Here is a 72,089-nt window from a genome sequence, read left to right as displayed (position 1 = left end):
GTAAAATGAAAGGCACCAGCTGAGAAGAAAAAAGTATTCAGAAGAGAAAAAAATTGAAATGACCTTGATAAATAGCAATCTAAAAATCATTTAAGACAATTACAATGAATTTATTCACTCAGCTTTGTAACGTTAGCTATATGCCAAAAATACCTGAGACTTAGCAGCTCACAAACTAAACATGAGTCAACGCAAACCTCTTTCTATAATATTTTAAGGGAAACACTGAGTGTTGGACATGAGAGAACTCCTGTGTTTGATGTGGTCAGGGATGCAGCAGTTGAAATAACACATCCAGCTCTGACTGTCACATGCACAGTGCAAAGAGCTCAGAGAACAGCAACAAACACAAAGCTTAGCAAACATGACACAAGGTGTGGCTGATGGAAGAAGAAGCTGAATATGAAGTGAAGCCTCATATGTGACATGACAGGAGAGATTTCAACTGTAGAGAGCACAGGCAAGGGGCTGGCAATTCCATTGTGCCATTGTGTAACTTCCATAGGTGGAAGGATGAGAAGTGCTCAGTAGAGAGGATGAAAGAAAAAAATCTGCTTCTCAATATATGAAAAAGTGGCAACCAAGCAAATCTGGCCTGGGAGACAGACTTCTGTCAGAAATGTTGCCTGCTGTTTTGTCCTCTTCTCAGAAAATTTCAGTTTGATGAAATGAACTTGGTGATTTTTTTTTTTTTTTTTTCTATTTTGTGACATAGGTACCCACATCCTATCATACATAGTCACAGGGAGCACACTGTACTCTACGGCCTTCCATCCTTGACCACTTCAGGTGGGAACTTGGAAAAAAGTCTTTGCTGTTCCCTTCTGCTTGTGTCTCTGATCCTTCTTGATCCTTCTCCCTGCACTTGAGCAGAGGATGAAGGGCTCTTGGTCACCTACTTTCTCCCCTTGTTTAGAGTCTTGGGCTTCCCTCATTGGAAGTAGCCTTTCAATTTATATTTCTATAATAGTACAATTTCAGTTGGAAGGCATTTAATGATCATTTAGCTCCAACCTTTTTGTCTTGGATAGGGTCAACTTTTGTTAGACTCAAAGCTTCATTCAGCCTGGCCATGAACAATTCCAAGAATGTGTTCATCAGGTTTTTCAGATTACAGGTTTCAATCTCTGATCACTCTCATAGTGAAGACTGTATTCCTTTCAAATAATCTAAATCCACTCTCTTATAGTTTAAACCCATTATCCTGTGTCCTATCACAATATTCTTGTGTACTTTGAAACATATTATCAAAAATGTGCAGTCACCTCAATTAGTGATTGACCATGTGACCACATCTCACAGCACGCACCATCTTTATGTTACTGCATGTGCCTGTGTGCTGGGGGTTAAGAACAGGATAACTGGGTATTATTAATTTTATCTCAGAAATAGTGTTACATTATGAGTGCTATATTGTAAGTGCTACATTTCCTGCCAGAAGTTAAAAATATCCTTAGGGTGCTTTACCTTCATGCAGTGACACTGTTTAGTATTTGTGATCTTGATTTTTTATTTTTTTTTTTTTTTGAAAAAAAGAAAGAAAAAAAGCACTGCCCTAACTGTAAAGCACATCCAGTGTCCATGGTTTGTGAAAGCCTGGATGTCCATGAATCACATTTATGGACATCTGACCTGTTAGCTATTTACATTTGTGCATTAGTATGAATAAATGGAGCGTGGCAGCAGTCTTGTGAGGCTACTTCTGTGTGTTTCTTGGTTTATGCCTTATACTTTTCCAGAAGTGCCTTCCTTCAGTCTTACTGACATTATATATATATTATATATATATGCACATATAAGCTTATATATATATATTACAAAAATTTGTATGTGTAAGTATTTTTTCAGCTTTTTTTGCTTTGTTACTTCAGTTTATTAACAATTCAGGCTTTTCAAACTGCCTTGTACTAGATAAACCCATCCCCCTTTATTTCAGGATGATAAATTAAACTATTTAAAGAATGACTCATTACAAGTATATATCCTGTTGGTGCCACCACCCTCCTACACATAATAATTATTGAAGTTTGCGATGTGACGCACAGTCAGCACTTTCAGAGCAGGGTATCAGCGCTGGCTGTTGCAATGCCTGAATACCTTCCTGGCACTGGTTACCCATGGCAACTAAAATGATCTATTTGTGGTGATAATGGCTTGTTGTTCTGCTGGTGGTGTTGCTGTATTTCTTCCCTTTTCAATTTTAACGCCAATCTACAGATTTTTTTAAAAATCGTTGTAGAATAACAGAAGAAAAGTTAAAAAAATCCACTCTTGGTATCAGTGAAAATATGGAGTAACAAGAAGAAAACATCTACAGATTTGATCACTGTAACAACCCCTCCTGAACCAAAACTAATGTAATTAAGTCATTCTACCTTGTCTATAAACGTGCCCTTTTATTGTTTGTTAGTAAGCACTCACCCTGGAGGTTCTGGCAAGTATGAGAAAGTGGGAGAGCACAACAGGATTTCTATTTAGATATGGCTGGTATTTGCAGATCCTTATGATTTCTTATTGTCTTTAAGAGTATTTTAAGAAAACTTTCCCAGAGATTGTGAGCATAATCTCTTGTATCTAAGCTGTTCAGATAAACTTATTTGGATTTAACACATGATTTGTAAGCTCATGAACACTTTCGCTGCTACAAGCAGTTCATAATTGGCAAGTATTTTTAATTGGCAAGGCCGAACTGCAAATATTTTGGATTCTTCAATCAAACTCAGCGTAACCATGATGTCTTTTGGCAGTTTTTTGTACTGTAGCATGCTTAAGACCAGAATCTCTCTCTCCTCTCTCTCTCTCTCTCTCTTTCTCTCCCTCACTTAGCTATCAGATACACAGTAATAGAAATAAAAGTAGAAATCCTTCAGAATTGACTTCTTTTTGAATTGTGGATTAATAGCAGGAATGTAATAGCCCAGCAGGTCTTGGTCTTTTGAATGGGAGCACCTCTCTGCCCCTGTACTTACAAGCAACTGTGCCAGCTGGTGCTGAGCCTGCCTGGAGAAGAGCCCTCTATCTTCTCCCTTTCTCTAAGGTGCCCACAAACTGCAAAAAGACATTTGGGTCCCTCCAGCATGTTACTCTGTTAATACTGCTTGCGGGTGTCAATGCAGACCTGAAGCCTCTTATCTTGCTGTTATCAGCAGTTTTAGGTGTATCTGCTCTCATTTGGCAACTGTGCTGCCATCCCATCACCTACTGGATAAGCCTGAGGTTATTTCTGTTTCCTATAAAATAGCAAAAGGATTTCCTTCACATCCAACTTATGCACCAAGCAGCCCTTTATCTTGGGAATCAAATAGGATTGCTTACAATGCTCCATTAAGAATAATAATAAATATATTTAGTTTCTACTGTTTTGAATATAAGATTCAATTTGCCAGCTGAGGTACATAGAATTTCCTCCTAATTTTACTGACAATATCTCCTTCAAATCAAGGCTATAAATTCTGTTGTTCTTAAGTGGGTAAGTTTCAGTGAAAAAAATGGGAGTTCGTCCAAATTTTAACTAAATAAGGTCCTCAAAATCTGGCCTTATGTCAGAGAAGCTGTTTTTTGCAGATTGTGGTTAGGACTGTGGGTTGTGATTAGTGTTTATTATTTTCTAACAAGGCTCACCGAGCTTTCCCATAGTCCAAATATCCACAGTCCTGAGGAATTTAATACATCCTTTCATAAGACTGCAGTCTAAGACTCAAGAAGCCTACATACTATTATCCCTGAATAAAAAATATTCTCAGCATTATATTTAGTTGGGTGTCCCAGAGAAACCAGCAGTTCCCAGGGAGATAGAAAGCAAATAAAGCTTCTTCAAGACTTGAGATTTATGAACAAAAAACACTGTGATGGAAGATATTTAGGCTATGGCATATCCCATAAACACAATTATCTCTTTTTTTTTTACTGAAGACCTCTTTGTAAAGAATTCATTCTGTAGTTTTGTGAGAAACTGGAAGGTCTGTTGCTATCGCAGTTTTTCTGTTTCTGCCTTTATAAATAAAATATGAAGAGTACTGACTTAATAGTTCAGAATCTTCTGTAAACATGTATGTCTGAAAAAAAAAAAAAAAAAAAAAACCCTCATAGAAAATATTACTATTCTGATTAACCGCTATTTTACACCAATCACTTCCTCACTTTTCTTAGCATGATCAATATCCTGAAATGTACAAAAAAAAAAAAAAACAAAACAAATAAAAAAACCCCACAACCTTATTATACTAGGTTCCATTCTACCCATTTTAACCCAGTGCAATAGTAATTTGATTACGCTGAAGCTGAGATCAATCTAAACTCTGCTGCAGAACCCAGATCATCAATTTTGATTTCACTGACCAAGCGTCTTCCCTACTGGGAAGCTTTATGAATGATGGACACATCAATGAACACTTACTCTGAGAATTGCTCCATATGTTGTAGCACAGGGATGATTCACCTCATTCATACAGGGACTGCTCAAGTGAAGAAAAGGTGGTTTGTCATTTATCATAGATTTTGTGTACTACAATTTGCAGGCTCATAAGGATGATATCTCTGTTTACTGGGTATCCCACTGAAATAAAGTACGCTCTGATATCCTATCAGAGAGGTGGAGAGAAGAAATAGGGGCTGGGGTTTGGGACACAACTAGCTAAACTGTCCAGACACTGAGAAATGTGAATTTTGGTGTCACCAATACAGGCTGTTCTTCTTATATCCAAGGCACTTTTATTGTTGGTATATATTACCTTTACTCCTGTCTCTGGGAAACACATGCAAAGCTAGACAGGAACCTGAACAGCATTCATGAGTGCTTTTCATGTTGTAAAGAAAACATCTTCATCCTGGGCTGTGTCAGTAGAAGTGCAACCAGCAGCACCAGGTTGGTGGTCCTTCCCTCTAAGTAGCACTTGTAAGACCACTTCTGGATAGTATTGCTTGTTTGATAGTATTGTTTACAACTCATCAGCAAAAGAGGTACTGTGCTGTAGCAGGTCCAGTGAAGGACAACCAAGCAGGAAAATAAAGGCTATAAGAAATAATCAAGGGAGCTGAATTCACTCAGCCTTAGAAAGAAGTGGCTGAAGGCAATATCATTTTTGTATGCAACAAATTTATTGGGAAAACATAGAAAAGATATAGAGGTGAGAACTTGAAAGATAAGAGTCCCCAATCACTGTCTGGAACATAGGAAACTCCAGCCTGATACACATGAAAATTACAACGGCCAAATACTGCACCAGAATGCCCAGAGAGGCTGTGGAACTTGGTCCTTGGAGATGCTCATGCCTTGTCTACATGTCCATGAGCATGTTCTGCTCAGCTGGACGTGCTTTGAGCAGGGGATGAGACTGGGAGTTGCTTCAAGGTCCCTTCCAACCTGTGCAATACTGTGATTGTCACATCATTTTGTTTTGTTGCAGTGATGACATATTCCTTTATCATTACCATACTCAGACTACCTTACCCTTTTGATCCTTACACGCAGTTTGCATGTCTTAAGCTATCTCTGTATTGGGTTACTGAACAGTTGCAGGTCATAATGCGGCCCCAAACCAAGCTGCTGCATTTGATCCCTATCTTGATCCTAAGTTCTATTAACCTCTGTAACAGAATGATGATTCTTTTTTTTTTGTCTTTTTAGTCTATTTTTGCCCAGAGTCATAACTGTGAATCTTTTTGGCTGAGAATAAGATGGACTTGGCCAAAACTGCAAGTTAACAACAGTGGAGATGACCAAGTCCCAGATCCTGGGCTTGAACCCAAGAGTGGTTCAGTTCAGAAACATAAGCAGTCTCATTAAAAAAAAAATAAAAATAAAAAAAAAGATTTCCCTAGGTTGGTGTGCAAGGAAAGGTGAACTGTCAGTTATTCCACATGAAAGAAAAAAAAAAAAAAAAAAAAACAAGACACAGAAACTGATATAGATATCCCTGTTTACTTTTTTTTTTTTTAATGCATACAGTACATTGGTGAGTCTCTGTAAATACTGCCCATTTAGATTTTAAATTTATCTTCTTCCCTTTGCTGATTTATGTATAGAACATTGCTTAAAATAGCATTGCTAATATCCAAATTATGCCATTATTCAGATTGCTCATTGTACATAGAAAGTGGCCTACAGGGAGACACCTGCAGATTAAATGAGATATACAAAAAGGTTATCTGAAGGTTTGTCATACATATGGAGCTGACGCTGTATCATGCAGAAGTGAATGCTAGGGGGAAAATATGGAAAATTATATTACCAAGACATCATTGTATCTCCCCATTCCTAGTAAACTGACAGGGGGATGGTAAAGAAGGAAATGTAGCAAAGCTCATCATGTTTTGGAAGACATTATTAAATTAAGCTGCAACTTGAGCAATAATTAATTAATGCAATGAGGAAGATGTAGGGTGGAGAATTCAAAACAACTCTGCATCAGCCTGACTTTGTTCTGATTGAAGTTACATTGAGTTGTTCCCAGTGATGTCAATGGGAGCCAAGCTAGATCAGTACTGAGTATTTCTGACAATCTAATGTTAATATGCATTGACCCAAATTGTCAGGAATCATTTGTGGTTTGTGGTAGTGTCCAAAATAAAACACAGTAAGGTCCTCTTTCTGAAATAGGTGTTTAGCACTAGCAATTACAGATTTATTAGAGATCTGGTAACCAAAAATCACAAGTCATATTTAAACCTTTAGGACCTTAACAAAGTATTTGCCATAGTGTCTCCAAGTATCTGTAATGAACAGAAATTATATTTGTGTTCAGTTCAAGAAACTGAAGTGCTTTGATTTTCAATAGGCTGCAACAATGTACTTTGTTTGGGTCCTTTGATTTCTCTCATGGAAAATTACAATTTCTGCAGAAATTGCTTTTTCTTTTGAAGTGATTTTTCTTTGCAAAATTCCTAAGTCTATTAATTAGGCATGCTTGGTCACACCAAGGAATATCAACATGTATTACAAGTGTCCTTGAAGCCAATAGTCAAAGTATTTTTTAAACCAAGTAAAGATTTTGTTCCTTTCATTGTAGTGACATTCAGTACACATCAGATAGTCACCAGCATCGGGGCAGATATAACTCCTTCTCTACATGTTACTCAGCCATAGCAGATCTCCCTGTTCCCACCCAGCCTTCTATTTCTTAAGACTTCTCACTTCTCAAAAAATAAAAAAATAAAAAAATAAAAAAAAAAAATTAAAAAAAAATACACATTTGACATTCCTTTGCATTCTCATCCAGTGCAAAGAGACTAATCAAATCATGACCTCTTTTATGTAAAAGAAATTGTTTGTTCTAATTTGGTACTGGATACCAATGCACAATCCCACTGGCTTTTGAGAGTCACAGGAATAAATATGCAAACCAAGCAACGGATATTGCACAGTATATCAAAGGCACGTTAAAGAACAAAACCATACAAACAAGTATTTATGCTTTTTTTACAAACTTCTCTTTTAGTCTCCGTATTTCCAATTCAATAAATAATCCATCCAAAACTTAGCTCCTCAAGCCATAACCATGAAATAACAATCGTGTTAAGCAGCTGTTGTCTACTCAGTGTAGTCCTAGCTCACGAAGTACAAGTTCCAAGAGAGGAAATCCATTTGCAATGAGGAAGGATCCATTGCTGTTCTGCTAATGTCCTAGTCAAATGTGGAAGATTTATCTGCTCAGTGTGTTACCCTTTCTGTTACTTATGTCTCAGCTTTGTTCTTTCTGGGATTAGAGAACAAGCACAAACACACCTCCTGGCACCACACCGTTCAGATGACATGCTCTACAGGAATAAGATTGATAAGATTGTCTCTGGATATTTTTGTGCCTCTTACAGGGACCCTCAAAAAGACTGTTGAACTTTCCAAAATGCAGCTTTATCTACAAAGCATATAGCAACTCAAACAGCAGAGGGTGCTTTGTAAGCAAATACAAAACACTTGATCTAAAATTACTGCTGTAGATAGATCCTGCAGCTGTGCAGATGCTTTACTACCAGCTCTATTCATGAAGTGGCAGATTCAACAGTTCACTGCTTATTAGAATTGTTTCAGATGCTCCAATAAATCTCCTGTGAAAACCACCTCCGAAAGTCTAGATATAGGGGATAAAAATGTAGATGTTTAATCATGAAGCTCCATGTTTTTAAATAAGGTGAACAGTGTGCTATGAAATAATGCATTATTCATAGATTCATACTGTTTCAAAAGCTTGATAAAGAATTTGATTAATAGTCCAAGCATGTGTCCCACATATTTATATCCCGGTATGCATAGAAATGTAATGTATAACATTAGATACTTGTAATATTCGCTTGTCTTTTATGCTTTGTTTTTTATGCTTTTTGAACACTTACAAATTCAGAGCAATTGAGTCAAATTGCAAAACAAAGCCAAGCACACCAAATTGTTATCATTCTGAAAAGTGGGTGGGTGGCCACCCTTCACAAGGAGTTCTATTTCACTACCATTGTGATGATCTGCAAAAGTTTGAGAAAAGAATATCCTTGTATGGCCAGAGCTGAATATTATGAATGAGCTGTGATCATAGAATACCATCTAAAGCATAAGAATGAATCTTTATGGAAAATGAAATAAAAACTGTCCGGTCCTGCACATCACAAAAATGTTTAATCTTATTGACAATCTGCTACCACCTGAAGCATTCAGTTACTGCGGGCGAAAAGAAAACCCTTGTTCTTAGGAAATGGTAAGCTTTTGAGACACTTGTGTGATCCCTACGTACTAAGGAGTACTGCATGGAACTACAGCTAAAGCTATGGGTTATTCAAAAGAATATCAGACTATCATCACCCCCAACATCATAAATGTGTTTACCTATGTAATAAATATAGTTTTGAAGAAGCTTTTCTAAGGGACTGATGTTTTGAGAAAGCAAGTATACTGCATCTTTCAATAATTGCCTCTGCCCATTCATCTGACTCCTCCACATTTCTTTCCTATGTCGCCATCTGGGTCTTCTTTTCTGTATATTTTCTTTGAATTAACTTGTTTTTTTTTGCCTTTTTTCCTTTCTTTGTTTCCCCTCCTTAATATCCTTAATATCCTGACTTCCACTAGCAAGGCAAAGTGTAGTTCGGTGCTGAGTAATGGCAGAGTTTTCAGGCATGAAGGCAATCAGGTAATGAAGGTAAGGGTGAGGGAAACTTTAAATCTTTAGTGCTTATGAAATTGCAACTTAGCCATTTCAGCTTTGAAAACACAAGATTTTCACCAGCTGAGGATCTCATCTGGAACACTTTTGAAAAAAGAGTGAAAGAAATTAGGTTTTGGGCCCATCTATTTTACCCTGCTATGATTGTTGGACAGCACGTCAGGCAAGGAGTTTGAATGAAAGGAAAAACAAGAGATAGCAAGGACATAGAGAAGTCAACTGGCACAGCTATGGAATTTAAGAAAGATGAACAGGAAACACTGGTGAGGAGCAAAGATGCTGAGGCAAAAGTGGTATTAGGCACAGTTCATAAAAGACAGAGCAACAGATAGATTCACTCTGGATATCATTGGGGAAAAGCAGTTACTGTGGCAGAAAGAACACCACAGAGTACAGAGAAATCCTGGGAAGTGAGCTCATCCAGACATTTAAGCTAAAGGCTTCACTCACAGTCTCATTTTCAGATTTCTCTTAAATTTCTTCTTGCAAGATCCACTTCTGCTATTGAATTCCAATAGAATTGCAGCTTCTACTGACACATGCCCTGACCATATCATGACCCTTAGTTCAAGGAGAGATGTTAGAGGTTAAATTGGAACATGTTTGATTTCTGTAAGTAATACATCCTCAGCAAAACAAAACTGAATTCCTAGCTGCAGCTTTTCTCTTCTTCTTTTTTTTTTTTCAAGTTCCTAACTTCAGTTGTTCCATTGGCTACTTTTCCTCATGAATAATATTTTGCTGTACATTTGTAGCCTCAGTTTGTCATTTTTTTTTCCAGTCACTTAATTTTTTTCCAGAAGTTTCTCTTGTATTTTGTCCTCATACAATCCAATGAAGCAACCCTTCTTTTAATAATAATGAAAAAAAATAGAAGTTCTTTTTAACTTCTTCCATCTACACAATTGTTGAAAAGCTGACAAAGCACTGTCTGCAGCATTGCAACAATAAAATTTCCTTGTCCTATTCTAAGTTCTCCCATTCTTACACCCAAACATACTTTCAGCATATTTTCAGGGGTTTGTATTGGTGGCTATTCAGGGGACAGGAGCACCTCCCCTACAAAGACAGGCTGAGGGATCTGGGCTTGTTCATCTTGGAGAAAAGAAGGCTATGGGGTAACTAATTGCAGCCTTTCAGTACCTAAAGGAAGCCTACAAATAGGAGGGGAATCAATTCTTTGAAAGAGTTGATAATGGCAGGACAAGGAGAAATGGTTTTAAGTTGAGGGAGGGAAGATTTAGGTTGGATGTCAGGGGGAAATTCTTTACAGAGAGAGTGGTGAGGTGCTGGAACAGGCTGCCCAGAGAGATTGTGGATGCCCCATCCCTGGAAGTGCTCAAGGCCAGGTTGGATAGGGCCCTGGGCAGCTTAGTCTAGTATTAAATGAGGAGGTTGGTGGCCCTGCCTGTGGCAGGGGGTTGGAGATTCATGATCCTTGAGGTCCCTTCCAACCCTGGCCATTCTGTGATTCTGTGAACTTTACCTCCTACCAAGATTGCACCTCCTGTGGAGTTTGTGCAGGCATGACCTACTTTCTCTCATCAGCTTTTCTAGGAAAAAATACTTTCACTAACATGAAGGAGACAAAGAAAAAGGAAAAAGTAGATCGAGAAAATTTAATCAATTGAAAGTTCTTCCAGTAAGAGAAAAGAAGCTAAAAGAAGTTTAAGAACAGTGAGATAGCAAGTAGAATAGGGAGGGAAAGGAGTACTGATGTGCAATATGCAATGGAATCCACAGAATTGTAGAATTTTTAAGATTGGAAAAAATCTCTAAGATCATCTAGTTCTACTGGCATCCCGTCCCCACCATGCCCAATATCCCATATCCCTCAGTGCCATATCTACACTTTTCTTGAACACCTCTGAGGACAGTGACTCCACCACCTCCATGGGCAGCCTATGCCAGTGCCTCACCACTCTTTTTGAGAAGGTTTTTCTAATACCAAACCTGAACATCCCCTTGCACTGCTTGAAGCTACTCCCTCTAGTCCTATTGCTGTTACCTGGGAAAAGAGGCCAACATCTATCTCACCACAACCTCCTTTCAGGCAGTTGTAGAGAGTGATAAGGTCTTCCCTGAACTTCCTCTTCTCCAGACCAAACAACCCAGTTCGCTCAGCCACTTCTCAAAATACTTGTACTCCAGACTCAGGAGGACCCTCTCCTTCCAGGAGAAGTAATAGAAAGTGGTTACTAGTATATACAGAAAGAAAAGCCTATGCATTGCTTTGTCTATTAGTAGACAGGATGTAAAAGTGGTAAACAGCACATCTGCATTAGAGTTGTACACTGGATACTAAACCCTGGGGAAGCTACAAATCAAGACAGTGCTTCAGAGTAAACAGAGGGGGATTGATGTTATGCTGTGGAGGTGGAAGGGCATCAACAATAAAGGAAAAAGGTGAATCAAAAAGAGACATTACAGGGAAGGAGACATTACAGTTCTGATAAATAATGGGATTAAGAAGGAGGAGGAAAGGCAAGGAAAAGATATAAGTGATGACATGGATGGGAAAGGGTGGGGGAAGCAGTGGGACACAAAGGCAGAGGAAAAATCTTGTTATGGCAGGAGTCACCAGATGGCATTGTTACACATAGCCTTAAAGGTTATTTTCTTTGGCAAGTAAGCAAGTTTTTGTTTCAGGAAAAAATGCTGTGTTTTAACTGTTATAAATGCCTACAGAAGGAGTCATGATTAGCAATGGGCCTTCAGACAGTGTTAGAGACAGAGACTGTGGAAGAAAGGGAGAGGAGTGTTTAGTCTTTCAGTCAAAAAAAAGAAAAAAAAAAACCGACAGCAACAGAAAACAAAATTATGAGCTCATCATGAATGACTATGTTGATTCACAACTGACATACGAGCATTAGAATAAGCTAGGAATAAAAACAAATTCCACATTCTTTCTCTCTCTCTCCCTCTTTTTTTTTTTTTTTTTTTTTTTTTTTTTTTTTTTTTTTTTTTCTTTTAAGTGGTGAGCTAATCTATAAGGCTATGACAGCTCCTATCCTTCAGTAGAAACGTATTCCAATAATATCAGGGAGGACACGAGGTCTGAAGACAAGAATCAAGTAAGTGGAGGAGAAGAGTATGAAGTGGAAAAATATCAACATTGAGAAAGAACAGAGAAAACATTAGATACAATCAATGTGTAGTGAAGCACATCTGCAAGTCAGGGCAATCAATAGAATGGCAACTGTAGAACAATGAAGATGGCTCAAAATTCCATGTAGAAGTACTATACAGCCAAAATAAGGCAGGTGAAAATTAGGAGTGCTGTTTCTGCCTGTTCTAAGAGTGCTAGCGTATTTTTGAAAACTAACTGCATCAGAAACAGACAGTGGGAAAGAATGGCACTACTGTGGAATTAATGGATTTTGGAGCAGAGGATCCCTTCTGAACTTACTGCATATCAAACATTTAGGGACATACTCAACTATTAGAAAATCCAGGACTGAAACTAGGACAGTCTCAGTTGCTTTCAGAGCCTTCTTCTGCCTCTATGCTGTGCCTAGCCCTCCTTCCCACTCTACTCTAAGAGTCCTTCCAGAACTACCTGCTCTTAGCAGGCCATCTTTTCAAATAGAATTAGCTATTTTCAGCTAATCAGGGTCTGCTCTACTTTAAGGCATATTACACCTGCTTGTATTTTAAGAAGCCTTAGAAAGAGAAACAAAACACACATGCCTCTGTCCATCTGCTCTCACCTTCATAAGCTCATAGACTATTTAGAATTTCTTCCTGCTGTAATAAGTAAGAAGTTATCTTGTTAGGACAAAAGACTTAAGGGAATTGGATCATAGTAGTAGGCTTTCTTTTAAAAGAAAACATTTTTAACAATGTAATGAAACTGCACACTCAGCTAAATTTGTGAGAACCAGTTTGCATTTCTGCAGGAGTATTTTTCTGGATCTGAATTCCATCTCATTGTATTTTTGTTTTGTTTGGTTTAGTTGATCCCACTTACATAACTGCTCTTTTTAGTGAGTAAACTTAAAGCTCAGTATAACGTAACACCAAAATTGAGATTGTAACATGTGAAGGGACAATATGACAAACTAATGTCCTTTGCACTGGTGACCCCATGTGATGTAGATGACTATGACTAGTTTGTCCTCACATCCTACCTGCAATTGTCCTGTGACTTGTATCTTATTGTTACAAGCCAGAGGAGATATATTTGTGCCACCACTCAGAGTGAATGCTATCACTTGTTCCCAAGAAAGGAATGTTTTTCAGATTACTGGAATCTGGGGAAACAGATTATTAATTAAAAAAAAAAAAAAAAAAAAATCAACAGCAAAACCAAACAACAATGGTTGCTTGGAAATTCAACAGAGCCAACAGGCATAGTCATGCTCTTTCAACCTTCAAAAATGTATCTGAATAAAGTACTGGATCACATTCAAACAAAAGTAATTGTAACAAGGTAATACAACAGTACACCTCTTATACATTGTAGACACCACTTTCACTGTATACATATGGCAGGATATCCAAATTTAAACAAAATATTTTCTTTAAAGAAAAAAAAAAAAAAAAAGCCAGATGGATATACATTTTTGAGAAGCAGAACAGTGAAAAGTGAGCAAAGAAGATCCCTACTGGCAGAGAAAGTCTCAAATCCTGTAGTCAAATTATACCATTTCAAAAATAAAATTTGCAAAAAGTAATGCAATCTTTATCTAAAAGAAAAAGTATCAGGATGTCACAGTTCTTCCAGAGGATCAATCCCATATAAATTGGATCTTCATAGAGGAAAATCTATATTGGTTCATGAAAAGGAGAGTACATTTTAAGTAGTTGTTCTAAGTAACATATTGGTACCTACCTACAAATATAGCTTCAATTCCCCCTAATTTTGGCACATGCTTCCCAGACTTCTTAGATTTTACTGGAATTTGCCCTTGTTTTAAGAAATAAAGCACACTACAGAAGCTTTATTTCTTTCTATGAGTCTTAGGGTTCTAGAGTTCTCCTTCTTTTTTGTTGAAATCATAGAGATGGCCGTGAGCAAACCTGAGCATGACAAGATAAAAGCATGGAAAAGACAGATGGAGAACAGATCTTAAGCAGACAGAACTCAAAACGTAAATTCACTCACCATCATGGCTACTCAGTTATTTTTTTTTTGGTAAAATAGTCAAACCATTTTTCCACCTGTAAAGCACCATTCATCTTCCAGCACAGACACAACAGTGTCAGATTATACTCTCCAAATCAAATGCTGTTATTCTTGTTTAACATCACACTTGCTATATTTCAGGAATGGTGAAGTTTGTCTGTGACTTTGTCCACAAAATGTTGAGTTCCCAACACACTTAATTTTGCATGTATCGAAGACAGATTCTCAGCAAATGAAATCCTATTTTAGCCTCTTACATGAATGAACAGAATTATTTCTCCATACACTGTGTGGACAGACTATGATTTTCAAGTCCTTGATTTAAAGCTGGGACAAATTATCTGACAGTAGGCTTATTTTGTTATATGTTTTGGTGCGCAATATAATATTTGATTAATAAGTGAAACGCAATTCTATAATGCACTGTCTGCCTGTGAAATTGTGTTGAATCAGCCCCAGATCATAGCTCTTGTTTTTGTTCTCTCTTACCAAGCAAGATGGAGTCCATAGAGCAAGATGACGACAATAAGCTCTCTGCAGCATACCAAGTGAGGTGATTCAGCCCCATTTCTCCACACACTGTAATTAAAAGGCAGGCAGACACACATTTTCAATAATATGAAGGAAAGTGTTTTCTAATTGCTGTTGTTTTTTGTTTTGTTTTGTTTTCCATTTGAAATACACTTGTTTAACCTACAGTGCAATCCATCTCTTCCTACCATGTGTCATCAGTGAATCTGAAGGTTTATTCATGCTCTGTGCTATACTGCCTCAGTCATCTTATAGGGAAGCTATAAAGTATATGCTGGCATTCTGCAGAACTGTCTCAGACAGTTTATAGTGGCATCTTCAATATCTTCACAAAAAAAAAAAAAAAAAAAAAAGCCAGAAGAGATGGACGAATCCATTTGAAATCAAGTCTGGGAGAGTTTAATGATTATAGACGAGAATCATGCTATCATCATGTATCATGTCCTGTGTGGAGTCACAGCCCATATCAACTCTGAAGCATTTGGCACTATCTACCATTATATTCAATATTAACACTTATGTTAAGGAAGGACATGCAGGAATACAGAAAACGATTACTTTCTTTCAGTTTCTCTTCCTCAAAACTTGCTGTCAGTGTGTTATTACATGCCACATACACTGTTACATTAACTTTTAACCTTTATTATTGTAGAGCATAATTAAGGCACTTTTTTTTTTTTCCCCTTGCTTTTGTTTTGTTGGCTGTCAGTGCTCTAGTTGCTGTTTAGTCCTGGGAAGGTGTCATTACCATACAGAGGTTTCTTTTCCTTCATTAGTATCAGTACACATGAATACATTCAGGTTTGAACTCAGCCTAATGTTCCAGCTCCTCACATTTCATGACCAGTGCTGAAGGAGTTTGGTCAGTACATTAACTGGAGATTCTTTACACTTCTGCTGATTCAGGGGACCTTCAATTTTCAGCCACTTTCCAGCATAGGCTCAGGAAATACTTTTTAGATTAGACTAGGGACTGAAATTAAATTCGGAAACAGGGGTAGTCTGCACAAAATATACCATTTTAGTGATATTTTTTCTTCTCAAGTGTAAAATAAACATTCCTTTTAAGTTAAGAGATTATTTCATCTGTAGTTTAAAGCATGTAGAATAACCATACATAGTCAAAAAAGGAAAGGGTGCAGAGCTACACTAGGAGGAGAAGAGTTCAATACTGACATTTTTACGTGAATTGATAGTACTTAGGTTGTAACAGCAGCTTAGTAGGGCCTTCTATGTTCAGTATGCTTTGTATTAAAGATGGTTTTACTGAGGAATCCACAGCTGCTCAGTCTTAATATATATTATTCCCACTGTTTGTTTGTTTGTTTGTTTGTGATTGGAGTAGACTGAATGAAATCTTAGTTTGTGGATGTGTCTACACAAAAGGAAATTTTTCTGCAGCTTATTTTGTTGTTTTTAAGGAGGTGAGCCAGGTCCTGGGTAGGTTTAATCTACTTAGTTAGCAATGTTAACATCCAGGCTTTTACTGAAAAAGCCCCAGGCTGCAGAGCTGTAGCAGGTAGATTAGGTGAACAGATCTCTGCTTGGCTCCTGGTGCCTACTTAGTTTACAGTCAGTGATAAATATTAAACATCACCCTGACAGGTCACACAGACAGCCCTGGGCTTTATCTACAGTGAGGATTTCTTCTTTTTACTGTCATCAGTAACCGTCCTGCAAAGCAGCTGCACACACACCATCTGCAGGCCCAGCAGATGGGACTGGGGCCCGAGCAAAGGTTGCTCACGTTGAAGGTGCAGTTCCTGCTGGCACATACAATGTCTGTCTGGGTCTGCATGTCTACAGACCCAGAGGCAAAGGATGACATCCTGTATGAACAGGGACAGAGACCCAAGACAATTCTTTCTTCTGTTGACACAGGTTTACCTCTTGATTCATAATTTTCCTGACAATTCCTCTTCACATCTTGAAAGGTTGAGAGTACCTAATACAGAAAGCAGGCTTGGTCCTGCTCCTAATGAAATCATTAGAACGTTGCCGCTAACATCGATAGTTGCAGGACTGGGCCTGTAGTGAGCATGCATCATGTTTCCTGAAATATTAACTAGCCCATTCATTGCAGAACACCACACAGCATCCTTGCCAATCTTCATTCCTCCAGGAGCTCCTCCTGTGGCAAGGCAACCAGCTAGCACTCTTCATCTGCTTTGGCTTATCGGTGGTGTAGAGACTTGGCAGAGTTTAATTGAATGAAGCTTATAAATAATTATTGCTTCTTGCACTTGGAATTGAAAAGATATCTTGGAAAGTATTATTATTATTTTTAAAAATTATATTTAATTTCTTCCTGGCTTTCTTAAGAGCATCACATTAAAAAAATCTGACGTTTTTATTGTGTTTCTAAATCGTTTTATTTGACAGATTTTTTCCTCTTTATGTTTACGGAGGTTTATCCACAGACTACCTTGCAGAATGAGCATTAGCACCCACAATTCAACAGCTAAAGTCTTAACATAGCCAGTGACTTCCTTCCTCTGAAATGCTACTGAAATGAAATGTGAACAAGAACACCTAAAGGTGAGGAAGCAAGAAATCTGCTTTCTGCTCTTTCCATTCCTAGCTGTCTTTGAAAGAATGCCTCTCAGAAACAGTCTTTTCTTGTGCCCATGTGAGCAAATTAGGTGGAGTAAACATGTCTGTGCAGTGGTAATAAAAAGAGAGCCATGTATCATTTCATCCTGAGGGAAAGCACATCTGATGCATCACAGGTTTGTCAGGAATTAGTTTGAGAGTCACAGCACTACGTTTTTTTTTTTAATCCTGTTTGACTTTTAACTTTGTTTTGTAATCAGTGTAATAGAAAGCATCACTGAGACACAGGGATTAGCTGAAGAGAAGAAAAACAATAGCACAGACAGCTATTTGATCTATTTCTATCTGAGTTAGGAAGTGCCATTTTAACAGCTCAGAGAGCTGCATATTTAACCTCAGCTTAGCAATCACACTGTCCAATGCTTGAAGTCCTAGTAAAGGATTGTCTAAACCGGACAGAAGCAAACTGAGCAATTTAGAAGTGAAGTAAAAATTCAATATGTAATAAACCACATTAAACCTGGATTGTATTGGGTGGCTATAGCTATCAGTAATGTTGAGCATGTGAGTAGAAAGGAGCATTTAGTAATGAAAATGAAATGTGTAACATAAGTCATTTAATGGAAGAGTGCCCGTTCTTTAATTAGAGGAAATGGAAGGGAATCAGGGTAAATCCTACATATGACTTTGTGAACATAGGAACTTCTCTTTTGTGCAATTTTTTGAATCCTGGCTTATGAACACAGTCTGAGTGATCATGGAGACCTTCAGTCTGCGGAACATAAACTGGGATTTATCACCCTAGAGGAACTGCCACTGTAGAAATGCCTGTTTCAACATTGTTAAAAGCTCAACATATTTGGCAGTGGAGCAAAGCATTAGGAATTCTTTAAAACCCATCTTTTGATCCAAACTTGTGTTGTAAATAACACAGCAGCAGCTGCAAAGGATTCTCAGTTTCCACCATTAACATGGTAGGGAGAGACATTTCTTTCCACAAGTACATTTAAAACTTGTTGAGTTTATTCCGCAAAACTTACACACATCCCTCTGAGCAAATAAATCAAAATTGTTGGTTTTTTTTTTTTTTTTTCCTTTTTTTCTCCTTTTAGTTTGTCTGCTCCTACACACATTACACTAGCAAATTCATCTTAAATAATAGAAGTTTTGCAATAATCTGAGTGACAGAATCAGAGTTAAATGTGCACTGAATGGTTTCTCTCTACTGACAGTCAAACAGCATGTCATCAGCATTCCACTGAAAAGAGAAAGGATTTAATTTGGAATTTTACATATTAAGTTTTAAGGAGAGAATATGGCCTAAGGAGAGAATATGGCCCAAGACTCTCCACTCTGTGCCACATAAGCTCTGAGAAATCTGATGGTCTGTCTGAGAACATGGCTAATGAGGCTAATTTTGGAAAACTGCTTTAGGCTGCATCTGAGAAAAAAGATTCAGAAGTTTAATTTGGGCAGAAAACCTTAGTCTGTTCTCCCTGAGGTATGAGCCAGCAACCAGTTCAGCTATGGGCAGTTCTGTTTGTATCCATGCTCCCGCATCTCTCTTTCAGTGCTAAGCAAGCTGGTACGTGACTCAGCCTACTAAGATATACAACATAGACAAACTCTTTACTATGTCCTAAGGCACTGCTCTTTGCTTTCTAGCAAAGGCAGAAGCTTCACTTTCTCTTAGTAGCTTAGTTTTCAACTAAACAAATAGACATGCTCTGACCACAAGAAGAAATTAAAGCTCACAACATTGCTTCCTAGGAGAAGACACTCATTATTGAACTGCACACTTCAACAGTATGGCTGCACATCAGACAACTCTCTTCTTCAGTTTCTTGTTCCACTGTCTCTGTGTCCACTAAATATAACAGGGTTATTTTGTATGGTGAAGAAATGTACAGGAAATATAATTGCCACTAATAAAATGTTTACCCTACTCCTGACAGAGGTTAAGAATGTCTTTTTTGTTTCTGCAGGAAGTCAGACTTTCTACAAGATGGAATGCTGTTTCTCAGCAGAGATTGGATAGAAACTGTGATCTGAGAAATATATGTAACGAGGAGTTTGATTTCTTCTTTCCCGAAACTCTGGGAACAGAATAATCAGCAAACGTTTGGTATTTGTATTACAACAGTAATATATGAGTTTTGTTATGTTTTCATTTGCTTTATTTTATTGTCCTTTCCTGCATTTGTCACAAAAACCTTGTCTGTCTATCTTAAAACAACAACATTGCATCACGTCTTTTAATTTTTTCTTCTCTGACTTTTACCCTGAACTCACACTACCCAATAAAGCTCAGTGTTCACCTGTTAGAAGAGTAAATTGTTTCTTGCATTATTATTATTTTTTTTAACTCACAAGCACTAGCACATGTACTTTGCTAGCTGTGTTCAAAGTAACATTAAGCTAGCTGGAGTAGGTGGCTTTGGTCATTACAAGTAAAAGTTTTGGGCCTAGTTTTTGTGTGAAAAAAGCAACTGTTATTTGAAAACTTAAGTGGGTCAATAAATGCCTGAAATCTCAATCTCAATAAGCATATGCTCCATGCAACAAAAATCCCTTTCTGTCAGCAGCAAAGACATAGCACATCTCCCCTTCTGGTTGCTGTCAGGGGATGAAGCTCAGGCATACACTAATGCACACTGGTGGATCCAACTCAGAGAAGTCAGTACTATTTGTCTATATTTTTTCCATTTAAAAACTAGCTTTCCACAACATTGTTGTTGACAGATTGCTATTCAAGAGCACTGTATTCAGCCAGACAGAAAAACACATGTATGGAGTAGCTTACAACCTACTTAAATGTGAGCTACCACGGCACTTATTCCTTGAAATTTCTGATTCTCATCTGGGGACCAGAAAGCTGACCGTTTGCATTTCCCTTTCTTTCAAGGTAAAGTCAATGACTCTGTGCCAATTTTCACCTGATGGGGATCCGACTCCCTGAATAAGAGACTAATGGCTTCTGAAAAAAACTTCAGCCTTGGCAGCAATACTAAATACTGCTTCATGTTAGCTATGTATACCTCATACACTTAGCTCTAACTTACTGTAAATAGAATGAAGAGTGCTTTTGTTGCTGAATAATTTATTACATATTAAATATGGCCCAAGGCAATAGAGTTTTCAAGTTGCACAAAGGCCTTGTATATTTCCTGCTGTTGTAATTATGTAAAGGAAATACTGACAGTCTGAATTATGAAATATATATTATCCATTCAGCAACAGTTCAAAGATATATTGTGTGTGAGGGCAGTGAGCAAAGACAGGGGATTTCAAACAGTATGTATACTCTTATGGCAGGTACAGCATCTGTTTAAAGATCTCTTTGCTATATAGCAAAATTGCAGAACATAGTTACCTCAACAAATGGGCATGGCTGACACCACTGACTCATATCCCCTTTATAGGCACATTTTTTCTCTCTCAGATTTGTTTTGTTTCATATTATCACTTTATCCTTCAAGTTTAATGAGACATAAAAATACCTTCTCTTCACAGAGCATCTTTCATCCAAACACAGAGAACACTGCAGAATCATTAAGGTTTACAACACCTCAGTGAGGTTGGTAAGAGGTACCCAGAGACATTTTCACCAATGGTAAGGATTATATATTCCTAAAGTGAAGTCTTGTATCTCTTTTGAGAAGTACTTCACGCTTGCTCTTAAACTGCATGTTACGTTGATTCAGTCTTGCAAGATGTTGAACAATAGTCCTAGGTCAAGAAAAATACTTAGTAGTTGTATATAGATTGGATGTGTGGATGTATTGGAACTATTCATTCTTAAAATCACAGATGACTAAATGTTTCATTTTTATACGTCAAAGAACCAAGCATTTTAGTAAATCAGAGTCAATTGATTCTGAGTTGTTGGTGAGATCTGAATGCTAGCTGAGACGGATGGGCTTTCAGCTATGGACAAATTTTAAGAGGAATACTTTGCAATTCGGCTGTAACTTTCATCAGAGAGCTCAATATAAATTATAAAATTTATGAAGCACATTATCTTTTACAAATAAAGAAGCTTTGCACAAGCAAGTGGTGAGATTTCCAAAAGTCAGCAGCAAACTAATATGATACAAACAGGAACACTCTGTTGGCCTTCTGGACCCTACCTTTCACACTGAATTCAACTTTCTCTCATATGAATTTTTGAAAGACTCATCTGCTCTCTTTAGAAACTGGGCAAAGATATCCATCAATTTTAGTGCTTGAAACCCTGGTCTGGGATTTATAAACAAAAGAAAACAAAAAATCTCATCATGACAGATACAAACATATTTTGAAAAGTACTTCATTATAACAATGTGTGAAAGGAGAACAGGCTGAGAAAGCAATCCCAGCTGTTATACTGAGATAAGTTGGTTTAGGCTTAACTAGATCAGAAATACAATGTGGTCATTGGAAGGGGAGATTGAAAGAAGGCATTCCTTGGGCATGCAAAAAGTAGAGCAACAAGTGTGATTTTACTAAGTGGCAGATTTAGAGAGAAGCTCAATTTGCCCATATAGACCTTCTGCTCTTCTTTGTACTTTCGCACAGTGATTAATTATATTGATCACGTACTTACAAAAAATAATATTAATTCTGCAGAATAACTGCTTCATTTAGTGGGTGGTACTCAGTAAACAAGGCAGCTGTTCAATATTCTTTTCTATCCACTTTATTCACTGTGTGTGGTCTCATGCCTTATTTAGTTCACACAATCCCAAATCAGCCCTGGGTCTGGGATTATTCTCTAAATAGTATGTGATTGTGCAATTAAAGACCGTATCAAAACACAAAAAGGGGTAAAATTAGGATTGCATGAAAGTTGAATTTAAGTTAGCTGAATTATCTACATTTTAAGTTCTTGATTTTTCCACCTTAATCTTCTTTCAATAGTTTTGCTTTTATTTTTGCTAATGTTCACAGAAGAACTCTGTAGTAGACCTTTGTAAACCTCAGTTACTACAACTGAGAAGTTGTGGCCTAACTTGTGAATGGTTCACTGTGTGGAGCTAAAAAAAACTTTAATTCTCAGTGTATCCCCACAAAAGCCTCAGGACTTTCTCTGCTGGGTTACTGCCTGATGCAGCACTATCATTCTTTCCTATATCCTACTAACCCTGCCTCCTGATAAACAATCTTACCTTGGCTGGAGCACAAAAAAAAAAAAAAGGCTCATTGTTGATCCCACTTAATATAATACTGTGTCTCATGAAAGGAAACCCACAATGATTTAGAGAGAAACTATGCATCCTGCTTAACATCCCCTGGTCAACTGGGGACATGTTGGGCATGATGGTATTCTCAGTCATAACCTATGGGCTGTGCTTGTGAGCTTCCAAGGCTATCTCTTCATCCTCAGTTCACAAACAAAAGGCGTAAGCTGGCCCATGGTATTAGAGATAAAAGACTCATCCTGTTACCTACTCCATTTCTGCTGTGGTTTTCACACATTTTCCTTGCCTTATTCCCACATACAAGGGATCTCACTGTTAGCAAGGTTGTTTTTTCACGTTGCTTTTTTTTTTCCCCTTCGTTTCATCCAAGTCTAATTATACCCAAGTATGTCTAATTATATCCCCTAATAGTAGGCTAAATAATCTCCAACCCTTCTTGGCTTTTACCCTATTCAAATATTTAAAACCGTGGCCAGAATCTCCTCTCATTTCTACAGGTCTAAGTCACAGGATAACATTTAGCTTAGACCAATGGAGCTGCAGACTCACACTGATGGCAACATGGTGTGAGAAGAGGACAGTGTCCTGTGCTCCGAGGTAATCCTAGGATACAATCATTTCAGCAATTCAGGCCTAAATTGATTCAGTTTGGCAATTTTCCATAAAGCCTAATTTTTGAGGCCTTGCGGGATCTGAAAGGGGATGTGGAAGAGAGCAGAAGGATTAACTCATCAAAGGGTAAACTGATTATTTTGAATTTCAAGTACAGAGACTTTGGTAAATGAATGCACAGAGGGCTCCAAACACACACGCAGAAGCACTGGGCTGCGGGCACTACAAAGGACTGACTGTTAATTAATTATTGTCACACATAGGTGGATTGTTAAACCACAACTACTCTTACAGAAAGGTATGGCTGGAAATGTCACCCTTGTTCTTGCTTTATATGACCTGGTGCAAGACACAGATGAACATTCATATAACTTGTGTAAAGTAGCCTGTGTGCTGGCCGCTGCTCACATTTTTTTCCTCTTTATGTTGGCTGCCTTCCTACATGCATTGCACAATTTGGTGTCCTCCACTTACCACCACAGCCTCCTCTTCTTCCTACTCCACCTCGAGCTATGAATAAAGAAAGGCAGCTGGCTTTTTCGTAACTGTGTAAATTTGCTCCAAACCCACCCACCTGAGACCACACCTCGCCTGTGGCCTGGATCTGCTCCTGTAGAGGGAAACCTCAGTAATTCCATTGACCACTATCCAATGCTGAGTAGCATACACCAAAATTGAAAAGATAAACCAATATTAAAGGAGCCTGACTGTTGAATATTAATTAAAGTCCTTGTTTTGAAGTAAACACAGTGCAATACATGAAGTTTTTATGTTTTCTGTCACTGGGGAAGAGGGAGAAGGAGGAAATTAACAATTATATTACTGTTAATATTACTATGATTATTAATGACTTTTTGTTTGTAATATTTGCATTCCTAAATTGCTGTTATTTCCAGACTCAGAATAGATTCCTCTTTCACAGAGAATTCAATGAATAACTTCCTTCTTTCAATTTGATTTGATTTTCTCTCATTGTTTTCCAGGGGATTTAAGCTGAAAATTTAAGCTTTTTTCTTCATTCCCCTATCCTCAGTTTCTGAAAACAACTCACCTTTGGAAAATATGGCCCAAACACATGAATATAGAGAAATGTGCAACTATGGTATCTAAATATTGCAGACTTTTGCACATGAGAAAAAAAAAATCCAATGTGTTTTTAAAAATCAGTGACATTAACTTTGTAACTACAAACAGCACTGCACTCCCATCCTAATTGCATTGCTATTTCTTTATGTCACCACAAACAAGGCTCAGGGTATTTGGGCATGCTGCCAATCCTAACTTTGTTAGATGTCTTCTACATTAACCTCATTTCTGATTTTCAAATGTTGTAAGGTTTGGTTTTGGAATGCTTGTTATTTGTTTGCATTTGTGTTTCTCTGCGTATACTGAAATTTCATATGGCATCATGGAGATCTTACCCAGGAATTTTTAGAGATTCTGATGATTCTCTTTCACTAGTAAGCATATACTTTTCTAGTATGAAGTCTGGAGTGATTCTTTGCTTGAAGTTCTGCTTGTAGCTCTGTAGCAATTCCGAACTCTGCAAAAGCTAAGACAGATGATGATTTAGTCTTTGAGTAAAACCTCTGCAGGTCTGCAAGACTAAGTTAGAAACAGCTGATGAATTCCTAGTACCACTGGTAGGTTTATATATGGATCATGTTAAATCTTCCAACAGCAAAATAAAGTGTTCCAAAACTTTGGAATTGCATTAACTTTGCACTATTTCCAGAGAAACTTCTTGTATTCATTCTGCTCATCATTTTACAGTTGGCATGGTAACTGCCTAAAAATGCGCTTGAGGCATTACAGCTCTGAGCTTTCACTGTAGCCTATGATGCTTAATCAAAAAGTTTGCAATACATCCCAGTACTGTAAGTGGTAAGACTAAAAATATTTCTCTCTTCAGAGCATAAACAACTGCAACATGCTTTCAAAAAGAGCTTGTGCTTACAATCAAACAGAAAAGCACCAACACTTATTCCTTTATCTATTTCAGTATTTTAGCACTGTGCAGAAATTCTGAAATCCTTGAATGTCTGTTGAGTAAATTTTTCCTTTAAAACATCATATTCTTTTAAGACTGATGTAAGTATGTAGGTTGAAAGAGTTTGTTCTCTTTAATATGTGATAAAGATGCTATTTAAAGCCATGATACTGCAAATGCATGCACATGAGGGATTTGCACAAATGTGAATAGTAGCATTGAACTCATGGGGATGGCTTGCAGTAGCATGAACCTGTGTGTTCAAATAGCTACAGAATTTGGTTCCAGACCTTATAATTCATAAAAGGACAAAATATTTTCTTAATAATTTGCTGGCATTGTATTTAGTCAATATTCCTAAGAGACACGGATGTAGACTTAAAGAGGGAAAACCACCACACTTGATGCACAAACATGTAGTGCCCATGAAGGGAATTACTGCATATAGCTAGATTCCAGATAAACCCATGCCTGTCTAATTGAAAGTACTGAAATTGCAGCTATCATAATCTTAAATTATGTGAAAATTGAGTATGACTTGCTTGAATTAGCTTCCTTCAATTATTAATATAAGTAAGGAGTTTCCAGACATTGCTCCAGCACACAGGGCAAATACCTCATTGAAATAAATGATAGCCCTCAAATAGTTCACATAGGTTTGCAATGTGGGTGACAATTTTACTTACAGTGAATCACAGAATCACAGAATGGCCAGGGTTGGAAGGGACCTCAAGGATCATGAATCCCCCACCCCCTGCCACATGCAGGGCCACCAACCTCCCTATTTAATACTAGACCAGGCTGTCCAGGGCCCCATCCAATCTCGCCTTGAACACCTCTAGGGATGGGGCATCCACAACCTGTCTGGGCAGCCTGTTCCAGCACCTCACCACTCTCTCTGTAAAGAACTTTCATTCCTTTGTGGTACCATTAAATATCAGTGTAAAATCAGAGATTGCACCATAGTTTTTCCTAGAAGATTATGATAATACAAATTTATGCACCCTGAATTGGCAATGAATTATACACTCTGCATGAGGCCAGATTACCCTGCAACTTAGCAAGCACAAGATTTACAAGGTGTGTGTTTGGTTTCTACGGTTATGCAGTGATAGTCCAGCTGTGCATTCTCTAGCACACAGCAAAATTGATTTAGCTATATGCAAGGCATGTTCTTCTTATCATTGTTTTTCTGTTCTATCTTCTTTTTCTGAAGATTTTCAAATTTCTTGTATCTGTTCCTATGTGAGAAGCATGAATAGCAGTGCATTTGTAGCAGTAGTAGTGATGGTGGCGACAGCAAACAAAACTCTTTCTGAAATTGTTGAGATTTGCTGGAAGATCCTATAATGTAAAGCCTTACAATTTTAATATCTGACAATCTGAATGTTTTGATGGGACACGGAGGTATTCATATTTTCTGAGGACCACGTTTCTCACAGAGGCATTGTGCAAGAATGGAATAATCTGTATTTGAAAACCTTGTTTAGAAATGTTTGGCCTTATCACTCACTGTTGTACTCAGCTGAGAATACGAAACATTCTTTGATTTCCCCCTAAAGCTCCATTGATGGTATATATAAGTCTAAAAAAAAAAAAATTTCTTCTGGTCTGAAATGAAAAACACTTTAGCTATTTAATAAAATTGTAACTGAGGAAAATCATTTTTACAGTCCCAGTTTTTTGGATTACAGTTATTTACAATTTCTTTCTTTGTCCATCAATTTCTTGAAGAATTTTGGATGAGATCAGGAGATAAAAAGGGCAAGACTCACAGAGGCAAAGAAGCTCCATCTTCCACATGCTGAACTAAAGATACATACATGAGAGAGTTATGGGCTTGTAATCTATAAACTCAGAGGTAATCAAAACTTCTGGTGTTTAATATGCTTAATTTTTTTTAAGGAAATACCAGGTGCTTAGGTGCCAAAGAACCCATCATTCAAACATTTAAGGGGTTGTGATTGTACTGGTGTGAGTACAACCTCTTTATACGGGATTGTAGCAATAAGCTCTTAAACACCATCTTTATCGATCTTTTGAAAATCTTATATTTCTTTTAAATACAATTTTAAGGTATCACTAGGTAAAATGTCTCAGAATAATTGTGTACTCCTTTAAAGCTATAAAACTGCTGGAAAATATATTATTATTTATTTAATAGCTTTTCTGTTTTTAATTCTAGCTGCCTAAATTAGAGGTGCCAACAAGACCATGATGCACTTATCTGTCCATGAGTCATACTATTCTATCTGCCTGTCTTTAGAAATTGCTTTTGAACTTATTGGACAATTGCAGAGAAATAGAAACTTCAAAGTTATCATCTTGCTTTAAGTGTTTTGAAAATATGGAATGGGTTATGTCAGAAATATGATGTTAATTATCCCCACTGGGTATAGGGATACAATGTGATTACACATCAGAGAGTCCAAAATGCAAAACAGAAGTGTGCCAACCACTGCATACATTTTAATATGCATTCATGCCTCAGTCAATATTGGGTGATCTATTTCTCAGCTGTTATCTCACCTGTGTGATTTCCCAGAGCTGTGGGTAAGGCCTACACCAGTCCTGCAATTGAAGCTGAACTCAGTTAATAACATTATCTTAGTTTACTGTTTATTGTCACATAATATTTCATAATTTTCTAGAGATTTTAACTGTGGTCCAATTTGATTGCCTACTAGTTTGTCTATCATAAATTTATTTTCTGGACAGACAGTGACAGACATTATTGCTACAGGGATTCAGGTCTCTCTTGCAACTGAATCCAACCCTAACCCTAACCCTCAGCATTCAGGTAGGCAACACTCCAGCTTTGAGCTTCATCCCTGTGATGGATGTGGTTGAACTAAGACCTCCACTGTTGATTCTGTGATTAACAGAGCTTGTAATACCATTTAGTGAAAACTATAAAAAAGGCACTTAAAAGAGACACATGAGTCTTTCACAAATACGTCTTCTAAAATCCAAGAGAATATTTATGGAGAAATTTTCATTATGTTTGGCTTCTGCTCTGACCAGGAAAGAAAGCATTTCAGTTTGGAGGCAAGCAGACACCAGGTAACAGTTGTGTTTTTCTGGGTCTTATCCAATTCACTTCAATAACCCACAACACAAAGGTAGACAATACTTTTGACGTCTAAGATATAGGATGTTTCACTTTAATTACTAGTCAAATTTTACTAGGAAACTTAAAATTATTTCAAGCCAATATTAGAAATACTAAACAGAAAATTAAGGGCATTCACCAGGAAGGCCGTTCTCCTTTGATGGATCTGATTCCTGCAAGAGAATTCAAGATGCATGTGGCCTCACATCCTGCACACTTTTTATCAGGTCTACCCTTCACAACATCAATATGATGTTACATATGCAAGTAAAATATGTGGATGTGGGCCAGGGTAACATCTAAGGACGTATGCCAGATCCTAATTGAGCAATAAGACAGGGTGTAGACTCTGATCCCATGCTTTGGTATGTTGCTAAGCAAAGGGCAACAGCCCCGCACTGTCACTCAACAAGGTGTGCTATCATTGCACAATAACTTCCAACCGTACACTGTGATGACTATACTGTGCTATTTCCAGAGTACAGGACATATTTTATTTATGTGTATTTTATTCTGCTGACATGCACAGGAAATAGTTACTTGTTAAATGCCATGTTATAGTAAGTGCATAGTGTATTTTTATCTGGACAATAATGTGAAAGGGATGTTGTTTATAGGTCACTGCAGGTGTGCATGGTCTTCCATACAAAGGCTGGGTGAATAACCTGAGGGCCTGAAAAACCAATGCCTCGTTCCTGCCTGGAGCTGTGGGCATGTAGAATCTTATCTACACATTACACTGAGGAGTGGGGAGTCCAGCACCTTGCTGTTTCTGACACTGAACATAAAGAAAAAAAAATTGCCAATGCATTTTGTGAGGAAAATCAGGATATGCAGAAAGATAACTGCCCCTTGGAAATTTCTCATAGGAAGCAGCATGAAATTGCGTTCAACTTCACAGTTATCTTGTTTGTTTTGCTAATCCTTACAAAGATTAATAAAGGAATGATGAGACAACAGCAAACTGTAAGCACAGGAAACGACTATTGCCTGAAGCATCTGGATATGATTATGTAAACACAATGTAATAAGAAAGCTGAGAGATTTAACTTTCGAAATCTCCTCTGTTGCCTCCTAAAAAAATACCCTCAGAATATTTACCTTGTTGCCCCAAGTATCCTGAGAGCTGCTAAAGCACTGCAATTTTCACTGCAAGTTCCTTGCTACTGTTGATCAATCTGCCTTAGATTTGATCTTTTATCCAAACTTTTCCCAGTGTGTATTCAAGTATCTGACCCTTTAATTTGAGAGAGAGGTAATTACAATTTGAAGGGACTGTTTTGGATCTAACTGCTGTACGTACTATTTTTCTCCTACCTGCTGGCAAATACAATCAATACTTTGAACATTTATTACATGTTATGGCTTCCTTTTTCCTGTTACTGAAACAGTGACCTCTTATTTAAAAGCAAGAAGCTAAACATTACCCACAGTGAGCCATGCTACTCACCCCAAATGGTAACTCAAACATTCCCAATTTTTAAGAATGAGTTCTATCACATATAAATATTAGTATTTTTAATATCCATTCTAATACAGTTTTTAGCTTTTTTCTCCCTCAGCAGTTCCCTTTTGTACACTGAGTGCTAGTTTTACAGATTTTTTTAAAACTTTCATTCAAAGGTCTCCAGTTTTATTAACAAATAACTCTAAAACACTACTTTATACAAATATATATACTAATCTTATTTTGACATTTTTGTGGTTCTCCCTCCATAGATAAGCATTACAGAGCTTGTTTGCATCAGGTTTCTGGGAGACTCTGTGATACTATTATTCCTATCATCTGGCAACTGATGCAGAGACATCTGATAACACCCTCTTTTGTTCCTAACAAGTGATTCAGGTAAACAGGGGCAACAGGAAGAGTTTTGCCCTTCCTAAAGCTGAGCCACAAAACGTCACATGAGGAAGATTACCCAGAACAAGCATATTTTTCCATCTGCGGTACTTCACTGCTGCAGCTAGGAGTCCTCAGGCACATCTGCATACTCACCAAGACTTCTTTCAGGTCTTACTTCAGATAAAGACATAGACAGCAGTAGGAAAGGGGCTGTTTTTGATGATTTCTATAGCAAACTGCTGGTCTGGATGGATTGATCTGGATTGGGGAGGGAGACATGCAGACCCAAAAGCCCACAATGGAGGACAGTGCTTTGCCCAGGTTGTATGCAGCACAGGCTCATCCTTAAACTTCTCTTGAAGCCAGGACACCAGAAAACACAAATGCAAATGACATTGAGAAAGATGCAGAGGAAGACCTCCAGCTCTGTAGCTGAAATGCTTCCTTCAAACAAAAAAAAATGCACAACCTTTCTGTGTTTTTATATCCATGCAGAGTGACTGGACAGTCCAGAATGGAGAGGGAGCTGGTCTGGCTCCTGTCTGGCACCACTGTAGCATCATCATAGCATCAATGTAATGCTCAGACAATGCTGCTTAATCTCAATAGCCTTTGGCATAATCACTGCAGAGATCAGCAAATTTCAGTCTCATCTCTACTATGCATATGCCACAGAGGCTAACAATTAGGCCAGAGCCATTTGGTGGACCACTTCTCTGGCGGTAGGACAAAACCCCTCTTTAGCTTTTGCTTTTTAAGCACAGGGCTGTAACAGTCTACCAATGACACACGAAGTCAAACACAGTCTCCTTTGTCTTTTCCTGTTTTTTTTTTTGTTTTTTTTTTTTTTTTTCTTCTTCAAAACATCATTTTAGCTGAAATTTTCCAAAAGAAAGCACGTTAAAAAAGGATGAAACAGATGTCTGGCAGGGATACTTCAAATTCAGTTGGTTGGAGTTTGATAAGATTATAAACAACAATGTTCTTCTTGACTAACCCAGTTAGTCAACTTTAACAACAGACAGTGAACTAACTTTGCTCATAACTGAAATAAGGAACTACTGAATGCCAGAGCATTGCAGTCTTGCCCATGATATTAGGTTTTAATACATAATTACAGGTATCAAGATGGGCAGCTGTTTTTCTGAATCAGTTTTGTCCTTTTTTCTTTTTTTTCCCATTTTGATAAAATGCCACAAATGTTAAAAATGAGTAGTCATTCATTATATAAAGCAGCAGATGAGCAGTAGGTGGAGGAATAGTTATTTGTTCCTACTCATGAGCAAACATACACGGTTTCACTTTTCAAAACCCTTTGCATTTTATTTTGATAGCAAAGCGATCTCTAATGACAAAGAGTTTTGACTAGTAAATCTTTGCACTTTTTCCTGTTAAATCTCTGAAAGCTGATGTCACTCACTGCAACTGCCCACAGCATCAGCTTTATTCTCTTGAAAGAATGTGCTCCCATTTAGTTTTCCATTAATGTTTTGAACCCTTATCAGAAGTGATAATCTTCTTCAGGTGTTGGCAGGAGCCATACAATTCACCAAAACTAAAGCTAGTGCCTAACCAAATATTCCATCATAAGCACCCCCCTTGGGATCTATGTCACAGACAGTATCTTCCTTCAAACAATTTTCTAGGATAAGCAAGGAAAGAGAGTTTGGGGTTTTGATTAGTCAGATGAGAAAAAGGTTATGAAGAACATCTTACTTAAATAGAGCCATCTCATTGCTTTGAGGCAAATACATTCAGATCAATTTGTTTGTTACAGCTGGTCTATCAGAGTTATTTAATTTCAGTCAGCCATACTGGTGCTGGCTTCATCCTTAGCACTGAGGAACTTCCCTTGGTAATTTAGCCTTTGTCAAGACTCCTCTCTTGCTGCATACTGGCTCTGTCCTGTGTCCCATGTTAGAGAGAAACCACCCAAGAGCTGTGAGGTACTGCTGCATATCCCAGTGAATCCACAATCATTGTGAATCCACGACTGTGACATGACGTGGCACCTAGTCTGGAGGTGCACAGCTGCTACCTCACAACGGCATGGGGAGGGCACAGCAGCCCCCAGGAACTGGTCCAGGGATGGCTGCTCTGTCCTACAGCAAGAATCCAAAAATCAGGAGTGACTGGAGAGGAAATGTGAGCATCACTTTCACTGTTTATTTCTCCTTTTATGAGAAGTAAAAGGCTGAAATGAGGATGATTCTGGAAACTCTGAAGCATTTCGTTGTTTCAGCATGGCTTGGGAGTTGCCACTGTAGCACCTATTAAAAAACAGTGGCTTGCATCACAGGAGCACGATGAGACACAGAGATACCTGAGCTAAGTCACCACAACTTCCCAGCACAGCTGAAGGTGATGATGAGTCCCAGAGTAGCTGGCATTCCGCTACAGGGAAAATCGCTGCTTTTACTGTTTCATACAGTGGTGGTTATAATCTGCTGGATCAATCTTTCCTTTCCTGCAATTGAAATCCCTGTGACTGACAGAAGATCATATTTGGAGGCTCCATAGTTCTGAAATTGGCTTATTCTGGAAATGTGCCAGTGTCACAGCCTGGCAAGGCGCAGGGATCAGAATTACACTTGGCTACTCACTCAGTCTTACTGGCTGTTGCATCATCACTGAGGGATGTTAGAAACTTTTGAGTATAAGGGACAGCTCTTTGCTTTTATTTTAGGATTATTTCCATTTATTTCCACATACCTACAAATCGAGGAAAAAAAATGCATTTCTCAAGTCTATTACATTTTGAATGCATAAAATGACATCATTCTTCTGCTTAATGTTTCTTTACCCACCTTAGCTGAGGAAGGTAGGGAAACAAGTAATGCAAAATGCTCAAAAGTCGCAGACAGGGGATCAACGTCAGAAGATCAGATGACAACAGTTATTCATTCATGTCTTGCGAGACAGAAATAAAATGACTTTATGTTCATTTCCTCCCCACACTGCCACCCTTTTCTAAGGTTAACAGAAAGGATTCCTGTAGTACACAAGTTATTTTAAGATCTTGAACAACTTACAGATCTAACATCTTTTTCCATGTGTATAAATAACCCCACCTGTTGTGGTATCACATATAAGTGATCATTAAAATAGATGCAAGCAAAAAATAGTAGTATAGTACATTTCAATCTAAAAATGATTCTAGGAACAAAGCGCAGATAAGAGACGCAGACTTTTCCATATATCAGAAAGATAAAAGGGATTCCCCACTCTGAGGTGGATTTTCCGTAATCAAAAAATGATTATACATTCATCAACATCAACATTATAAAAGTAACTGAAAATTGAAAAAAAAAAGTCCTTGATCACATTGTTGAAGATCAGATAACGTCGTATTATTGCACGTAGTAGAGGTTATCAAAGTTCTGCTAGAGATGAGTAAAATGTGTCTCAGCTTCATAGATGCACACATCCCCTTTCATTGTTGCATCAGAAGAAATGTGAATTCTCCAGGAGTTAATGAAGTGCTTTTTTTTTTTTTTTTTTTAATTGTTCAATGTGTAAAATGAGAAATTTCCAAGAATTTTTGTGATAAAGTATGCACAGGATACAAGACGAGACACAAGACACGAGACACAAGACAAAGGCAATACTTCTGCTCCAAACTGCAGGCTGATTCTCTGTGCAACCCAACAGCACTGTGCAGGGGAAGAACTGCATTTCTGATAGGAGATCTGGAACCAAACTTCTTGCAAGTTGTTCCCTGTAAACTAAAAAATTATGTTGTGAAGGAGGTTATTTTCAAAGTGATATTTTGGCTTCCTTGTCTGGTGGTCATATAACATTTTAGCACCTAGAAATCCTCCACTTATGAAAGCATCTGAATGAAATGTTGTTACTGACGTAACAATTGTCTCCTCACCCTGTAGCTTTATAGTTATGACTTAATGCTGAGAAAACTTCGAGTTAAGTGAGTTAAATAGCTTCAGTACCTTCAAAGGATGTGGTTAGAATAGTCTGTAGGGGTGGTAAGAGAGTTTTTCTTTGCAGTCAGTGGAACAGCAACAACAGAGAAGCTTTTCAATTGCTTCTGTATTGCAGCCCTGGGCTTTTAGCCCCTGTCTGCTGCACCCACACACGATCTGGTGCAGTCACTTAAAAAGCATACAGCAACCTCTCAGCTCAAGGAGTCCTTTCAAAGCAAGCTTTGCTCACCCAAGGGGGCCAGCAATCTGTAGGGGCTGCTTTTTCTATCCCTGAGACACAGTATCACTTCTGCTCTGCTGCACTGGGACCACCCTATGCCCATGGTACAGAAACAGGATTTGCTTTTCATTAGTTCTGTTACTATAAAAAAAAAATCCTGTAGGATACTCTGTAGCTAGAGCACTGAATCATTTCTGAAACTTCCTATTCAAATATTTGTTTTATATGGCAATGGTATTAGTAATGTGCAAGTTTTATGCACTGCTATTTCCTCCCACACCCATTGAAAACTAACAAGAGCTGGCCTGTCAAAATAAGCATGTGAATTATAGATCAGCTATAACATGCTTCAAATAGTCAGTGTTCCAGCCTAGGTGATACCTTATAACTTTGCTTTCCTTGTGCTTGCAAAATTGCACAGTCTACAATTCACACACACACACACACACACACACAAAAAAAAAAAAAAAAAAAAAAAAAAAAAAAAAAAAGCCTGCATACTGAAGTCTGGATCTATCCCATCTTGCTGTAATTTCCCCCTCGAAGGCTTAAGAATGGAGAATTTTCTTTTCTGGTTGATGGAAAGAGACTGAGAATTCCATTTTAGCACACCCAGAATTTGGCTTACCTGCAATGAACACCACTGTTGGCTACTGATGAAGCCCAAGGGGATTCTGATTTCAGTTCAGGTACCTCACTAACACACTTCAACTTTCTTGAAGAGAAGTGAAGGAGTCAAGGCTATCTCTGAAGCTCCAAAAGGCCAGTAAGAAGACTGAGCTCTCTTTTCAGAGCTCCTTCTCTCTCCTTTTGAGAGGATGAATCCATATGCTGCCCTGGTGGTTGGTTCTGGCATTACCCTGTGGTGTCAGGTGCTACCCTTTCTGAATACCTAACACATATACTGTCCTGTAGGCTATTTTCAAAACCATTACAAAATGAGAACAAATAACATTGCCTGCAATGTTTGTTTATGTGGTGTAACAAGAACAAAATCTGATTCTGAAGAGTTGTAGAGATGCCTTATGCTATGGAAGCATTGGGTAATAAAATGGCAGAGGCAAACCAGTGTCAACAAATGCAAAACAGTTCACATGGGGGAATAAATACTGACCCATCAGTGAGCTCCGATCTGGTCTTAATCACTGAGGGGACACAAAGATCTTGGAGTCATGACACAAAGCCATAGTCACAGATTGTCACATTCAGCAGAACAATTCACAGTGGTGAGAAAAACAAGTCAACATCAACAACTGCTGGAAACAGATACAGAACAATCTAGAGGCCAACTGTGTCACTATAAATCCATAACACTTCTGCATCCTGAATACTGTGCGGGATTCCCAAAGTATATAATAGAAGTAGAAAAAGAACAGTGAAATGAGATTTTTTTTTTTTTTTTTTTTTTTTTTTTTCATAAAAAGAATTACTAAAAGGACTGAGATTCTTCATCTGGGAAAAGAGGATATAATATAGGGTCTATAAAATCATGAATGGCAGAGAGAAAGTAAGTATGGAATTACTGTTTGCTGCCTCCTCTAGCACAGTAACAGGGGGCTATCAAATGAAATTAGGAGGCCTGAATGACAGAAGTTCAAACAAAGAGTTACTTCTTCATATATACAATTAAGTTATGGAATGCCTGGCCACAGGATGCTGTGGTTGCTAAGCGTGTCTGAGGGCTCAAAAGCAAATCAGAAGAATTCACTGAAGAAAATGCCAGTGATGGATATCGAATGGAAAGGCATTGCTGCTGGTTCAGTGAGAAAATCACCAGGGAAAGGGCCCGAGAGACTGCTTTGAGACTGCACTGTTATCCCCTCCCATGAATGCTTACTGTTGGGGCATGTCATAAAGAGAATACTGGGCTAGATAGACCATCAGCCTGGCTTTGCACAGCCATTCTTGTGTTTTTAACATCTTTATACATCTCTCCTTGAAGACAACAAAAGATACATACCTTTTGTCCAGTTGAACCATCACTTAAGCAAGTGAAGGATAAAAAAAAAGCTCATGGAAGTCCAAACAGGAAGCGCTCTGCAAACACAGAGGCACAGGCTGGTGCCTGCACAGCTACTAGTCTTCATGCTCCATGGGACCTGAAAGAGTCCTCTGCTACCTGCAGCCAAAGCTCAGATGCAGACAGACAATGAAGTGATCTCATTCTCTCTCTTTTTTTTTTTTCCCCCTTCAAATTATGGCAGAACCGATACTTATCTTTTGAAAGCAAGGATACACCTGGGCAAAAACAACACAGCAATGAACCAGAAGCGTGACGGACAGTAACTCTCTCTCATTAATACGTCAGGCCAGCACTCAAGGAATACTACTCAGGTTTTAGCTTTCCCATGGACTTCAGTTTTCAGTGCCAGCAGCATGGCAGTGCTGCTCGTATGCCATGAAGGCTTTATTCCAAACGACTCAGAACTGGCTCATCTAACCAGCTCTACCTCTGGGTGTAGGGTGACCTTCCAGATTAGCCTTTTAAAAGCCTTTCACTATATATGGCATTTTCAGTCTTGGCAAGATAAGTCTGAAGGGAGAGCAAAGGGATGTCTCATGATGCAAGTACTAAAGCATTCTTGGATTTTCAAGAAAAAATACACAAAACAACTTCCTGACTCAAAAAGAGCTGTATCTGGCATGGGAAACTTCTGCATTAGACCTCATCCTGACAGGGAAGTATTAACCACAAAATCTAAAGTTTGCTTAGGTGGAAGTGGTAATAACTTGGTTTTATGTTTTATATGTCTTTTTAATGCATTTTACATGTTATATGTGTAAGCAGGTTAAAGTCCTAACCAGCAAAATTTATGCTTTTGCCTTGAAAGATCCATTTCTCAAAGCCAAAAACAAGTAAGGGATGTATCAGCCTGGATAAGAAAATTTAAACCAACAAAAATGTGAATAATTAGTCAGAGCAACTCAGAAAAACTTCACTAGATCCTCAAAAAGCCATGATTAGGAGAGAAGCCCAAGCTGGATAAAAACATCATATTTCTGAGGAAGTACTGGAAGAAAGTTAAGTATTTTACCGATAATTCTACAGACAAAATAGGACAACCAGGTAATTATAGGCCTGTCAGTTTGACGTCTATTCCAGGCAGAGCGATGGAGCTGCTGATAGGAAAGTCAATTAATAAAGTATTAAAAAACAGTGCAATTTAATTAATGGCAATCAACACAGATTAATGGAAGAAAGATCTTATCAAATTAATATGCTATTTTTATGATAGTACAACTTTGGTGGATAAAAGCAATTGTGGTAATATTATATATTTTGATTTTGAGTGCATTTGCCATACAGTATCACAAGAGACTGTCAGAAATCAGAACTAATATGATGAACATATATAGCAAACTGACTTGTTTTCAAACAAGGTAATTCTAAATCTATCAGGCCAATGTAATGTGGGGATATGAGACTGGGTTCTGCTGGAACTTCTTATCAGCTTTGTGCTTATTCATAATGCTATTGGCAGTGCAGGAGAAAGTAATGCCAATGCAAATAATATTTTTCAACAAACCACAATCTGGAAGTGGGCATTTTCTGATAAAGGCCTTTTAGACACTGCTTGAAGAGGAGATGCCAAAGAGAGAGCACACATCTTGCATATAACCCGATGTAAAGTATCCATTTAGGAACAAAAATCACAGGCTTTTACATGAGATGAGTTCTTCTTTGGAAAAATGAAATTGAAAAATGAACAGGCAGTCCTGGTAGACATCTAGCTAAGCTCAAGAACCCTCTGAAACTGAGCTTCAAAAAAGGGCAGTTTAATCTTATGCTATGCGTAGAGGATGGTATCAAGGGGAATCAAGAGCTTGTATTACTTCAGTGTTTGGCATTGGTGAAAGCTACTGGAATAATGTCAGCACTGATGTCAGCAACTTAAGAAGGATGTTGGCAAACTAGAGGTAGTTCTGAGAAGAACCATGAGGATATGAATGAAAAAAAAGTAAGGTTGTAGAATGGAGCAAAACCACAGTATAAGTCTATTTAGATTTAGCATGTCACAGTAAAAGCTAAAGAATAACTTGATTATGGTTTGTAAGTGCTTTTGTGTGGAACAGGCAGTGTCTAACAGGGGACATTCCACTCTGGTGGAAAAATATACAAGGAAATCTAGTACAAAGCTGAAAGCACATAATTTTAGTTGCGTTAAGGATAAGTAACAACGGCAATCATTTACAACACAATGTGATAGAATCGAATGCCTTTTCTAGTCTTAAGCCCTGCTCTTGCTCAAGTGGGAATCAGTTGTAGTTGAGCTCATGTCCCATGATGAAGAGTCAGAATTGGTTATAAGATGGCTTACAGCCTTACCATCTGTGAATGCAACTGTGCAAACTGCACCAACGACTATTTTAAAATAAATAAAATAAAAACCTTCTGAGTGAGGAATGGGATACAGACTTGGCTAAGGGAAGTTTCTTGTGTTTTGTGAATGATAGGGATGATGTTTCATTTCAGCTCTGTTTAGTGAACCTGCTCATTTTTCAGTGCTGTCCAAAAGGCTGGCAATGCAAATTGCAAAGAAATTTTGGAGAACATCTCCTAGAAAGACATCCAGTTATCAGGTTTTCTTCTCACATACGCCTCTACCAGCTTCATACTGATGAGTGCAAACGAGGTAGCAAAACATGGCTTAAAAGAAATCATGTTCAGGTTGTATGCTTGACTGGAAAATAACTCCCCATGACAATTCATTCCTAAAGAAACAAATGGGCACCGTATCTCTCTAAAAGAAGGGACATGTTAAGAGCAACTCAGAGTCCATGTGAGTCTGTTCAATTCCAAAAGGTTAGGAACAACTAGTCGTACTATTTCATAGCTCCTTTTGCATATAAAGGATTCCCCATAAAGTGAAAACTCAACATTCCTCTTCTTGATCATCATGGATGATCGTCATGTGCTCTACTCACTTGGCCCATTTAAAAGAAACAAACCCATCAGTTTTTATTAGTTTGTTTGTTTTCTGTCAATAATAATAGCATGACTTAAAATGCAGGAAATATAAAAGCATTCCCACTATTACATGTGATGAGTGCATGCTTTTCTTACAGGTACTTTTACACAGCTAAAAGGGGGCTGGAAGTCCTGTGTGGAGGAAAAAAAAAAGACTGTTCAGAAGAGAATTCCACCACAGAGATTGATCTCAATTAGTGAGGGATAACATTAATATGGATATACATAACAGAACCACTTTTTAGCTTCTGGGAATGGTGCCATCCCTGAATAATCAGAGCTAGTGGTAACAGGGAGATGTAAGGTCTGTCTAGGATAGCCAACAACCCACAGTCTTGACAGGCTGATTTGGAGGGCAGTGTTGTGATTTCTACAGCTGATTTGCTGTTCCTCATGCTATCTGAGACCCATCAGTAACACATCTGACATGGTGATGGAGCTTTCCAAACTAGCAGGACTGGGTAGGCTGCAAACATACTGTGGTCATGGCCACACTGAAACTTGGCTATGTGATAGTATCACTGAAAGATCTAACATGTCACTAGGATCTGGAAACAGAAATAAAGACTGCTGTTTTCGAGCCGAGAACTGGTTTCCCTCCTAGGCAGAACACCCTCCTGTATGCACAGATTTGTCCTGCACACAACTGAGACACTTCTTAGATTCCAGCTGAATAAGCACATGGAGACAAACCTCACACTTCAGCTAACAGTTCTTTTCTTTACAATTTCTGTACAACATATCAGAAAGGCAGTTTGCAGAAATGTTGGACCTGCTCCTCTTTGCCTAATTTAACTGTCTTCAGTACGTAAATTAGTTTGTGGAGTGTTGTCTTTTTTTTTTTTTTTAATTGTGTTATTCAACAACACTTTATTTTGATTTATTTTATTATTATCTGAGTGAAGAATTTAGCCTAAGGCTTGATTCTGACTACAGATAATACGCACAGGTATTTATCCCAACATGCTTTGTTCTACCCTTATTGAACATGCATGTAAGCCCCTCACGTGAAGTTCATGCAAATGAGTATGTTTCTTGTTGAGCTCCCCCTCATTAGTAGCTCATTCAGACACAAAAAAAAAAAAAAAAAAAAAAAAAAAAAAAGGACTCCTATACCACATGCAAAAATCACACCTCACACCTCTTCACCTCTTTTTGAAGAACAGACGCTTTTCTCTGTGTACTTGAATTACCCTTTTTGATGTATGGAAGAAAGACATATTCCCTTACTGTCCCACAATTTACCCTTTTGCTTAACGTGTCTTACTAGCACACTAGAGTTCCATAGCAAATGATTAAAATTTTTCTTACAGAAAATAGAAAATTATATTCAAATTGGCAAGAAGATTCAGTCTTGACAACTGATGGGAAGGTACTCACAAGCATATTTTGAGCTAGCTATTTTGATTAATTTTGCTGGAATGAGGCTGTCTTCTCAATATGACATTTCTCAACACTTAATAGTTGTTTAATGCTCCCAACAGGCTCAGCCCTGCACTTTGTAAATCAGCAAAAAATAAAATGAAGGTCTTTATTTTACCACTTCAAAAATTATTATCCTTTTTTTTTTTCTGGCTTGCGTTTGTATGCTGATAATATATTTTCTGTAAAGGGACAAGGAGCAGACTGACCTGGAAAAGGAAGTCTTTTTTATGTAGAACTGTCTTTGATCACTCACAAGACTTGTGCTCTGATCTAAGCTCATTGACATCAATGGAAGAAAGACTGCTGTCAGCTTGGGAAGAAGGGTTGGCTCCTGTCCACACAGTGTCCATATACGCAAAAGGAGATGCTAAAAGATAAAGCATATTGAAAGTCAGAGTTACAAGTTACAAAAAAGATACTTCTCTTTCCCTTCCACAAGGTTAATGTTTATCACACTATTCAATGTCTTTTCACTTAACATTTTTTCTTAGTCCCTGACACAGTAAACTCCAATTTCAATATCTATTGTTGCTGCTTGCCCAAACATAAGCATTGGGTACAGAAAAGAGGAGAGCTTGGTTCACACTTTCTATAACATAAAAATGGAAGGCCTCCTTCATAGGCACACCTTGGACTCCAAAAAAAGTAGGAAAAGCAAAAAATAAGGTTCTGTCCCCTGACACTGACCTGTATTTCCTTCAGGAAGAGCCATTCCAGAGAATGAACTCAGCACTTCAATAGTGGACACGATAATCTAACTAACTAACTAACTAACTAAATAAATAAATAAATAAACAAATAAATAAATTGCAGAATGCATTTAAAAGATAAAGAAACTTCTAATAGGATTCTCTCTAGGTGACAGCTTCCAGACAAGGTAGGTCAGCACAGTGAAGTCCAGAGATAAAAAGTCATCCAGTAAACAATCTCAAAAGGAATCTCCCCCAGCTCATTTGATGGCAAGGAGGCAACCAGCATTCTGACAAACAGAGGTATCTTCAAAAAGATCGTGAGGATATTATGATCATTTTGCCACATGCCAAGGCAGGCAGCAGATAGATAGACAAAACTTTATTGCTGAGCTGGTCTATAGACTTTGATCTGACTTTTAGGGTTTGACTCCTTTTCATATCTCAAATATTATATGCTGATTTTGCTCTACAATTGATATGAATTATTACATCCGTAAAAACAGACACAGCATTATATTCACCTAATGTCTCAATAAGGCATATACTGTTCATTCAGAGTTTGTTCCTTTAACATCAGATTGAAATGGTAATATTTTCACTGACATATCTGAGAGTAGAAGTAATGTTTATGAAGTTTTAGGTTTGGAGAAAGATACCAAAGAAATTAAAGTATAATTTTCAAATTACACTGGAAAAACTAAATTGACCTCATGGATAGACATGTGTCATTGCTACTCTAAGAGGCATGGAAGGGCAGGAGTAAAATCAGAAACTGAAATGTGTAACTTCTTCCTTCCAAAACTGAATAGTTACATTTACAGCAAATGTATCCCCTTCCACTATGAATCACTGCTTCAGATTCCATTAAAAATCATGAATTTCCAACAAGAGTCTTAGAGTAATCCAGATTTTTTCATCCATCTCCTTTCACTTATTTCTCCTGCTAGGCTTGGAGGCTCTGTGAATCCTCTCCAGATCTGTTTGGGTCTGTGGCTTCAGCTAGTGCTGGGAAACTAAGCAAGTGAAACAGAAAACACTGGCTCAAAGAACAGAGATTGGTGCAAGAGCTTAGGTCTCTCATGTTTTGTCATAGTCAGGAGTATGGGGTGGGGGGGAAGGGGGGGGAAGAAGGCAGAAATTGTGTAAAAAGCCATCTACTAAGAAAAGAATGTTTGATTTGGATCACAGGATGTGAGACTGGAGAGCAAATTGCATAACTTTATGGCTTGTCCTTATTTGCAATGATTCAATATCCGGCACTGCTCATCCCATTTCTAAAAATGGTATTGGAGAGTTACAGGGAATTCAGAGGTGAAGGGAACAACTGAAGAATGGGGGGAAACACCTCTTTATTTTGAGGCAAATAGCAAAGACTGGGTTTGCAGGTCATCCTAGAGACTGCTGCAGACTGCACTACTTCTGTGTCCTTCTCCACTGAAACGTTCACCAAGACCAAATCTCAATAATATCTGCTCCCTGAGGCTCATCTGCCCCATTCTAAGGTTAATTCAGCACTGCAACAATCCTTTCTCAGTAGTCTTCCTTTTACAACTACCTAACACAGCACAGAGAGCCCCTTACATGGAGGAGGAGTGATGAGGTTAGTGTGATGCCATGAGAACTACCCTCATTGCATCCATGTCTGTGCCTTCCCTGCCAAGACCAGTCCACTGTAGGGGAATCTCTACAGCCTCTCCGCAGCCCTGCTCAGAGGCATTTCTTTGTCTGAAAGTTATCCTCTGAGTAATTTTGCCACCAAGGCCTTTTCATTATTATCAGGCTCCCTTGATTCACCAGCAACACAGAATCACACAATGGCCTGGGTTGAAAAAGACCACAGTGATCTAGTTTCAACTCCCCTGCTATGTGCAGGATCACCAACCAGCAGACCAGGCTGCCCAGAGCCACATCCAGCCTGGCCTTGAATATCTCCAGGGATGGGGCATCCACAGCCTCCTTGGGCAACCTGTTCCAGTGCCTCACCACCCTGAGTGATCATCTAAAGCACACAATCATCAAGGTTAGAAAAGACCACTAAAATAATTTAATCCAACTACCAATGCCCACTAAACCATTGCCCTCAGTGCCACATCTCCACATTTGTTGAACACCTCCAGGGATGGTGACTTCACCACCACCATCCCCAAAATCTTTCTTCTCCCATTTCTGACTCTTCCCTATCCTGATGTGAGAGCAAGGGTGCCAAGACACAGCCTGCCTTTTGTCATTTCCCTGCACAAGGGCTCCTCTGCCCTGCCAGGCAATGGCTACAGGCTAGAGCACTGCTTCCCACACCTCGCTGTCTTCTTACTGTTCATTTCATCTTTTAAAAAAAAAAATATATATATATATATATATGTTTTTTTTTTTTTTTTTTTTTTTCCTGTCGTTGCTTTGAAGGGAACACCCCTTTCACACGGCTGCAGCTGCGGCTGCTCTAAGGACGTACAGCCCCACGCTGCCCGCAGGAAAAAAAGAAGAAAAAAAAAAAAAGCAATTTCTTCATTGACAAAAAGAGAAACCAAACACGCCCGCTGCGGCTCCGGCACATGCAACGCACCCAGCATCCGCATACAACAGCCACACTCTTCTTTTAGGAAGGTTCGTTCTTTCTCGAGTTTGGAAGTTATTACTAATTACAATTAATTAGTTAACATCTCACCCCCAACCACAAGGGGAACCCCCCGAGAGACAGAACCCGACTGCTGAACAGCCCCAAGCCGCTTCACCTTGTTTACCCCTAGCGCTGCTGCCGGCGGGGGGAGGCGGCCAGGCCGGGGCGGGCCGGGGCGGGCTGGGGCGGGGCGGCGGGCGCCCGGGGCGGGGCGCGGCGCGGTGGGCGGCGGGGCCGGGCCGGGCCGGGCCGGGCCGGGGCGTGCGGCGGCGGCGGGGCAGTCAGCCTGCGCGCTGGGCACCGTGCGGGCGTGCGGCGGCCGGCAGCGAGGCTCGGAGCAGCCAGCGTCCCCGCCACGTAAGTAGCTTTGATGCGGCGGGGGAAGACGATGCCCTGCTGAAGGAGAGCGGCGCGGTCAGCCTTTCCTTCCCTCTTGTGCAACCCTCGGGCGTGGGGTGGGGAATCCCAAACAAAACCTGCGATCTGTTATGTTTTTTTTTTTTTTTTTTTTTAATTATTATTTTAAGCGATTGCACAGATTATCGCACCCGCAGTGAGAATTGAGCCCCCTTTTCGCAGCGTTGTTTTTTTTCTTCCCCTTTTTCCTTTGTGCCCCCAATCCCAAATCCCGTTGTGCGGTGAAAGCGTTCATCCTCCCTTACACTTTTTGTTCTGTCGGAGCGGAGGTCGCAGCGGCCCCCAACTCCCTTTTCCCCACGCGGAGCCGCGGTTCGGGGCGGCCCCCCGGAGCCTCTCGCCGCGCCGCGCTTCCTTTTGTCGGCCCGGCGTCCGCTGCACGCTCCCGGTTAAATGCTCCCTCGCTATTTCGCGGGGCATTTTCGGAGCGCCGCGGGCGCCAGCGGCGGAGCTGCCACGCCATCTACAGCCCGGCCTCGGCAGCGCGGATCAGCCTCGCTGTAGAAGAGAGAGAAAGGACGGTCCCCGTGCGCGTAGCGCCCGACTTAACCTTTTGTTTTCGCCCCGCGGCAGCGCCGAGCCCCGACCGCGCCGCTCCCTGCCGCGCCGCCCCCCGCTCCGCTCCGCGCCCGGCCGCCGGCGGAACAAAGGGCGGCGGGCTGAGCGCTCTCTCCCCGTGCCAGGACGCGGCGCTGAGGCTGGTCGCCCGCCGCCGCCGCGCTCCCGCTCCCGCCCCCCGGCGCACACAAAGGCGGCCGCAGCTGGACGGGCGAGGGACCGCTCTCCACGCCAGGGCTCCGGTGCAGCGTCTCGGCTGGGCTTCTCTATACTCATGAACATACAAAGGTCAACCCCTATCACGATAGCACGATATGGGAGACCGCGGAATAAAACCCAGGATTTTGAGGAGCTTTCGTCCATACGGTCCATCGAGCCAAGCCAGAGTTTTAGCCCGAATCTAGGCTCGCCGAGCCCGCCGGAGACCCCGAACTTGTCGCATTGCGTTTCTTGCATCGGGAAATACTTATTGTTGGAGCCTCTCGAGGGAGACCACGTTTTCCGAGCCGTACATCTGCACAGTGGCGAGGAGCTGGTTTGCAAGGTAATGCCTCACCTCCTTGTTATCCTCACGTCTCGTGTCAGTTTCCCGTGTCTCGCAGGAGGGCCGAGTGCAGCCGTGGGCTTCAATTATTAAATACTTTTAAAAATGAAAGGCGCAGGAGCAGCATTCTGGGTGCATCCTGGAACTTTTCCCTCTCTCCAGACAATGGCCACGTTCTAGCGGTGGCCCGCAGCCAGCTCTGCCTCTCACCCCGGGGACATTGTTCTGGAAAGAGCAGTCCTTTAAGTAGGTTTTAGCGGGAGTTCAGGGCAGGAGAAAACCTCGTCTTTCCTACTCTCACTCCTCAAAATGGAATGGGGAATTGCCGGCTTGTTTGGAGGTGTTGGACCTGCTGGCTGCCTCGGTTTTTCTCCCCATCCCTTGTTCTGGGACGGAAGAGGATGCGGAAGCGGGAAGGTCGCAATGAGCTTTGTCTCAAAAGTGATTTAAAAAAGAAAAAAAAAAACCTCACATTGAATGAATCAGCCCGAGCTTCCTCACCATGGAGCTTGTTTGCAAACATCATCCTCCCCCATTGCACAACTGAGCAAGAATAAAACCTGCACACCTACGGCTTTTGGAGGAGCAGACAAAATAGCTGGCCCGCTCTTTGTAGCCTGTCTGCCCTCCATGCCTCCTCTCTGATTGCTCTGCCCTTAGAGGTGAGCTGTTGGAGGAGTACCCCCAGATGTGTGAACGTCTGTTGAGCTATGTTATCTTCCTTTTGGGCTGAGGGAATATTTTCCTTTGTTCCTAAATTGCAGATCTCATTGTCTGTAGTGAGCCAGACTCGTGCCCCGCAGTAGTAGTTCTTGTAACTATGGAGCAGATTGCAACCTTGCAGCAGGCACTGCAGTATTTGCATTGTTCCTAATTTAGAGAATAGTGCCCTTTGGCGATGTTGGGTGTCAAACTAATGCAAAAACTGAAAAGTAGACATATTGTAACTTGCTCACATTCCAGGGATTAATACTCGTGTTGCTGATGGTTTCATACTTCTGTGCTCAATTCATAAGTTCAGGACTGGCTCGTAGCAGAGAAGTGAAAATAATTGCTCCCGTTTCTCTCTTTGTCGAGCCTGGAGTTCAGAGGGTAATTTAAATGCGCTCATTGATTGAGTTATACAACCTGGTGTTAAGGCAACTTCGGACTTTGTGTGGTTATTCAGGGGAAAAAAGGGCCCATGACTTTGCAAAGGGCTAATATTGCATGCTGAAATGAATGCTTTGTTACTAAACTGAAACAGAGCAGGAGAATTTCTAGAATGAAAGCCAGCTTGGTGCAGCAGCACAGTGCTGCACTCTAGGACATTGGCATCTTTTCATGAAATAAACAGATCCCACAAAGCTGCTGCTCTGTGTGAAATCATAGGTGAACTCGTGTGGCAAGTGGTGAAGTGGGGGCTCTGCTCTCCTTTGTTTCCTGTTTGGTTTGCAGGATTAAGGTGGTGTTTTGGTAACAGCAGGAGTGGCGTGGCTGCAGCTCACAAAGGCTGGACTTGATTTCTTTCCTCCCTTTAACCTGTATGTTTTTAAGCTGATCCCGACTTTTCAATAGTATCAGTTTTTCCATATGTGCAAGGCACTACTTCTAGCAGGGCTCCAAAAATATAATCCTGGTTCAAATTGTGGGTTTGTGAATATACAGTTGTCAGTCCTGAACTCAATTTAAAGCCTTCTTTAAAATGCCTGCGGTAACATGACTGCTATTTGTCAAGTAGCCTTCCGGCAAAGAGACCTGCTATCTGGTATCTTATTGAAGATGCTCTGGGAGATTGCTTGCACAAACATTGGGTTGGATAACAGACACATACTGATGATTCTCAAGATTCATTTGGCTGCACCCACTGACTGTACAGATGCCGTTATTTGCTTCAAGGCTCCATGGCATCTGAACAGTGGTAACTTCTCACTTCCAATTCCCAGCGAGAACTAAATCAAACTGCAGCTTATTGGACATTTGCTGAATTGAGGCCAGGGATTTTAAAAGCTGGGATACAAAGAAGCGTTTTATAAAAGGTATTCTACCCTGTAGCAGTGTGATGGTGCTTCCCATCTCCTCCTTTTCAAACACTGTGCTGATACAGATCCATACCTGCTTAACCTAGCCCAGGGGCCAGAAAATGTGGCAAATTTCTATCAGGACAATCTGGTTAGGACAGTTCTGCACTTATTTCACAAGGGATTTGAGCTCTGTGAATATTCCCACTTAAATTTTATTTTACAGCAGCCTCTTTGTAGCACGGCCATTCACTTAGAGTTCTGAGATATAAATGTCAATGAGTTCTCCTCTGGAATGATTTACACCCGGGTGATTTAAGCTACACCCCTCCCCTCCCAAGTTCTGCTTCCTTGGCTCACTGTGTCGCCAGAATGCCTCCGTGCTGATCTGCCCCCTGCAAAACGTGTGGGATCTGGCTGGCAGCCGTTAAGGTTGTGTCTGCTATGCTGGAGTGCAGTCTCACAGGTGTGGGACGAGGAAGGGGGTTTCTCCATGGTGTGAGTTTGGATCCTTTTCTGTGGAAAGGGATGATTAGTACTGTGCTCTGAAGCAGTACATGGCACACATTGTGAAACCTTAGGGAGATTTGGATTGAATTGTGTCTTAAAAGCCCAGTCCTGAAAGCTTTGTAAAGGTTCAAAGAAAGCAAGGAGGTTTGCTTCTGGGAGAGTACGCAAATACTTGCTGCTGCAATACAAATGCCAGATAGAACACAAAAATAAGAAACCGTGGTTTCAATGTGTTTGGAGGCTTTACCAGGCTCTTCAATTTTGTGTTCAATTAAAATGGGACATGACTACCTTAAATTCTTTTTACCCAAGTAACAAAACATCGGAGAGCAAGTTACATATTAATAGCATTTTTATGCTGGTGGAAACACTAATCCCTTGCTTTGTAGCACATCCGGAGCAGGTATAATTAAAAACAAAAATCCCTGCCATCAATACTTGGCTTATATTCTCCTCCAGCACACTGACTGCTGTTATTCTCAATGAAGTCTTTCTTCTTCATGTAATGTGGGCATTTCTCAATCGACTCACATACTGATTCATTCGTCATCACTAGATTATAGTAACTTTTTATGTTTGGGTTTCCCAGCAGCCTTTTTAATTCCTACAGCTCATTCACAAGATCAGTGATAACATACTCGGTATTAAAGGGACACTTTGCTTTTAATGGAGCACTCGACTGAAGCACAGAGAGCTCGGGGTGGTTCTGCCTTTTCCCTTTTGAAGGGTGTTTGTCTGCACTCCAACACTGGGGCTGCTTCCCTGGTTGTCCTTCTGATCTCATAAACAGCCATTGTAAAACTGAGACTTTGAAAATGAAAGTGACTTTGCTGTTTGCGGGAGGGGGAAGAAATGCAGGAAATAAATATGAATGGTGAAGGATAATATTTAAACCTGAAAATCTGTCAATTGTTAATGGGTTAATAAAGTCAAGAGGGAGCATGGGGATCAGAGTGGATTTAATCCGACAGCTTCTCTCAAGGCAGAACTACTGGTCAAATTGTCTGTGAGTTTGGATACAAATAAACAAGCTTCAGTCTGAGAGCTGCTTGTCACTGATCTTTAGAGCTTAATTCAGATTAAGTTGTTAACTTGATCAGCTATTAGCTAATGAGTCTGTTCCTGCTACAAATTTTGGAGGCCTTTCCCATAGGGGCTCCAAATATGCGTTGTGAGGGGCTGCACAGCTTGTTTTGTCTTGTCCTCTATGCCGTGAGCCCGTGACATCCTGTTTGCCTCAGTACAGTATAAACTATGCTCAGAGGTGCTCTGTTAACAGAATTAGATACACTGTCATTCACTGTCCTTCGCAGCGCTAACCTTGGCTTTACTGTCATTGTTCCTGCAGGTGTTTGATATTGGCTGCTACCAGGAGTTATTAGCACCATGTTTTTGTCTGCCTGCACATAAAAATATCAACCAAATTACTGAAATAATTCTTGGGGAGACAAAAGCGTACGTGTTCTTTGAAAGGAGCTATGGGGACATGCATTCATTTGTTCGCACCTGCAAGAAGCTTAAAGAAGAGGAAGCAGCCAAACTCTTCTATCAAATAGCTTCCGCTGTTGCACATTGCCATGATGGTGGACTGGTACTGCGAGATCTGAAGCTGCGAAAGTTTATTTTCAAGGACGAAGAAAGGTAAGAGCATCCCTTATGTTACAGGTGGAGGTGTCTGAGGTCAGGTTCAGTGTTATGGGATGCTGTGCTCTTCTTTGTCACCCTACAGTTCATTTGTGGTGCATGACGGGTTTCACTTTCCTTACTTTCCTCTGCAACCTGATCATGGGAGGATGTACCATGTGATGTTCTGACTTAGGCTTTGGAGTAATGTAAGTACAGTGGTGTTTGCGTCTGTGCCTGGCCTGTGCAGCTCCTCCTTGAGGAGTACCCTCATTCCTGAGCACAGGATGTCACCTGCAGGAAGGCTCTGTGGAGGTGATTGGTGTAGGAGCTCCACTAACGTAAATACCACTGGTGTTCAAAGAGGAAAGGACTAAAAGATCTGCTCTGTTAAAGACAACTGGAGTCTGAAATGGCTCATTCCAGTGAGCAAGCAAGAACAGGAATACCAGCAAGTGGCTAATGCAGATATAGGTTAGAGGGAAGGGCCGGCATTGCTTTGAAGGATCACTCTGAAGACAGCTGCTTGTTGCCCTGGAAGGGTCTGGAGGCTGCTTCTGAGGGTATTGTCTGCAGTAAGACTAACACTGCCTTGCTGATGTGTGGGTGCCTGCTTTTAGTATCAGCTATTCTGGTACTTGGGGAGCTCCCCTTTTTTTGGTTTTATTTGTATCTCCTCCTTACATGCTTTTTTTTTCCCATTAATTGTCTGGTTAATGATTTGGGGGGGGGGGGGGGGGGGGGGGGGTGGAGATGGAAGACAGGGAATGAAGTAAAGCTGAGTATTCCAGGTTGTTGAAGTGCTATTTCTGATGCTGAGCCATAGCTATACAGTTGAAGCTTTGGAAACTTTACATCTTTTTCCTTGTGGCTACCGGTTTTTCTTAACTATGTTACGTCATGTATTTTCTTGCAACTTCCACACAAACCATTGGGGTAATGAACTCTGCCAGAGTAAAGTCAGGCTTTGACGGACGGATTAAATGGGAAGAAGGCCAGCAGAAGGAAAAACTGAATGGGGACAGAGCCTCTCTTTGTGCCTCTTCATGTCCTGATGGAGGATGGGCAGATACTTTTTCCCTTCTGGCTCAACCCCACAGGTTGTCTGAAAGCTTGCTCAAGCTGTCGAAGGGAAAAGTAGATGTTCTGGAGAGAGTCACTGAGAATAACCAATGTATATCAATTCTATTTGAGGCTGTTTGTGGAGCTATAAGAAAAGTAGGGTTTTTTGCAGGCTCAGGAAATCCATGGTCAGAGAATGACAGAAAGCTAATAGTCATTAAAGAAAAGTTTCTGACCCTACAATAAAAAATGACAATGTCTGTCTTGTTTAAATATTCTCTACTTAAAATTTATTAAAAGGTAAGTTTTCTAAAATGTACTTCTCCTTGTAAAGAGTTTAAAAGGAGTAAAGTAGAAGACCGTTTCTTAGTTCAGTTCAGGCAACTCAGCTATTCCCCATTTTCATGCTGCAGACCCAATATGTATGATTACCATTCACTTCTGTTCTAATAAGAAAGCTTAAAATGCAGCTGGCTTTGTGTCCATTCAGAGAAAAATGCAAAGCAAGTAGATGTAAGCTGCACTTTCACAACTTTTATTCTGAGTTTAATAATTAAACAGCATTATAGCACCTTTGATGTAGATAACAAAGAAACTTGTGTGGAGTAGGTGGGGATTTCTGCTGTAGCTGATAATGTCCTTACATTAAAATGGATTTTTTCCTGGGTATATGCAGAAACTTGTCTGGTTTCCTAAGGAGGACAGGACTGGAGCCTACTTTCCGCTGTGAACGAAGGCAGCATGAGCTCAGAGCAGTGTAGTGGGGGCGGGTGCAGGCCCTTGCTGAATACTTTTGAACTCCTACCCTGCTGCTTACTAGGAACTGAACGCAACCCACGGCACGAGGCCAAGTCCTGCAGCCACCCAAGAAGAGTGGTGTGTACTATAATAGCAGTGTTTGCATTTGTGAATGCTTTTCGCATAACTAGTCTGCGAAATCACACAGTTGCTCACTTTTGAACAGTGTCCTGTCTTCTAATTGTACAGTAATTCACTTTAAAGGTCAAATATGACTTGCTAGTTATTTTTAAGATAACCGTAATGTGGTTCTCTTCTGGATGTGCTGTTGATTTGGATGTAGGGTGGTATTGCAATCCTTTCTCCACTAAATAAACAGTGAGATGAAATAGTGGGAGATGGAAATAGAACCTCTCAGCGACTGGCTTTTTCACATGCTCTGATCGTTAGACTGTAATCAGTTATCACTTTCAGTCAGCTGCTATATTTAGGCAGAAAGATCTTCCCAATCTTTTGGAGTTCACAGCGTGTGTGTGCATTGCTCGCACCCATCCGAGCTCGTGGTTTGGGAGCCTGCTGGCATTGCTCGTGTGCTGACAGTTGGGCTAGGTGATCTTGAGAGGGCTTTCCAACCATAATGATTCTATCGTTCTGAGGTGCCTTGCATTCAGAAACTGCTGCCTGTGTGATGGATCTGCAGAATTTGCTTTTCTTTGATACCTATGGTAATACAGGGAGAAGGAAAAGAGGAAAAAATGGTATTTTAAGAAAAATCTGTGAACTCTGCTGCTGTGTGTCACCTGTTCCTTACTAGAGCTCTTTTTCAGCAGTTCTTTTCCTGTTTCCTCCAGTCTTTAGAGAGAGTTGCCAGACTGACTGCAGGAACGAATAAGAGTGTGAAAGATACACGAAGGCAGTTCCATTTGTTTAGAAAAGAAAATCAATTAAAGGATTTCATAGTACATGCTCCTTCCATTGATTCCAGTGCTGCCCTGGTAGTTGGGTATGAAATTGGAGCTTGTGAGTTTTGCAGGCAGGTGAATATGACATTAAATCTCTTTAGACTTCATTCCCATTTATCTAAACTACAGCTGGAATTTGTAAAGATTCAAAATCTTGATCTAGTAGAGTTAGGAGTGCTCTCTGCTCCTGCTGATGTCGCTGCCCGGAATGCATGTTATTTGGATGTTGCAAATTACAGTGCCCTTCTTATAACCATAATGAACGAGGAAATAAGAAGGTAGAAGAAAGAAATGTTGGAGACTGGTAGTGCTGTGTTTTGTAGGGGTCTTGATCTTACCAGCAGCGTTCTCTTGACATACTAAATCAAAGCTAGACTGTGATGATGTGTTACATCTTGCTATTGTGTGTGTATAAATATCAGCACTTAGATGCGAAGTTCCACACTGCAGAAGCCAAACAAATTATCTGTTTTAAGGTGCTTCATCTTAGAACTTGAGTCTTGAACTGCAGAAATTTTGAAGATCGCATGCCATGAAAATGATGTGTGCTATTGGCAAGCATCTTAAGCCTTTTGTGTTTTGTTTTTGTTTGTTTCATATAAAGGAACATTGGGAGGTGTTGTTTTGGGGGGAAGTGCATCTATGTTTTTCTGTCTGTAAACTATAGGTGAAATAAGCAAAGTATTGCTTATTTAGATAAGCAATTATTTAAATAAGCAAAGAATTTCAGAGTCAAGCTGCTTAAACCTGCAGCAGATCTTGATGAAGCAGAGCATCTAAGACATTACCGCATGGCTGGAAATGTTTTGTAAGGCTGGGTTAGCAAGCAGCAGCACATCCATTAAATGAGGGCAGTGACTGTTAGAGTTCTGAAAACATGGAAAACACTTAATTTGCCACGCTGGGTCTCACCAGACTTTTAAAATTACGTATTAGATCCCTTTATATGTTTTCTATTTCCACATGTGTCAGTCACTTTTCTCATCCTGGATATGAAGATGGGTCGGTGTTGCTGCTGATCTTTGTGGTGCTCTTTTATTTTTTCTCTATTCCCGTTAATGGTATTTATGGTTTTATAGTCTGCCCTCATAGTAGGCCCTTGGGCAGAGCAGCTCTGCCCTTCTGGCATCCCATAATGATGTTGCAGAATGGGCAGGGCTTTCTAGGTTGCGCTAAAAATAGCAGTATTCACAGGATAGCTAATAAAGCAGTTCATCAGTGTGATGTACAGCAGATGCTTTGAGAGAGCCACCTCAAAGATCTCGGAATTAAATCAAGCATTTATCTGCTGCTTGTCCAATGGCTTTCCTAATACAAGAACGTTTCTGCTGTCAGGGAATTAGTAATTTCTTTAGTGCTTTTTTTTTTTTTTTTAAGCCTTTAATTTTATTAAAATATTAGCTGTCGTAACATTTGAAGCTTAAAGACCCTGAACATTCATCATAGTTGTTGGGGGAAATTAAAATAACTTTGGTATTTAGATATCATAATTTTCCTGTATACTTTTGAGTAAAAATGAGAAGTGATTGATAGGTGGGTGGGATTCAATACAAATAATATCATCTGACACGTTCTGCTCTGCACCAGGGGATTCCACCTAGTACTTTTGCCAATTTAGAAAGTGTGTTAGCATAACATATTTATTTGATGCTCTTAGAATTGTTTTTTCTACTCCCCTCCCCACCCTGAGTTTCTCAGCTTTAAGTGGATAATGCTAGTGACCTAGTTATGTTATCTGCAATCCTAGTGGTACAAACCTGATTCTACAAAAAACACAGAATCCTTGTACATATGTGCCTTTTTCCAAGTAGACATTTCATTTTCTGATAGTTAGCTGTAAGTTTATTTCCCTGTATTTGTAATCCAATCAGCACTTTTTCCCCATGGTGTTAAGAATCTGTTATTTTACTGATGACTCAATAGAGAAGAGGTAAGTTAATGCTTTCCTTAAGTTCTGGTTTTCAAATGCCAAGAACATTACACACAAAGCTGATCTTTACCTGTTTTGATATTTAAGCTCTTCACCTTACCCTCAATGGATGCTATATAACACCCCTTCTTTAATAGCAGAGAATTGTAGGTAAAATTTCAATCTCTCTAAACTGTTACTATTTTGCCTCTTGTGAAATACGGATTGGAAGGCAAACTTCTCTACAAATCTCTTCTGTGAAACTTCACATCTAGGAGCAGCTACACAACTGTTCTTTGCAGAAAAGTTTGTGCTTCCAGTTGCCTTTGTGGGGTTTGGTTGCAAAGCTCCTCGTTTCTCCCAGTGTTCCTGGGATTAGTGTGCTATGGGTTTATTGCTGATGTGATGCCTTTCCTGATGGGGGCGTGGGAGGCAATCTGCAGATGTCAAACATCACGTCAGCTTTGTGAAGTGCTTAAATCTCCTGAGGGCGTATGGAGACACAGAGGTTAAGTGTTGTGCCTTAGGTCATAAATGAAAGTAAAAGCCAGGGAGAAGTTGACTGCTGGCTGGCCGCAGGATATATCTCAAATTCCAAATGGGCCTTGAGTCCAGACATTCAGCATCCTTCAGTGAGACCATGAGTGGTTAGAGCATGTGATGTAGCTCCTATGGAGTCTGCAGCAGGTTTTGCCCTCAGACTGTGATGTCTTCTGGTATTTGCTTCGCAGCTGGATATGTAATACCTTATCTCCCTTCTGAAGGGCAGCGTGGGATGCAGCTCTGTGGGGGACCTGGAGCAGTAGAGAAGCCACGCTGGGGTCCTGCATTTACTTCAAGCTGCAGGTTGCCTCTGTGTTCTGTCCAGCCTCTCCCACCACAACCACTGACAGACCTTCCTCACTGTGTGCTGAGGTGGTTTGTGTTGGCAAGTGCCCGTATCACTTTCTTATGATGGCTCAGCACTATGTTTGTATTTGGATGACATTCTCATGGTCACCAGCTTTTTGGAAGGCTCTTTTGGAGGGGTTGTCACATTTCCCTCACTGTGAAGACTGCGTATTGACTTTCTGGTCTTTTGTATGACTTTCTAAAAGTTGACTTACTCAGTTCTGCATTGCGTGTTGGCTGTATTGGTTGGCATGGCTGTGTGCCCATCACACAATGCCTGTCATGAGATTCCTCTTTTTGAGGACATGCTCTCTGCAGTCCCTGGATAAAGATGTTTCTTGGGATATCTTGTGCTGAGAGTTCAACATCTGGCCATTTTGAAAACTTTGAAAGCTCCAACCATAGACTCAGTGCAAAATATATTCTGTGTTGATTTCTGAGTCTGCAGGCCTCTGAGTTGGAAGGCACCTGCAATATCAGCTACTATGGTGAAATTCTGTTCATGTATATTTTTTTAGTTGTCCTTATCACACTGTGAAATTACTTCAAGGTTGGGAGTGGAAAAGAGCAGACTGTAAACAGGTATCAACCAGGAATTTTAGTTTAGTTTTAAGCATATGCTTTTTAGTAGATATATATTACTTAGAGGCAGGTTACAGTCATCTAAGCAGAAGGTTTGCAAGTTGAGTTGTGAAATAATGGCCCTGCTTTATTTTAGAGGTGCTGGGCTTCCACTTGCAGCTCAAAAAATCTGGAGCATTATTTGCAATATGAGGTTACATGAAAAAAAAAAATAGTTTTCACTTTTTTTTTTTTTTTTTCCCCATGAACCTTCACCATATATTGTTTGGACAGACCTAGGAGGGAGGAAAAAAAAAAAAATGAACATGGCACACAGGTGAGAGCAGAGCCTTTTAAAACTCTGACCTTTATTGTGATCTAAAAAAGTAACAGCAAGGTGAAGTAGATGCCGTGGGCCAGATGCTTATCGTATAATGGCCTCCTTGCAAGGCTGTAACCAGGCCTCTTCATGAAAGGTTCTGCACTGGATTTCAGAGCATTTACCCCACACAGACAGTCACTGCATCACTGCCTTCCTCTGTGCTTTTTGGGAAGCTTGTTGTCACCTTAAGCAGTGAGGGCGTGGAAGAAACTCAGTGCACCGCACACAGGCTGGGCTGTTCCCAGCAATCCTGTCTGAATGTTTTAAGGCCAAGGCCATGGGGCCTCCAGCTGTACCTGGAAGACTATGAGAAGTGGGTCTGGGTGCATTTTTTTTTTTTAAGTGGAAACCAGCTAAAGTCAAGTTAAAAGCTCTAAGTGTGGCATGTTGACAAGGGGATGTGGGGCCGGATAGGATCCTGTTGGAGGAAGGGTGGGGGGGGATATGTAATTTTTAGAGGCTTCCTTATTCCACGGAAGTACCGGTGAGGGAATCTTCCCTTAGGAACAAGGTTCATCCTGTAAAACCTTTTCTGCCTGCAAGTCCCAGTTGCCTTTTGAAACATATCCTTGAGCCTGTTTCATTATGCAAGAGACGGTTTGTCTGACAGCCTCTGTTCAGGGTTTTTTTTTTTTTTTTTTCCTGGAGTTGCGTAGGATGCTGTGCAATGAACTCCCAGGCTGTGTGCTGCTATGTGTTGGAAGGGATCTTAGCAGCAAAAGGAACAGGATTTAAATTGATGACGTAACATTTCCCCTCTGATCCTGAGTGCCTCGCTACCCTGGGAGGAGATCGAGTAGCTCCAAGTTCAGGATGGGTATTTGCACCAAGTTGCAAATCATCTGCGTGGGATTTGACTAGCTGCCATCCTCATCTCACTGCCTCCACAAAGACTTCTGCATTATTTAGGAGAGATTCCTTTAGTTAAAATAATCAATTAATAAAAGAGAACTGTTTCCAGTGTCAAGATTTTTTTTTTTTTCTTCCTGCCTGATGGCATAATTGCATTCATGCTCATCTTTGTGTTGGGGTGCTAGCAACTGACCTTGATTAAATGACCTGTAAGTTATTGGCCACACAGGAGCAATCCCTGATCTCTTGGGCAGTTATGGGTTCCTGTTGATGGCTTGAGTGCTTTCACCTAGGGGAAGGCTTTCCTGGCCTCGGTCAGAGTAATGTTGAAATATGAGAGAGGATTGCTTGAGTGCCTTTGTGTTTTTTTTATGGGCAGGTTAATATAGGGGGGAATGCCGTGAGGCATCTCTTCTCTTTAGAAGTTGCTGTTTTATGTTTACCTGCAGTCGTATCACTAAAATTGCAATTTGGATGGCAATTTCAATTCAGCTGATGGTTGTCCTCTGATCTTGGGAAGCATGAAGCTGATCTATAGGGTCTGTAAATCCGGAATATCTTGTTTTGACCCTAACTGAATAGCAAGTGGGAGGTGTGCCTGTAATCTGAAGCAGGATGCCTCCTTCCAGAGTAGCTGATTTTTTGGTCATCGCATTAGAGGTGATGCTGGACTATCACTGTGGGTACAGTCTGCAGTCAGTGTTCCCAAAATGGTAGCAATGGCTCAGCTGTGGTTCAGGTACTGTCTCCCACTAGATGGCTTGGGGGGCAGGTTGGAAGCAGCTGCTTTCATTGATTCAGGTATGGATTCCTCCACTGCAGTGAATAAACAGTAATAAAGATATTTTCCTCTGAAATGCTCAGTCTTTCAGTCAGTATTTCTGCTTTAAATGTTCCTTTTTTTTTTTCTTTTTTTTTTTTTTTTTTTTTTTTTCCCTGCCTCACGAGCCCTCTGAATAATTCCACTGTTTCTGGTATGGAAATCGTGTTTGCTTTTGGAGAATAAGAGTGGAGCAAGCGTGAACTCCGGGTTCTTACAGCCCTGGCTTCGGTGTCAAAAGGCAGGGGAGTAGTTTGCCAGTAACCCGTGAGCTCTGCGGGGAGGAATAATGTGAATCACCCTGGAAAAAAAGGTGTAGGATGTGCAACAAAGCCCTCCGCCAGAAAAGGGTGCTAACTTAGGAAGCGGCATTGAAGAATCTTCTGGAAGACGTTTAATTGATTAGGTTTTGTTACATTACTGAAGAGCAAAGTCTGAATGCATTCAAGTAATGAATGGCATATTGATAAGAAATTCAGAGTGGTATTGTTTTTCATGGGTTTCCCTGACGGTTTCTATGGGGACAAAGGCGCATTTCCCGTCTGAGTGCTGCTGCTGCCCTCTGATTGCACTTCTGTGGTTTCATTCACCAGTAATGGGAAAGCATTCATAGGCAGAATAGCTTCCCCTTTTTAAATAGCCATGATTCAGGGTTGTATTTTTTTTTTTAACGCATTAGACTAATGCAGTGTTTTATCAATGATCTGATAGATGCATAATGCTCTTTTTTCAAGTTCTTATTCAAGGTCTGCATTAAAACTTGAAATTATGTACTGTAATTACGTAAGCCGTGACAAAAGTCTTTGTTGCCCTACAGTGTGTGTACAAAGTGATTCTCATCCGGCTTTGGCAGTAGTTTATGTTTCAGCTTCAAGGATTAATTTTTGTTGCAACCATTTAAATGGCCAAACTTAAATGCTGATGCTCTGGAAAACTTATTTCTCTTGTGGGGGTCCTTCAGCTGGCTGATGTGTGCTAATTATTTAAAGAATGAGAGGTTTGGTGGTTTTGTTTTGTTTCTAGAAATGTGACTTTAAAGAAGTAGAATGATTTCATTTTTGTTTGTGCCTTCTCTTCTTTGTAATAGGAAGTGCTTCAAAGCTGATGTTGATTTCACATTTCAGTGTTTGGTTTCGAGTCTGTCCCCTGCCTGCCAAGGGCCAAATTGAATTGGGTTGTCTGTTTGTTCTGCAGTTGGATGTGCTTCCAGCCTTTGCTGCAGAGACTCTGTGTTCTCAGCAACTCCTTGCAGTTTTGAGGGTCTGTTGTTGTTGGCTTCTATTCTTTTTTCCTGGATATTTTATTTCAGTGCTTCCTCTGAGAGAGGAGGTGGAGGGGAAGAAATCAGTGCTCATCCAGAGTGTCTATGCGCATTTCTCTGTTTTTAGATCCTCTCTTTCCTGTTGTTCTCCCCCCTTCTCACCCCTCTAGAGGGAAAAAATAAAAATCTCAGACTTGCAGAAAACAGAGCTCTTTTAGGCAGTGCTTGAAATCTGGAGGAAGGGGAGGCTAGCCAGAGCTGGAAGCCAGGGATATCTGTTTCTCTCAGAGAGGCTGTACAGTCGGAAATAGCAGCTCCTAAGCCAGGCTGCTCCTTTTCAATTGCCTGAAAAAAGCATGAAATGGCTGTAAAAAGCGGAGTGATACTTGCGGTTCATAGCAGCATGCCATCCAACTGTGCAGTGACTGTGTGCTATATGCAAGGCTGAGGTGTGTGGAGTTGCTGTCTCTTAAGAAGCCAGGCTGGCTTGGGTCTGCCCTGGCTCCAGGTCATGGGGGCAGCCTAGAACAACACAACCAGGGCCTTCAGCGGTGACATTTCATGATTGTTTCTATGCATGGGCTGCGGTTTCTTCCTCTGGAATAACTCAACCCTTAGGGAAGTAAGAACATCCCAGTTGTTTCTGTTTGTAAAGGGGAATGTCATACTTGGGCTGTGTACCCAGCAGGTGGGTGCTCAGGTGATGCAGGACAGCAGCTTGTGAGGGAGATGCTTGTGTGCTGAGGGGGCTTCTAGTGCCTATACCCATGTTGGAGTGCAGCCAGGTGAAGGAGACATTTCCTCGTTTTTTACCTTATACAACAGGGTGTTAATGCGTGACAGTTTGGGGGCTGGCTAGAAGGGCAGAAGAGAGCTGAACATTGTATTTTTGTTTGGTTTGGGACCCTTTGTTTCCTCAAAGACTGTCAGCTGAGTGGGATGAAAAACCTGGTTGAGTGTTTGCTTCATTTGGTTGCAGATTATGGAGGAGCTGGCAGATAAGGGCCAGCTGTTGTTCCATTTGCTTGCTTAAACAAAACCTGCCATAGCATGCGTGGAGGGCTGCTGGCTGCAGAATGCAGCACCTTGCATGAAAATGGAGGGAGGGATACTGCCTTTGTGTGCTGCATCTGGTTTTTCAGCAATGCATTTCTGCTCTAGGAGAAGATAGGTTCTGAGCTTTTTTGACACACTTTGCTGTCTGCTTTTACCAGTTTTGTGCGGCATTCATTACAGAAAAGAAGAGATTTAGAAATTAAAATAATTTTCTGTAGTATAGCAGCTGCTCGGTGAGCTGTTGCTTTAAATTTTTTTGGCAACGATCAGAAATGTAAAACAGGGTAGGAGAGTAAACACCGCTTCCCTGCACTGTTGACAGTCCAGTGGCAAGGCTGTGTGTGTGGGTGAATTCTCTCCTGCAAGTTGTTTATAAATAGATTACCCTGCCCCATTCCCTCTGTGTGCTCTGCTTCTGGGAGCAGCAGTGAGTCGATGCTTTCCTGGCTGGTGGTTCAGTGACTTAATGCACGTTTGAGTAGCTGGCTTCTCCACTTCATCACTACACATACTTTTCTGTGGAAAAACTGAGGTGGGCAGTGCAAATGGAACCACAACTTGTGTCTCTGCCTTCCCTTTCATTTCTTCCTCTCTGTACTCTGCCCTACTAGGAGTGTCTTTTCTCCCTGGGCATTTTGCCTTGCTGCTTTTCCTGTCCCACATAGGTATGGGAACACAGTGAAGCTGAGCATGCTGGAGGGACCCTTCTCTAGGCACTCCCCTGTTTGGGACCCTCTAAGCTGTGTACAGAGGGAAATTGTTGTGATCTTGATAATCACAGTCAGTTTCTCCTCGCAGCCAGCTTCCTGCATGAATATTGCTGCTGTAAAGTATTGTTGGTGTGCTCTGTTACCAGAAGAAGTGCTGTTAGGCTGGCAGTGGGTACTTAATCAGGAAGCAGGTGTGTTGCAGAAACCCCATCAGCATCAGCACTGGAGAAGAAAACAGTGGCCTATTTAATGAGGGAAGGAGCTGCCTGAACACACTCTGCTTGGGAGCCAGGTATCCTGCATTCTGCATTTATGACTTCCTGATCCAAGGCATGTTGCCAAAGGGGCTTTCACCTCTGCTAGGAAACATCTCTAGCTGTTGAAAAGGTCCAAGTGTCATTATGACAGTTTATGGCACAGTTGCCTTTGGAGTACTCCACGGAGTGAAATGCTCTTCTGTTGGTTCAAAGATGGTAGCACTGAGCTGGCCTGAAACCAAGTTCCAGCCACAGCTACTCTTTTGCTACTCAAACCCAAGCTATGTTGTCTTCAGTAAACATTTAAGAAACAGGGCTTTCCTTGTCTGTTTTTAGCACCTGTGAAATGATGTGTTTTAGTCGAAAGACACGCGTTCTGCTTTCTGGAATGAAGTTCAGTCTCTGCCTGTGAATGTCTGTGATACAAGGCAGGGTATGGTCATGACATTGGACTAGGGGTGATCACAGAGAACCATGAGATTAAGGAGTAAGGACAGGAATACTTGCAATTGATCCCTGGGTTGCTTAAAGTCTGCACTGCTGCTAGGTCACTCTTCCATCTGTATGCACTGGGAAAATCCTATTGCGTGGTGCTCTTTCTGCTCTTAAAGCCAACTATTGCTGGCAAATAGTCTAAAGGATAATTGCTAATCCTTTTTTGGTTGCCTGTGAAAGGGACAAACTTTTGAATATAGTTGCAGATGTTAGCTGTCCAAATTAAAAGGAAAGAAAGGTTATGTTAATCTCATGCTATGACAAGCAACTTTAGCATTTTTTTTCTGTCCTTGAGGTATTTGTAATGGAAAAAAATTCTTTTGCAGAGGTAATTAGTGTAGCACTACGACAAGTTCATAGTGCTTTGCAGGCAAAAAGCACTTTGCAGTCACAATAAGGCATCTGTGCCATCCTTCTGCAAGCCCACTGCTAGCCTCTGTTCGTTTCGATGTGAGGCATTTTTCTAGTTTGGCCAAATAGATAAGCTCACTGTTCATCTTGATGTTCAGCTCACCTGATCTCTCTTCAGCAGAAAGTTTGATTAAGACGACTGGAATTGGTTAAACTTGCTCTTCCTGAGTATAAGGATAAAGCAAAATACTGGTTAGTCAACAGGAATTGGTTAGGGTCAGAGCAGAAATTTTTATTCCTCTCAAGCCTTGTGGAATTAAAAGTGCAAGTAAACTGTTGACTAGTGTGAAGGTGTCAAAATAACTTCATCTGTTTAGGACTTGACCTGGATTTGGACGTGAGTCTTGAACAGGAGTGGAGTGCAGTCAACAAATAATCATGAGACTCATATCTCCTTTTGGAAATCGTGTTTATGGAAGTGTTATCAAACACATGAATACAGCAGTTATTTTTATGTTTTTAAAAGACCTTACTGATGTGCTTACTGGACGTAAAAGCAATTGAAATCTTGTAACAGTGTATGGCAATATTCTTCATATGTCTTTTTAACTGGTATCTATACAAGTTAACTGTAACAACCAATACTGTGAGTGGGAATCTAAACTGATGCACTTCAGTGGTTGCTGAATTTTGTAAATTTTCGTTACAATCTTTGAACTGTAACAGCCCAGAATGTGTGTTCAGATCTTTGCTTACCTTATTTGTTTTGTGTTTGTTTTGTTTTGTTTCTTTTGCCTGCAGGACTAGAGTGAAATTGGAAAGCTTAGAAGATGCTTATATTTTAAGAGGAAATGATGACTCTCTTTCTGATAAGCATGGATGCCCAGCCTATGTGAGTCCAGAGATCTTGAACACAAATGGCAGCTACTCTGGCAAAGCAGCGGACGTATGGAGTCTAGGTGTCATGCTTTACACCATGCTAGTTGGACGCTATCCTTTCCATGACATTGAGCCTAGTTCCCTCTTCAGCAAGATCCGGCGTGGGCAATTTAACATTCCAGAAACTCTGTCCCCCAAGGCAAAATGCCTCATACGTAGCATACTGCGTCGGGAGCCATCAGAAAGGCTGACTTCACAGGAAATTCTGGACCATCCATGGTTTTCTACAGATTTTAATGTATCGAATTCAGGATATGGTGCTAAGGAAGTATCAGATCAGCTGGTGCCTGATGTCAACATGGAAGAAGACTTGGACCCATTCTTTAACTGAGCACAAAGACTGGTGTTCAGAAGGTACACAACCTGGAGATGGACACATGAAGGAGCCCTTCCTGATGGTGTTAAATCACATCCTGCATCAGCCTAGCTTGGTAGCAAATGACACTCGGAGGTCCTCGGATTGAGAAGGAACCTCCACAAGGAGCTAATATAACAAATGTAGCATGGGGACAGACTGGGGGGTGGGGGGAGCTTGCTATCAGGTTAGATTGATTTGGAGGAGAAAAGGCAGCATGGAGCAATTGTAGCTTCTCACCTTTCTGGAGCCAAGGAGACTGCACATGCCAATTCTGGTGCAGCTATATCACTCCTGATTCTGTTCCATTAAAAATAGTGGTAACTCACAACAAATAGAAACTTTTTGCCTCAGCTCACATCTTGGCATCGCACTGTTAAATATTTAACTTCAGCCATTATTCAGGGAAAGTACAATTGGCTAACATTTTTTTTAATCAGATGTCTAATAATTGATGGGATTAATTTAAGAAAAAATTAGGTGCACAAAGACGGACATGAAAAGTGGGTGCTAAAAACAAACAAAATTTCAGTTCATGTCTCTTGATAGCTATTTTCAACTCATTTCTTCTAAATAAACTACTTAATATTCTTGTCAGGAAATGACATTTTAATGCTTTGTTCCCTTAAGGGGAAGTATCTGTCATTTAACAAGCTGTTCTGTTTTGTGTCAAATGGTTTGTTGCAGGAAGCTATTATAACTCGAACTTCCAGATGCATTACTGCTATAATAGGGGAGAAAAAAAATGTAATTTTTTAAAAAAAGATACGAGATACTGGCTTCCATATCTGCCATGCTGCACGTATGTGACTAGAGAGGACAGAAAGACCTTAATCGTCTCTATCTGAGAACCGATCTCTTCTTTACCTGACTGGCCCACGTATACATAGAGGGCTCTTTGTTATTGAAGAAGAGTATTGTGGGTTGTTGTTTGTTTTTTTTTTAGTTCTTTGAATTCCTCTCAACTTGGGAAATGAATTGTTTGGGTTTGATTATTATTTTTTTTGTTTATGTCCAGAATAAGAAATAAGAGGGTATTAATAAGCTGAACATTTATATTACAGATATTCCTCTTGAAACATACACAGTAATATGCACCTTTTGTATTGTCAAGACTTATTCTATTTATTGAAGAAAATGTCACAGTAGTGATGTATTAAGCCAGTACTTCAATTACGGGTTGACTTGGGATGACATGTTACATGCTGTAGTTAACACACTTCTTTTCTGTTCAGGTATTTCTGTCCCTAAATAACTTTTTATTTAGCTTTTTTGATTATTTTTTGTTTTGTTTTGTTTTTTTCTTTTTGTTTTGTTTCTGGATAGCTTTATTTGATTTAGACTGGCAAATGTTTTTATTACTGCTTTTATATTGCTGTATGATATTGAAATCTCTTGGCATAAATATTTGTGTTTCCAGTACCTCAGTTGTTCTGATATTACTGCCTGTATACGTTTTGTGAAGTGGTCATGTTTTTTGGGTAGGTACATGTGGACTCTGTAGTATGTAAATGTTACTTGAATTTGTGCTTAATTATAGTATGTGGCATGTGCGTACAGCTACTTGGCATTTGACGTATGGATGCTATTTGCCTGCCTCGCAGGAAAGTTATGGTCCCACTCTCAAGAGGATGTTTCACAGTTCTTTATCAAGAGACAAAGCTAGCTGCAGCTGACCTGCCTTGGTTCTATTTTGGTAACTAAGAATATAAAGGAGTAATGTTTTTACACTCTGAAGATGGTGCTGTGTCAAGAAGGACTTTTTTTATTTTATAAATACCTTATAGGAGGAAAGATTGGTGATGTGCATGGTGGGGTTTTACTGCCTCTGGTGCTTTGTCATGTATTTGGTTTAATGTTTTTGTCCTAATCTCTTCAATAAATAAAATTGTGCATATTTAACTAAATTTCAGTTGTGAACCATGTTCTTACTGAAGGTTTGAAGCACTGCAAGAGTTTTCTCTGGTAGGGCCGCTTAGCTGCTATTTTTTTGTGCTCTTGCCAGACCTGTGAGCTGAGAAAGCTGAGCTCCTGTAAATAAAAGGTAATACTGTGTACCTTCTCATCAAATTATTTGCAATCTGCTATGAGGGAAACTGTTCTGGCTTGTCCCTGCCGTTTAGCAAGTCCGTTTAGCAAGTCCATTTACCTGATTCAGGAAGGGTACAGAAATGCAGTGAGAACTATGTCTTTTTGGTAGTAAGAGGCACTTCCATTGGTGGGGAGATATAAAAATTGAGCAAGCTGGCATATCCACTTGCCAGAGCTTTAGAAAAACATGCATCTTGCACTTGCCTTCCGATTCTAGAAAGGATGAATCTGAAATAATATCTCCTTATTTATTGCTTTTTATTTAAGGCCAAACTCTACTACTTTCATTCACTCTGCATAATAATTTATAGCTGCATGGTGAGACTGCGTAGAAGTGTATGTGGAGTACACAGTGTTTTGTCCAATTGAGACAAGACAGATGAGTCTTGGCCCATTAAAGAAAGACAATTTGAATAAGCCTGTGATTTGAACATGGATGTAGTCTGTTTTTGGCAATTCTGTAGTTTGAAAAAGCCACGGGTAGCAGATGTCCTCCCCAGAAGTAACAACCCTCTACCTAAGCTGCTGTACACCAAAATAGCAGAATATTGCACCCAAACTGCACAGGGATTATTATCAGGCCAACTTATGTTGTGCTTCATGATTTCAGTCCAGGTAATTCTAGCACATGTTGAGTATTTTGGTTGATAGGTTGAAAATTAACTGTTGGTTATAGCACCAAGCAGAAATGTTATTAACATACAGAAACACTTGAAGATCAGCTTTTAAATGATGTGCGTGCCTTCAGCCAAAGTTAAAGCTACTTGAAACTCTTTCAAATCAAACTCCCACAATAAATGTGCTTCATGGAAAAAAGCAGATTGTAATCAGTCATAGAGGGAAGGAGGGGGGAGGGGGGGGAAGCGCTGAGTATTTCCCTCTCCTCCACTAAAACTTATGTGAGCGGCTTCTGTTCTGTTTGGGTGGAAGTAGCTAGACCTTATTTTACAGCAACCTGCATGCTTGCTTTTTCACTGCCAGTAATTATATGAAAAATGTGGCTGACTAATGATTGCTCATTCACAGTGCTTTTTATATCAAAGGCAAGAGCTTTCTTGGTATTGCTGCAGAGGAATCCTCTGGCAGCTGCAGTCAGCTTTGTGAGATGCTGAAGGAGTGCCCTGTTTCCGGAGCTTCCTCATCCCTGAAGTGAAACCCTAGAGGGGAATCTGTGATTTAAACAGCTGATTTCTGGCCTTTTTTTTGTTCTTTTTTCTTTTTTTTTCCCCTCCTTATCTCAGCTACCTCCCAGCGAGGGGGAAGGGGCTGAGCCCCTTGCAGTTGAATGAAGTGCAATATGGTATCCACAAACTGAGCCACTTCCCTCATCGTGACCCTGTGATCGACTTCAGAAGCAGAGCTCCCTCTGAATATGTCTTTCTCCACCCATGCTACTCCTTGATGAAAACAAAACAAACAAAAAAAAAATCCAAAAATTTACCAACAAAACAAACCTATATTTTTTATTTACCCTGACTTCAATTTCATCAGGACAATGGAAGTGTTTCCAAGCTATGAGTTTTTGTTCAGGGTGGCACGAACACATTGCAGTTATTCCTTTGGTACCACAATGTCATAATAACCTGATCCCTTTGCCTTGCTGAGGTGTGTATGTTCTAGGGGTATAAGCAATCAATTAGAAAGGCATTCTATCAAAGAAGAAGCAACCTTGAGAAACCTGTATTTATTATACAAAACAACAACAATAACAACCAAAAAATGAGATCCTGAAACCCTAAACCGCACTTTCCTGACAGAGATGAAGTCTGTGAAATGTGATGCCAAGGAAAAGCTACTTAGAAGGGGAAAAAAAAAAATACTTTTCAGCCTGAAATGATTATGTTAAAATTTGGAAATGTATGAGTGAGCTCTGTGACTAATAGTATAATGAATACCAAAAGAATTAGTATTGATCTATTCTTTGTTAAAGTTTTGTCTAAGGTTTCTATAAAAAACTTGCTAATTTAATAAGAGGATATAGCTAACAACTTCAGTTGTAACTTTCCTATTCTTTCAGTAGAAGAAAATGTTGAAAATTGGTAACATGATGAGACAAATTGAAATCAAAGCGTAAGGAAAGCAGGGTATAAATGACCTGTATAAATGTAGTATGGTATAATTCCACAGGAATATAGGAAACAACTGAGGAGAATTTCTCTAGGGGGGAAAAAAAAAAGATGAAACTAAACGAGTTCTGGCACTGACTTTTGCCTTTCCCTATGTTCTTTTCCCATGCCTTCATTTCTGCGTTTCTGACTCCTGAGTTACACCAAATTAGCCTATCTGCTTCCTCCAAGAAGCCTTATGAAAGGTTGAAAATCTCAGCCATATTTGGCTTGGAAAGTTTTAAGTACATTGGTCAGTGTGTTTAATTGGGAGTAAAAATATATTTTCAGTGATAGCAGTATAAGTCCTTGAAAATAATTTTATATTATTTGCACTGATGTAGATGAGCCTGGAACTCATTTCTTAAGGGCCTAAATGAGCCTGACTTGTGTGCTGTGAGGTGTCACTTATTCTAGCTATTATTCAATTAACTTTCATTTAGATTCCTCAAGAGAAATGACCTTAGTAAAAGAGCAGATCCCATTGTTCTGGCTTTCCTGCCTTCTTTGCACAACTTCTGTAGCCTGCAGGGGAAATATAAAATAATCTTGGTGTGGCAGCTTGTGGAAAGTAATAGGTTAGCTGCTGCATTTATTTCTACTCAAAGAGATTAAAATGCAGTTGCAGAGGTGGTGCTGACATCATCCCGAGTGCACAAATAAAGTTGACGTCAGTTATACACTGTATTGCAAGGTGTTTATCTTCATCTGATTAGGTTAGTAAAATGCATACTGCAAAGCCAGCACACACAGGAGGAAACGGTGTGGTTGTCCCTGCTTCCCATGTGCCCTCTTACACGGTGGTAGGTCTTGGAAAGACTGAAACACATACTGCTCAATAAGGCTTCTGTGAAACTGTGGAGCTGCCCCTGGGCTTGATTTTTTTCCTTTGTTAATCTCCAAACATCAGTGTTAAAACATACCTTTTATCTGATTTAGGTGTTGGGCAGCCCCTTCTTGCAGGGAAGTCCAGCTCTGAACTTTTGACCTCTGCAAGTCATAGAATTCTTTGAGGCCTGTAGAGATCATCTAGATGCAATCCCCCCACCACAGGTGTCACCAATTGGCAGGAGAGCTGATGCCAGCTGTCTCCAGGCACGTGCTTGAGATGTGGAGGGCAGCGGCAGAAGACAGGTGCCTTCCCCCCTTCAGTTATGACTGAACGTACATTTGAAAAAGACACACAAGATAAAGTCAGTATCCGTAGTGTTCTTCATGAGTCAAACCAAGCTCTTCACAGTATGAGGTGGACAAATGTCTGACTCCTTCTCATACTGACTCTGAGAGCTGGCACATCTGGACTCTGAGACCCACACTACTGCTATATGGAGATGTCTTTAAGTACATGTTTATGTTCTGAGCTTACCTTTAAAAGGACGTTTTCAGTGTTTCCAGTGAGTACTTGGATACTTGTGTGTGCTTCCACTAGAAGTATCGTTGCTCCATGTGGACCACGAATCTCAGCTAGCAACCGCTTGGCTGATGCAATCAGACTGTTTCAGCCTTTTCTTTTTCTTTTTTTTTTTTTCTCCTCACTTACCAGTTCCTTATGCTTGTTGTTCCTTTCATAAGACTTTATAGTTAAATTTTGATCTAATTCAATCACTTGATACAAGGATAAATTTTAAGCATGCATTTCAAACATCTTTAGAATATCGTGGGTTGGAGGACAGTTGCATCTATGCAGTTTCAGAACTCTGAAAGCACAGTATTAGCCTGATTGAAGCGGGGAGCTCATACTTACTGGATACCAATGGGCTCTTTATTAGTTTGTATTTTGTTGTATTCTACTCCCTCCTATATGTAACCACCATAACTACAGGCTATTAGAAATGATTTGTAATTTCTAAGTCTTCACAATTGCTAATTAAGTGTAAGGTTTTGCATTAGCAAAAGTATAGCAAAGTATATGCATCTTTTAGCAACAGTTACTTTATAATAACCACAATTTAATCAAATGAACACCTCTTGGAAGAGCAGTAGCATGTGCCCAATCCATGCAAACAGCCTTTAGAGCAGCAGGAAGTTGGATCTGTGGGTAAAAATTGCAGCCCTTCTGGGTACCACATTTCTGGTGGGGTTTACTGCATACAAGCTTTTTATTAGCGTGCTTCAAAAATTACATAATGTGTCTACTCTCTTTGGTAACTCAAATCAAGGCAAATCAAATCAACGTGCTCAAGATGAGTAAGTATATGCATCTTTTAGCAATAGTTACTTTATAATAACCGCAATTCAGTCAAATGAACATATCTTGGAAGAGCAGTAGCATGATTGCAACATAGGCTTTATGGCAAAGAAAGAATATTTTTTTTTTCATCTTTTCAAACCGATGTGCAATGTTGACAAATTCATTTTCTTGTTACTGTGTAGACTATCAAATCTTTGCAGTGTTTGAGGAGCTGCTAACATGAATAACCAGTGATCTCATGTAACCTGAGGACAGCAGCAAGATTTGTCAGAAAGTTACCAAAGTGCTGTTTTTGCTTCAAAAAAGGAACAGCAGACAGCGTGAAATGCATGATTCAGAGAACTTCACATTTTACTACTGAGTGCAGCTGATGAAACTGGAGTAGTCAGAATAGTCTGATTGCATCCCCACTGATTGATCAGGCCATCGGAAAGCCCACATTTTACTGCAGGATGAAATTTTGCCAGAACAAATTTAGCTGTGTGTAGGCAGCCAGGACAAGGCCAAGGTTGCATTTATGTCCCTAGAGTATAGAAGGTACAGAGTTATTGTGACCTTCATCTTTTTCTTTCAGAGTTGTCTGTCTGTATGTTTAATCCCTTACCCCTTGTATAGGAGCAACGCAGCTGAGCCATTCTGGGGTGACTCAGCATCCTGACCTGCCTGGGAAAGAATATTTTGAGTACTACTTATTTGCTAGTTGAGCAAAGGGGGAGTTTGGGCCTTATTTTTTCCATGCAGTAAACTGGGATTTTTCAACTGATCTTGCAAAATGCCTTGAAATATATTGATAAAATACCCCCATTTGATTTATTTAACAAGCTCCTTCTACAGTTCTCCTTTGTCATTTTTTTCTGTAATACTTCAAGAGATTAAGTTTCTAGGTCTTAGACAGTCTTGCCTAAAAATAAGAGACAAAGATAAAAAAGCATCAGGTATGTGTTATTTTATGAAAGAAAACTTAGCCTTCAGACATTCTGTTTTCCTAAACTTCCAGAACAAAGAAAGAAGTCCCATGGTCATTTGGTCTTAACAGCTTTATTTTCTGACTTTCTTTACTCTGCCAATACACTTTGCTTTTATTTAGGATGACCGTAAATGTAAGTGATGTTTTCTACCTTCGTGCTGCTAGGTTATACTTGAAGGCTACCATAGTAGGCACACTGTAAAAGTAAGGGAAAAATGCATGGATTATATCCAAAAGCTGTCTCAGAATTATCAAACTTGTCTGAAGGGCAGAAGGCTTTTCATAATCTTTTTAATGGTATTGTAGGATTAAAAATCTGAACATTGTTGTTCCCATCCATAACTAATATTTCTAACCTTGTATATGTTGGATGCCAATTATTCAGAGTAGAAAATGTGTCCAAAACTCATCTTATGACTTACTGACACCATAAATTCACTGTGAGCTCCCAACAGCAAATTCAATAGCAAATTCAGATATCATCCTTAGAGGTCCAGGGAAAACCTTCTTTAACAAGGTTAGTAGACTGGCTGTAGGCTTCATTGTTTGGGGTTTTGTTGCAGAAGTAGCCTGAAGATTGTGATATTTAGGGCAGTTTCAAATCTTATTCCAAGGTTGTTTTTACAACAAAAGATTACACTGTCAGAGCACAGGAGGGGAGTTTGACAACAATTCTTGAAGTCACTATAGACAAATACAAGCTTTGTTCTGCTTCTCAGCTCTTAAATCAAGTTCCTTGCAGAGGGATGGAGAACCCACTGCCAGCTTTACATGGAGAGAGAGAACAAGGACAAGATTCAGACCATCTAATGCTATTCAAGCAGATAGCTACAGCTTACACAAGTGGAATTTAGGGGTGGGATTTATCCAGCTAAACGTTGACAACTATATTTCTCTCTGCTGGCTATAAAAGGAGTTCAGTGTGACTAGCTCAAACATGGATGTCTAAAGTTAGATGGGATTATTTCTCCCTGCTTGCCAAGGCCCCCATTTGTTTGCATACACAGAAATGCCTAGTTCCTTTTGAGGCACACCAGGTGTCCAGGACATCTCCACAAGGCCTACAGATGTGAGCTATGGAAGGACTTCTCATGAGGAGACAGCAGGAGATGCTATAGGATGACTGTGGTCATCTCAGATGGCACTAGGTAGGTACATCTACTAGCTTGCGAGTTCTCTAGATGTCAACACTTGAGTATCTTTATAAATGTAAATACATATATAGTTTATGCAGAAAAATGCTCCCCTCCCCCCTTCAGAAATGAACACTGTGAAATAAGAGTGCAAATATTGTTGGCTCAGAAGGGTTTCAGGCTGAAGGAGGCCTGACCCTTATGTAATCCATGAGTAAGCACTCAGCCACAGGCACATGTGGGCTGCTTTAAGCCTTTTACATCAAGCAGTCACTGGACAAAGCCCAGAAATAAACCCAACTGCAGAAACAGCATATATCATCAAAATAAAAAAAAAATGGTAGCCACAGATGTTGATATATTAAGTTATACTGGGAAACTAAATAAGCGATA

General features: G+C 40.0%; 1 protein-coding gene across 1 annotated transcript; it reads left to right on the top strand.

Moving 5' to 3' along the window:
- The first annotated feature begins 44,262 nt into the window (after window positions 1–44,262).
- Window positions 44,263–65,116, top strand: TRIB2 (tribbles pseudokinase 2). The gene is made up of 4 exons (XM_048936239.1): window positions 44,263–44,313; window positions 45,057–45,475; window positions 49,334–49,626; window positions 62,717–65,116. The coding sequence occupies exons 2-4, from the start codon at window positions 45,206–45,208 to the stop codon at window positions 63,183–63,185; spliced, it is 1,032 nt and encodes a 343-aa protein (XP_048792196.1). The 5' UTR covers window positions 44,263–44,313; window positions 45,057–45,205; the 3' UTR covers window positions 63,186–65,116.
- Window positions 65,117–72,089: the final 6,973 nt, after the last annotated feature.

The sequence above is a fragment of the Lagopus muta genome, chromosome 2, assembly GCF_023343835.1.
Source record: "Lagopus muta isolate bLagMut1 chromosome 2, bLagMut1 primary, whole genome shotgun sequence".
NCBI lineage: Eukaryota > Metazoa > Chordata > Aves > Galliformes > Phasianidae > Lagopus > Lagopus muta.
The sequence above is the reverse complement of the archived record's forward strand: the minus strand, read 5'-3'. Positions and strand labels throughout refer to the sequence as shown.

What these genes read in the sequence shown, in the direction of transcription:
- TRIB2 (XM_048936239.1), top strand. Translation starts at nt 45,206, where the DNA reads ATGAACATACAAAGGTCAACCCCTATCACGATAGCACGATATGGGAGA. An exon ending in GCGAGGAGCTGGTTTGCAAG is followed by an intron (nt 45,476 to 49,333) that starts GTAATGCCTCAC and finishes TTGTTCCTGCAG; the next exon opens with GTGTTTGATATTGGCTGCTA. An exon ending in ATTTTCAAGGACGAAGAAAG is followed by an intron (nt 49,627 to 62,716) that starts GTAAGAGCATCC and finishes TTTTGCCTGCAG; the next exon opens with GACTAGAGTGAAATTGGAAA.